Source organism: Amblyomma americanum, unplaced genomic scaffold (assembly GCF_052857255.1).
Source record: "Amblyomma americanum isolate KBUSLIRL-KWMA unplaced genomic scaffold, ASM5285725v1 scaffold_60, whole genome shotgun sequence".
NCBI classification, from domain to species: Eukaryota; Metazoa; Arthropoda; class Arachnida; order Ixodida; family Ixodidae; genus Amblyomma; species Amblyomma americanum.
The window spans coordinates 345,677-417,765 of record NW_027526532.1 but is presented as its reverse complement, the minus strand read 5'-3'; the positions used below and the strand labels follow the sequence as shown (position 1 = coordinate 417,765).

Below are 72,089 nucleotides of genomic sequence, written 5' to 3'. Positions count from 1 at the left end.
AATGTTCTGGACACTTCTATCTCCGTTACAAGGTGACAAACAAAACTATGTGCAAGGCTATTGTTTGAAAATGCTGCAAAGAACAGTTATGACGTTACATGTAATTATCGAGAAATAAAATATTAAATTGATCAGTGTGTTCTTTTCTGCAGAGTACACGAATTTTGAATATTATCTCATCAGGCACGGAATTTTTGTCTTGATGCCTGGGACCATATTGATCACTTTCAATGTGACTTCTCAGTTTTCTACTTTACATCAAGAAATAGATGCTCAATATAAGTAGTCTTTTCCCGTCAAAGTTCAATGTTTATTGCTATATATCGCAGAATTCATTGAGAGCATTAAGGGGGAAGCGGGGGTTGACCAGTTGCATGCTTAATGATGACGGCCAGGCGGTCAACCTTCAGACCTATAATGAGCCTTGGAGCCCGACACCCGGAGATTCCTGGCGCCATACAGTCTGTTCAAGCGTGTCCGGAGCCCCACAAGGGGAAGATGTCGCTGGAGATAGCGGCCTTCCGAGAACGAGGAGTGCACTGTCCCAGCGTGGTTGCAAATGCCCAAAAAAGAGTATTTTTCTTTCTTACCATGCCTATAGTTCAAATGAAGTCACCCATGGCTCTTTTATGCGTTTGAATAACAAATTATTGATCGTGTAGCCGCCATCTTTGTATGCAAGCTTCCTGCAGGCATCAGTACTTGGCTTGCGACTGGTACATTGCTGATTCGCGACACTGCTCGTTAATGGTTTAGGGTGTGTCACTACGAAGGAGCTGAAATGCATTCTGCTGTTATGAATAAACTGTTCACTTTAGCTTTCTTTTTACGTCTAGTAATCATTTTGTACTAAACACTTACAAGGCACAGCATAACTATAAAAAATGCCAGTCATTGTACCAATCATGTAGTCGCCGTTGAAATATTCGTCCCCTGAGTTTTCACAGCAAACTGCCTATTGGCGCGTGGCCTTGCCTACACCATGTGCACAAGATTAGGATGTAATCAGCGACGGAGAAGATAAGGGCAGTGTCTGAATCCTTAGTCAAATGCAATGCGACGAGTTGAGGCGGCACGGCTGCCTTTGCCAACAATGCTAGCATGGAACATTTCTCCTAAAGGAAGACGGTAAAGGCAGCGGTGTGATAGCCTCTATGCAGAAGTCAGCGATATTATGAAGAATGTGTTTATTTGTTTATTCTGTAGCTAAGAAGATGACAAAGACAAAGCAGATGACTCGTGACAACGAAGAAGATGGTCCTGCGCGTCAGCCGTATTGCTGTCGTCACGAGTGTCTGTGCTCGACCTGGTCGCTCTCGGACTGTTCTCGCCTCTGCTCCCGTCCACCCAGCTCTTTTCAATAAACCCCCGCCTTACATTTGGTGGAAGTGCTGGGTAACAGCCCTGGAATTGCGCAACCGTACTCTCCCGCCACCTGCGATACCTAACGATGTTCAACATCAAGCCGTGCAAGTGGGCCCAGCTGTTACCTGCGCCAGCTCCCTTCGCCAACGGGACCCGGCCATCTTCAGTGGGGCCGATGAGCAGGATGTCGAAGATTGGCTCACGTCTTACGAGAGGGTGAGCCTTTACAACGGATCGGATGATGTGACACAACTAAATAACGTAATTTTTTTATCTCATGGGTGTGGCTAACCTGTGATATCGGAATCACGCGGTGGGCATCCGAACTTTGTCTGCTTGCAAGACAACCTTCTCCGAAGTGTTTGGTCGTCCTGCTCTCCGGAAACTCCGCGCCGAACAACACTTGCGCGAATTGTCTGAGCAGGTCGGCGAAAGCTTTAGCAGTTACATAGATGTCATTGACCTATGCAAGCGTATCAACCTCAACATGTCAGAAGCTGACAAGATTAAGCACATTTTAAGGGTGTTGACGACGACGCCTTTCAGATGCTGGTAGCGCGCGACTTGCGCACCGTTGCTGAAGTAGTCACCCTCTGCCAAAGCTTCGAAGAGCTGCGGAAGCAGAGGCTCCTGACGCTACAGCACCCCCGACAGGTTCAGTCGCTTGCTGGACTGACGCCAGCACCTGACACCTCATCGCTGCTGCAATAAATCAGACTTGGCTCGGGAGGAAGTGTCGCGTCAGCTTTCTCTTCTGCCGAGCCCTACGGAGCGAGCTCCATATTTGGCTCCGGCTTTTCAACACGCCATTCAAGAGCAGGTTGCCGAGGCTCTACCACCCGCTCATCCGCCACCACCTGTCGCCGCTCCACTGACATACGCTGACGTCGTCGCCCAGACGCCGCCCCCTATGGCCGCTCCGCTGACATACGCGGACGTCGTCGCCAGACATCGACCGCCTATCAATTCTTTGCCTCCCATACCTGCGCGAGCGGTGGCTCCTTTTCTTCGACCGGCTCCGCGAGTCAGCAATCCCTGGCTCACCATCGAGAACCGGCCCATCTGGTGCAATTGCGGCTTGCCTGGTCATGTGGTCCGGCTTTGCCGTTGTCGTCTCCCAGTAATGCGACACCTCCTCCAGCTCCCGCGTACTGGCCTTCCACGAGTCAGTACTCCGGACCTGCTGAGCGGCCGTCTAGTCGTCTTTCTTCTCCGGACCTTTCGGCCCTTTCTAGACGCCGTTCACCGACGCGCTGCTCCGTTTCTCCTATGCGACGTCGCCCCAATGCCCCTCAGGAGGAAAACTAGGCGCCGTAGTTCCTGAGGCGAGAACCGCGTCCCCGTCGAACTTCCCAAGACCTCGCATATCCCCTGGTAATCTGATCGATATTTTTGTCGACGGCATTTCTGTATTGCCCTTGTGGACACCGGTGCTGCGATTTCTGTTATGGACTAAATGTTTTTCGTCCGTGGATGAAGGTAAAGACGCCGATTGCTGGACTGTCACTGCGTACAGCCAGCGCTGAACACATCAAGCCGTCCGCAGCGTGTACTGCTCGAGTTGTGATTCAAGACTCCCTCTATACGATAGAATTCGTCGTGCTGCCTTCCTGCTGCTATCCTGTTATTCTGGGCTGGGATTTCCTTTCCGGCCAGGAAGCTATGATCGACTGTGCTCGAGCGGAAGTCGGGATCTCTTCTCTGCCCAATCCTTTGCTGGACGCTACTACTTCTGTTGCCTGTGTTAAAGCCCTCGCCGCCGAAGACATCGAAATTCCCCCGTGCTCTTCCGTTCTTGTACACCTGTCTTGCGACTCTATCGGTGACGACACTGTCCTCTTTACGGCAGGCCTTACTTTTCTGCACCGCAAGTGTCTCCCTTGGCCATACGCCGTACTGACTGTGTCCGCTGGCCTCTCGATACTTTTGGTCTCTAACCCGTTTCCTTGCCCCACCACTCTGCGCCTTAGTGAATGCCTCGGCAGTGTGCAGTCTATCGCATCTCTGCTCATGCGCAAGGAGACCGACGATACACTGCTCCTCGCCATGAACGCGCTCAGCCCTCCTGCCTCTACGACAGATGCCTCTTCTACCGAATTGTTCTTGCGCTCCATCGACACTGATTTTTCCCCGCTGCAAAGAACACAGCTTCTCATCCTCCTTAATCAACTTCGCTCTTCCTTCGACGCTCACCAAACTTCATTGGGCCAAACTTCCAAAGTCACCCATCGCATCGACACTGGTGCGCACGTGCCGCTGCGGCAGCGCCCCTATCGTGTGTCTCCAACCGAGCGCCAGGCTATTATAGAGCAAATCGACCATATCCTTCAAAACTTCGTCATTCAGCCCTCAAGTAGTCTTTGGGCATCGCCTGTTGTCCTTGTGAAAAAGAAAGATCTCCATACGCTTCTGTGTCGAATGCCGCCGTCTTAATAAGATAACGCGCAAGGATGTCTATCCGCTCTCACGCATAGATGACGCTCTGGACTGTTTGCAAAAGGCGGAGCTCATTACATCCCTCGATTTACGTTCTGGGTACTGGCAGCTCCCCAAGAAAGCGGCCGATCGTCTCCCGCGTGCGAAGTTGCGTATAACACCTTGCGCCACCTCCTCACAGCGCCGGTCACACTGCGCCATTTCGAGTCGACCGCTCCTACCGATGTCCGCACGGACGCCAATGGTGTTGGCCTCGGCGCCGCAGTCGCCCAGCGCATCTGTGGTTTCGATGAATACGTTGTTGCCTACGCAAGCCACACACTTACGTAGAAAAACTAAATACTCCGTCAGTGAAAAAGAGTGTTTGGCTATCGCATAGGCCCTTCTTAAATTCCGCCCGTACCTCTATGGGTGCTTTCTTTGCCGTTGTGACGGACCATCATACACTTTGTTGGCTTTCCTCCTTGAAAGACCCATCCGGCCGCCTTGCCAGATAGGCTCTTCGTCGGCAAGAATATGACATCCGCATGGTCTATCGCTCCGGCCGGAAGCATCAAGACGCTGATGCCCTGTCCCGCTGCCCATTTCCAGCCGAGATCTCCACCTTTTCCACCTCTGACGTCTCCCCGTTGTCGCTTCACGTAAGCGACATGCCCTCAGCGCAACGTAGGGACCCCTGTATCGCTTTTCTTCTCGACTTTCTCTCCAACCCCACGGCTGCTTCTCCATCCGGTGCTCTCCGCCGCCATGCTTCCCACTTTGTGATTCGCGATAACCTCGTCTATCGCCGGAACTACAGCACCGACGGCCGCAAGTGGTTACTTGTTTTTCCTCGCCACCTGCGCACGCACATATGCGCCTATTTCTACGCTGACCCACAATGCGGTCACGCGGCAGTTTTCAAGGCATACATCCGCATCCGGCTGCGCTATTACTGGCGCAGCATGAACACCTTCGAACTTAAATACGTACGCTCCTGTCTCGCCTGTGAACGTCGCAAGGCATCTCCTCATCGTTCTGCTGGCGAGTTGCAGCCGCTCCCTTGCCCACCACGCCCTTTCGACCCTATCGGCATTGATTTTTACGGCCCGGTTCCGTACACTGCGGCCGGCAACCGTTTGGGCTATCGTTGGGGTTGATCATCTGAAGCGGTATGCCGAAACCGCCGTCCTTCCGTCTGCCATAGCTACAGACGTTGCCTCCTTCCTTTTCCAACGTTTGTCCTTCGTCACGGTGCACTTCGCGAACTGCTAAGCGATCGCGGACGTGTCCTTTTTTTCCAATGTTGTCACAGCCCCGCTCCACCAGTGCAACATAATACATCGAACCACCTCCGCCTATCATCTGCAGACCAACGGCCTCACCGAGCTATTTAACCGCACCTTCGAGGACATGCTCTCTATGTATGTCGCATCGAACTACTCGAATTGGGATCTCATTCTTCCTTATGTGACTTTTGCCTACAACACCTCCTAGTAGTTCACTACTGGCATCTCTCCGTTCTTTCTTCTTTACAGCCGTCATCCATCTGCTACAATAGACACCATTCCGCCTTACCAACTTCACGCCTCCAAATATACCCCTGTTTCCGAAGCCGCGCAACACGCAGAAGATTGTCGCCAAATCACTCGGTCACTCACGACTGACACCCAGTATCGCCAGAAATTCCGCCACGACAACGCTCACACCACATCGCACTTCTCTCCTAGTACGCTTGAGTGGTTCTGGATACTGTCAAGTACTCCTGAACTCCTCGAAACTTCTTGCCAAGAATCACGGCCCCTACCGCGTCCTGGAGCGCACATCTCATGTTAATTACGTCGTCGAACGCCGTCTCCCGATCTCCGCCGGCGCGGCCGCGAGACAGTTCACATCCAGCGTCTCAAGCCTTACTACAACCCCTCCATCTTACAGTCGCCGTAAGTCGCCAGGATGGCTCCTCTTCTCCCCGGGGGTGATTCCAAAGAAGAAGATGACAAAGACAAAGCAGATGACTCGGGATAACGAACAAGATAGTCCTGCGCGTCAGCCGTATTGCTGTCGCCACGAGTGTCTGTGCTCGAACTGGTCGCTCTTGGACTGTTCTCGCTGCTGCTCCCGTCCCGCCAGCACCTTTCAACAAACTCCCGCCTTGCAATTTATTTATTTATTTATTTATTTACCCTATACGCCCTCCGGTGAGGGCATTACATAGGGGGAGACACGAAGCACTTTGATAAGACTTTGCTCGAAAAGGTGCAGAAAAGAGAGAAACAAGAAAATACAGATGCCATTTTTGAAGCACTGTAAAAAGAAAAACATCAACGACAACACTAGAGCGCAAATAGAAAAGGGTAAAAATTTAAACAGCTGAGATTAAGAATAAGAAACAACGCAGAAAAAAATTAAAGAGAACCTGAAAGGCTGGTAGTGGTATTCGAGGAAACACAAAAGAAGGATTATTAACTCTATAAAAGTACAATGGCGGACAGGACGTCAAATTGTGAAGTGAGTATGCAACACTTTGTGAAATTTGTCTGGTTGAACCTCGGTAGAAAAATTTTATGGTAGGTTATTCCAGTCAGTTATGGGTCTAGGTATGAATTATTGTGCGTAAATAGATGAGTGGCACGCTTAGCGATTGACTTTATAAGGATTATCACGGCGAGGGAATATGAGGCAAGGTGGGTGAATAAGTCGTCATAAAGCTTGTGAAACAGAGATATGCGACCGTGTTTTCGTCGTATTGATAGGGGATCTGATTCTGCACGATTTTTAAAGATATAACACTGGTGTACGGGAAACAGTCCGAAAAAACGAAGCGAACAGCAGGGGTTTGCAGGGATTCAATGTTACGTATGATGTAATCCTATGATAAGTATGATAACAATCTTCAGAAAGAAGCGCTTGCAATGGGGAACTAGAGCAGTACAATAAAAAGTTGCCGCCACTGTCTAGAAGACGTTGAAGTAACGAGCGTTAGTGGTTTGGTTTACTGGAACTGATATGAATGAGATTAAAGTGATGTACAACAATGAAAAGACGAATTTGTACGTCACCAATCAATCACCATTTGGATATATCAGTGACGTCACTAACCAATAACCAGTTCTATATACTAATGATGTCACCAATAAATCACCAATTGGGTTCCTATATCAATATACTGTAGGGGCCACCATCTTGAATTGCTCGGACTTAGAAAATTTCACGCCCAAGGGAGGTGGTAGCAGACCTGAAGAAATCCAGAAACGTGATGAGTAAGAGCTAACGCTTTTAAAACTAGATTTTCAGCCAATATTCATATAAGAAAAATGTAAGCTCTGACAGAATAAGAATAGATGGCGCGCCTCTGGGTGATAGATTCAACCTTGCTTTCATACTTGTGCTGTCTTGTTGCATTTTATGAAAAGCCCTTCTTGTGCACACTGCTTCAAGTGTATGGGCGTGTGGCTTTCAGGGAGGCCAAGGCGCGTGCTCATTAGCTCGCCGCTGACTGCAGTAAAGCTTGTGTCCAGAAGACATAGGAAAATTCTGTGGCAAATAAAACAATGTTTTTTGCTTAGAATACCAGGCTTCCGCACAAAACGCTGCAGTAGAGAACTAATAGCGTAGACTGTTTTGAGCATCGAAAACAAAAGCTCAAGCTCACTGTCTCCCTTTGCGTTTATATACGTTTTATGCGACAGCATTGAAAGCCCCTTGGACTACTTTATGTTGACGCTGTGATGTTGCACCGGACTTAACCAACTTCTTGGGGCGTTCTCGGATATGGGGATAATACGGTACAGTGTGTGGTACCTCTGCATGTATGTCTTAGGACGACCCAATACTCATGTCCGAACATAAACCGGAAGTGATGTCCCCAGGCCGGAAATGACACATGCTATCTGCGGCAGCCTGTTTGTATGAATCGAATGACGAGTCATTACTCATCGACAGATCGACTTTACCAACTTCTTGGGGCGTTCTCGGATATAGGGATAGTACGGTACAGGTACAGTGTGTGGTAACTCTGCATGTATGTCTTATGGCGACCCAATAATCATGTCCTAATCTAAAACGGAAGTGATGTCCCCAGGCCGTAAGTGACGCATGCTATCTGCGGCAGCCTGTTTGAGTCGAATGAGGAGTCATTACTCATCGGCAGATCGAGTGATCTCAAATTGAACAGAAGTGGCATCACCGAACCGGACGCTCGTTCCGCTCAGGCGCCAAATGGCACTATGCCACCGCATCCGAAACAAGATGAAATGAATTCCTCAAAATTTTTTTCTCCTTTATTTTCTTTTTTCGATGCCTTTTGCTTTTAGTGTAGAAAGGGAATTGTTTCAAATCTTACCAAATTGTTCGGAAAGCTACAACTGTCACTTTTTCTGCAGCTTAAGTTTATATATTGGTCAGACTGTTTATCATTCATTTGTGCTTTTTAAGGACAAGAATTAGGAACGAGGTAACAACATACCTAATTTATAAGCTGTATATCCCTTAAGAGATCTACTGCTGAGCGAGCTATAGGCCTGCATTGCAAACAATTAGGGTTTCACGCTTCAGAGCTGTACACTGCAGGCTGCTGTAGGCTTAACCGCCGGACACATCACCCGACTCGCGGTAATAAAGCGCTGTTTAAAACTCATTAACATGATGGCAAGAAATGGGTATCAATTAAACAATTCCGCTTGTATCACCTGTCCTTTGTCCTTAGATTCACAAATTGGGCTACATCGAAAAAGTAATTCGCCAACCCGCCGCGGTGGCTCAGTGTAACGTTAGGGCGCTCGACTACTGATCCGGAGCTCCCGGGTTCGAACCCGACCGCGGCGGCTGCGTTTTTATGGAGGAAAAACGCTAAAGCGCCCGTGTGCTGTGCGATGTCAGTGCACGTTAAAGATCCCCAGGTGGTCGAAATTATTCCGGAGCCCTCCACTACGGCACCTCTTCTTCCTTTCTTCTTTCACTCCCTCCTTTATCCCTTCCCCTACGGCGCGGTTCAGGTGTCCAACGATATATGAGACAAATACTACGCCATTTCCTTTCCCCAAAAACCAGTTATTATTATTATTAACCAGTTAGCGCTCAGTAATAGCCTTAGCGGAAATGTAAAGGACACTAATCATTTTACAGGATTATACATTGCAACACTGGATAACTTGTTTTCATGCGTTCATGACAAAACGATAATAAATGAAATTGCAAAAAATTTAGAGAGACGCGAAGCACAAATAAATGGCGGTGGTTTAGCTCTGGTTATACCTGGAGTGACGTGATAGCTACAGCTGGCCGAGTGGAGCTCGTTCAGTCGAATTGCAAAGTCAGACTTTCGCCGCTGCGCTTCGCTGGGCGTTCCTTCTTGATCTTCGTCCCCGGACGTGGATTCACTTTCTCTCCTCTCCGCTCCTCCCCCACTCGGTTTCGCCAGCGCCGCGGCGCCGGCAGCTGCCACGGTGGCCACGGCGCGCCACGCTGAAGGCTCGAAATGCTAGCGTAATGTAGGCGCGCGGCGCGCACACTAGCTGCGTGTTCTGACGTCACTCCGCGAATGCGCACAGCTGGCGGAGCGGTGGTGCCACGGTTCAGCGCGCAGCCACGCTGACCTCGCGAGGTGGCTTGCGTAGTGTAGCTATCGCTACAAAACAGCAGTGATAGTCTACCTAAAGCCGGCGCTAAGTTTTCACATGCGCTAAGCTTCGGAATAGGCCGCTCTTTCAGCTAACGTTCATAATGTATCAAAAAGCGTGTTCTCAGTGGCGGCGAGGCTTCCATAACGTGCGGCCACGACAGGAGGCACGAACACGAGATTGGATGTGCACCCGCTTCGTGCTTCGCGGCATACGACGGTTCGCGCGAACAGGAAATTCCTGTTGGCTGGTTTGCCGACCGTATTCTTAGCGTTCCTGCTCCCCCATTTCGGAAAGCTGGCCGTAACCTACCGCATTCATTCACCAGCGGCATTACGTGGTCGAGGCCGGGAAAAAGCTTCAAGGTTTTATGAAGACCCCGAACTTCGTGCAGGACGGTAACAGATCAACTGGCATTATATTGAACTGAAGAAGGATCGACATCTGAGCTAGTAGGTACTGCTTCACTGTATAGTCAATCAATCAATCAATCAATCAATCAATCAATCAATCAATACTTTATTCAACATCATCAGGATGTTGGGTGCGCCGGCAAAAAGCCAGTGATGAGGCTTGACGAGGCCGACGCACCCTACAGAGGCAGTTTGGTAGTGACACACATAAACAACAAACGAAAGAAAGAAACCAAGTTGATACAGAGAAGATCATGGATTAACATTCGAACATTTAGGGCATGAGGTAGTACAGTTATCAATCAGTTGTTCGTCAACTCTGATTCATCATTTAATAAATGTGGGAGAGTGAAGCGCAACATTTGACAGCCATAATTTGTGCGCGTCCTAGGTAACAACCATTTCAAACTTGTTCTAGTTGAATACATAGAATGTTTACACTGTAATCTTGACAGCTGTAACATAAAACAGTTGTTTTTAATGACGCTTGCCCTGTATCGTTTGCGAAGTAATGTTTTGTATAACTGAGGAAGTGGGATGACGCCTAGTTCTTCACAAATTGGTGCAGAATGTTCGAGTCGAGGAGCGTTCACAATATTTCTAACAGCTTTCTTTTGTAAACGATGCAAGCGGTTGATGTTAGTGAAAGATGTGGTACCCCAGACCAGTAAACAGTAATCAACAACAGAAGAAAAAAGTGCGTTATACAGCATTTGCTTTATATGCTTTGGCATAAAATATCGCAGTCGACATAAAATGCCAACGGCCTTAGACAGTTTGTTAGCCACAAGGTCAACGTGATCGTTCCAAGTCAAATTTTCATTAAAAAGAACACCAAGACTTTTGACAGTTGGAACTAACTGAATGGATGATGATCCCATCCTAAGAAAAAGTGGTGGCAATAAAGTCAGTTTATTGCGAGGTCTAAAAAGCACTGCTTTTGTTTTTTCAGTGTTTATGTTTAAGGAGTTAATTTTGGACCATTCATGTAGAGAGTGTAAGCAATCTGCTGCTTGTTGCTCAAGATCTACCAAGTTTGCGGCTCTGAAAAATAAGGAAGTGTCGTCTGCGTAAATGACATAACTTGAATGATTGCTTATGCAGACGATGTCATTGATGTAAAGGAGGAAAAGCAGGGGCCCCAGTATACTACCTTGTGGAACGCCTGAAAAGATATGCAAGGCGTCTGATAAACAGTTGTTTATTATCACCTGTTGCACACGAAAGCCTAGATAAGATTGAATTATTTGAAGAAACTTGCCGCGGAAACCATAGTGCTCGAGCTTAGCTAACATTATTTTATGATTGATGCGATCGAAAGCTTTAGAAAAATCGACGAAAATTCCTAGCGTAAGTAGTTTCAGCTCAAATGATTCTAAAATAAGTTCTTTTTGGGTTAAGAGCGCGGTTTCAGTAGAAAAATGTTTTCGAAAGCCATGCTGGCTGGGATTAATAATGTTATGTTTGCTGCAAAAACCGTTTATTCGTTTAAACAGTATCTTTTCTAAACACTTTGAGAAAACAGGTAGAATAGAAATAGGTCGATAGTTTGACAGATGATGTTTGTCTCCACTTTTATGAATAACCGCAACTTTCGCAATCTGCATTCTTTTGGGGAACACTGCTTGCTCTATGCAGCAGTTAAAAATATATTCCAGGACTGGACTAACGATATCGGCTACATGTTTGACTGGCAACATTTTCAGGCCGTCAATATCCTGTGCCTTACTGTTGGGCAAGGCCAGGAGATCATTTCTGATTTCATTCGCGTCAGTAGGTGACAGGAATGCACTAGAAACAACCCTATCGTCCAGGCATTGCACACTCATTAAATTCCCATTTTGAGCTGCTTGAGACACAAAGTAATTGTTGAAAGTGTCTGCTAACTCCTTTCCGTTCACAGGTTTGTTGTCGACCAAAATTTCGGACACGCCAGTAGGAGTTGTACCTCGATTTAAAATTTGATTAATGTTGCGCCACACAAGATCAGCCTTTTTAAGCAAGTCACCGTTGAACAGTTTTTCGATGTACTCTTTTTTCGCACGACGAAGGAAGGACGTAACTTGGTTCCGATATGTTTTAAATTGTTGAAGGTCATCCAGTGACCTAGTTTGGACAAAGCGGTTGTACATGTCTGTTTTCCTTTTTATCATCTTTAGGCATTCTGTGGTTATCCACGGTTTTCGTGCTTTCCGGGGTTTTTGGAAGGTTTCGTAAGGAAAGTTTTCTTCATATTTAGACTTAAATATTGTAATGAACACGTTATAGGCATAATTAGGATCGGTTTCATTGACAACGACACTCCAGTCAATATTCCTTAGTGCAACACGAAAGTGATTTAATGTGGTAGGATTTATGCGCCGGTATTTTATTACAGTTGAACTACATTGTTTTTTAGACGTTAAAGAATCGACTATCAGGTATATGGGCAGGTGGTCGCTGATATGAGCAGTAATAACCCCTGATTTCAGACAATCAGCTGGAAGATTGGTGAAAAAGACGTCGATTGCCGTCGCTGCCTGCAACCGAGTGGGCTCTTTTATAACAGAAATAAAACTATTGCACTGCAATATGGACTCAATTTCTAGTTTGTTGGTAGAATATGAGAGCAAATCTACATTGATATCCCCGCCTAGAACAAGATTAAGATTATTTTCTGTTACCCATTCGAGGAATTCGTCAAGAAAGCTGCTAAAATTGCAGAAGTTGCCTTTAGGCGGCCGGTAGATAACTGTGAAGATATTTCTGCCGTTGCGCACGGAGAGGATTTCATAGTCATCATGAACGTAAGTAAAGTCGGTGACAAGGCTGTAGCTCAGATCCTTTTCTATCGCTATCATAACACCGCCGCCGCGCTTGTCAGAGCGATTCACTACGTACGTGTTGTAGTTTGGCAAGTCCAGTGCTTCACATGTGTTTTGATACCAAGTTTCAGTGATCTTTAGTATATTGGAACGAAAGTTAAGTGTGGAAAGAAACGCTTCAAACTCATCAGTTTTGTTGAGCAACGATTGAGCGTTGATGTGAATGAACGACATTTTCTTGCTCACAGTAGGCGCTATGGATGTGCTAGATGGTCGTAAGGACGGATACGTTGTCTGGCCCGAGAGAGAACAAAGTGGCTCCATTGTGGGTGCGGAAAAGCAGTATGCCTAAGTAGGTAATGCATCACGATAGGTGCATTGAGATATAAAAAATCTCGCTCATAAGCGAAAGTTTTTATATCTTGATGCAACTGCTTGATTACCTTCTATGCGCCTGCGTGAATGCCTGTTTTGTTATTGGTGTTTTGTATTGTTCTCTTTATATTCGGCGTTTTTGTAATAAACGCACAGTTGGGAGTAAGCGCCTGTGTTGTCTGTCTACCTTGTCGTTCATCGTGAGTGCACTAAACTTTTTCTTGTGGCATTATATTAATGCGTTAAAGTACGTACCCCCAAAGCCGCCGCAAAGACAACGCGCCGTTAACACCATTGTTGTTGTCTCGTGGAAACAGCGGCAACGCAGATAAAGCGTGATACCGGTGGTGCGTGCGCAGCCGGCCGAAGCATGCATGCGTTGGAGGGAAGCGAACGCCGAACGAACTACGTGGCGGTTCAGTAAAATTTATTTTACACCAATCTTCTTTATTTTTGATCTGTGTAATCTGCGTACGCTCTTTTTATCTTCATAACGACTTCACAGTTTTATCATCAGTTGCCACTATACGCTACACGATGCGTAACTAACTACAAACACCGTCGATAGAGGGGGCAGGCAGAATGGAATGTTTTGACAAAAAAAAAACTAAGCTTCTCCGGGATAAATCCTACTGCATGCGCAACATATACATGAAATGCTCAGAAAATATAAAAATGCTTATATCTGGCCGTGCTGCATGAAGGGTTTTTCTTGGCCATAAGTTCGCCATGTCCAGAAATATCCACAATTTTACTGCACATCTCTCTCATATATTGACATGGATTTCTTGCAATGTATATAACACACGCTGAATATTTGAACAGCAAAATATTATCTTATAATTTCTGGATTGAAAAATGTCAGGTTTAAGTGCGCACGGCGAACTCATTTTTTACATCTTTTGCTGCTAAACGCAAGACCTGCTTTGTGGTATTTCATGACAAACATGTTTACCAATCAGTACCTTTCAATGGCATTTCTGTGTGCATTTCAGTGCGCACTAATGTGTGCACTTGATGTACATCAGTAGTCAAAAGTGCTTCGGTGGTGGGATTTTTTAAAAGAATTCACCCCTGTGAACGTGGCAAAGTGCTGGAAAGAACAGAATCCGCATGCAGGCTCCTTTTTTATGCTTCTGAAAGAACGCACTTACTTATTTCTAGACTTCGAGGTGCTTCATAAAGTGCGCGGCTAATTACCAATTTCTACTTTTCAGGAATGGTGCAGAAGTAATGTTAAAAGGGTACGTATATTAGAGTACACTCACACCATATTTTTAACGCTTTTAGGAAAGAACCTCTATTCGGCAGTAAACTGATTAAGACATTATATCCAGCGTTTCCGACTTATGTAGGAATTGTTGCTTAGAACATCGAGCAGCGCCCGTGGGACGCACTATGTATGAAAAAAAAACGGCTTCGTGTATAGAAGCGATCTCGAGGATTGTTTCCAATTCGCTCTATTTTTCCTCATGTTAGGGCTCATCTAAGTGAAAAAGAAGCTAACACAATTTGGTTCTAAATAACCAAAGGTGTACAATTGCTAATTTGTTATGAGCTGCAGGCCACACAATTTTCTGGTGGTTCGTGACAAGGCCCTTGTGAAAAGCGCACGCATATTTAGGCTATTTTCATTTTATTAGAAATCGTCTTGATATCCTCAGCCTCCGCGGCGACAGAAGAATGCCAGTGTCGGCGGACATCAGAAAACAAGTTAATAAAGTTGTTTAATTAGTGGTGTAAAAAATTTCCTACAATTAACCTTTTAACTATTACAGTTATAGACCTGGTTGCAATCGGAGATTTGTAGCTGGTCATTAATAATAGCCATATCAGTTTTTGGAATTTCGAAAACGCGATTACCCTCGACGCGTATGGCTCGACAAAACTTCGCTATTTAGGCTAGTTACGTCCGTGGACGGGTTGCTTTGCCAGCATGCTTGTCGAAACCCCGTTTATTTTGGGACGACGTCAGGAAAATCTGTTGGACTGCAGCGCAGAGCGTAATCACGTTTTCGAGATTTTAAAAACTAATATGGCTGTTGTTACCGCCGGGCTACAAATTTCTAATCGCAAGCAACTATGGTAGTCCAAAGTTGATTATCTGAAATTTGTTAACGGGCTAACTAGCTAAATTTATTCACCTTTTTTAGGACGTTCGCCGGAACTGGTACTAATCTGCCGCTGAAGCCGTCTTCATGACTCTAAAAGCATTTTATCAAAAATTAATGGCCAGCATCCGTGAATCACCTGGTAGTGTGAAAGGCTGTTGAGAGCATTAGCAGAATGCACCCCGGAAACTAATGCTTGCTTGGAGTGAAATTGTTCAATGTCTCGCCAATGTAACTTAGTGCGCTATAGTTTGCAGGGCCGGAGCATATGGACCACGATTCCAATAAGAATGTCACACGCGATCGTTTCTATTAGGAAAATTAACGAATGGCAGCTGCGATCACTGCACCCGCATGCATACAGAAGCAGGCTTTCTTAATAAAAGTGATATCACTGTCAGCTGGCTCAGTAACTTGTCTCGAGATGTTTAAGATTTACGCTTCATGAAAGCATCACACTCATGTTCATCACGAGGTCCGTACTTCTGGCAACTTTTCTGAACGCTGATTACTAATCGCATAATAAAAAGCAAAGCGCTTTTCGTGAAAATGCTCGATTATGATTTATTTTCAATACTACGCTGCCCTACAGTATCAACCAGATTGAAAATTAGTATTTGAGCAGTAAGCCTTAAGGAGCAAGTAAAAATGTTCAGTCAGCATTTATTAATGATAGAGTCTACTTGACAGTTGTTCGTCCTTAATGTCGAGAGCAGTGAATAGACGCCCACAAATAGCCAGGAAACCTACATCGGTAAATGTGTTCTGGACGAAAATGAATTAGGCTTCAAGCGATGCTGCTCTCTTTTTGCTCAAAACACTGTTGGTGTTTTCTGCTCCAGAAATAGGAAGAGCTGATCGCAACGCAATAAAATATTTTGATCAAATGGCGCTTACCTGTAGCTGATTGTTGCTGTTACAGATCCCATATACGTCGAAATCTACCAATCTTATTGATGTCATGCACGCCAGCATGCAACAAAGGGGTTATGTTCCGAATGGGTCAATCGGTTTTTCTCGGCTTCAAAAAAAATTGCCAAATTTATTGATTTTTTTACTCTGATAAGATTGAAAAACGAACTATATGTAGCGTCCTAAATGTGATAGTGAACTGAGGACAACAAATCAATAGTAGAAAAAAAATTGGCGGTGGTTTAGTTGTGGTTAAACCTGGAATGACGCGATAGCTACAGCTGGCAGAGTCTAACTTGCTCAGTTGAATTGCAATCTTTCGCCGCTCAATTTCGCTGGACGTTCCTTCTTCATTTTCGTCACACTTGACACAGAGATTGCGCGCAGCTGTGGCAGCTCGGTTTCGCCGGCGCGCCGCGCCGCCGGCAGCAGCAGCTGCTCCGCACCACATGGCTGGTCACGTGACCAACCACATGACGAACCACGTGATTAGCCACAGTGCCACGCCGCCGGCAGCTTCTCCGCACCACGTGACAGCGTGGCGGCGCAGGCACAGAGTGGCGGCGCCGCCACGCTGAAGGCTCGAAATGCTACCGTAATGTAGCTATCGCAAGAAAAGATGTGAAGGCACTGGGTGAAATATAGAAGAGCGCTGCTACATAGATAAAAGTTGGATTCAATGTTGATGGAACTGGTCCATGTCTTGTGGGGTCAGAAGGTACAGCCTGCACTCGCTACATGAAGTTTGAACTTCTCGTGTGCCGGCGAGATTATGTGAAGGGAATATGCATTATGCGCTGAAGCGGACGTGCTGGGGTTTCTTCACTGCCCTATCGAGATCTGAGATGCACACGAATGATGTGTGCAAGTCAGCAGGTTTAGCACCTACGATCACTAAGATGCAGAGGCGTACTTGGCGCTGCTTCACTCTGCTTGGAGAAACGCGTAAACTAGCGTTTCCTAGACTTAAAGAGGAGCAGCAACTTGAGAAAAAAGCTCCGCCTGAATTAGAATGTTTCCGACGGAGGCTTCGCAGATCAATTAAAGCGATTGTGAGCACGATTTGAACCAGAACGCCAATGACAGTCGGCATAAGAGTTGCAAAATAAAATGATGCAGAAAGGGCCTAAAAAGCAGCTTCAACTTCACGCGCCACAGGCTCGTTGTTCTCATTTTAAGGAAGAAAAATTGATATAAGATAAAGAGCATGTTGAAAATAGTATGTTTCAAAGAATATACGAAGAATCATAATTGTGTAATGGTACACAATAAGAATAATCACGCCGTTTGGCCATGTAAGGTTATATTTGTTAAAAATTGTACTGCAATGCAGCAACAACTTTACAGGAGGTTGATTTTACATTTTTAAAATTCAATAGACAGCCTGAAATTCTTTGACATGTTAGCCTTTGACATAGTTGGTTGTTTCCTGTGTGCTTCTTATAGGAAGCGGGCACTCAGCAGAAGTTTTGCCCACAACGCGACTTAACATAGAACAAATAAAAATAGCACAGATTCAAAGAAAAAATGGCACAAAATATATAAATTGTCCACCCTTCAACGTAGCCAATCTGTTCGAAACAAAATAACCTAAGGAATTCCTTAAAACTTTTGTTGATATAGAGTAGGTGGTTTTACACTGACAGTGTTTGCGGGCAGTGATTCTGGGAGGTCCGCGTCATGTCAACCGTAGCATTACGCTGGCGGCTTGGGAGCTCCTTGGTGATCGATGCACGGGAATCGTCGACGCGGAGCCCTCGTCGTGTTCTCGTAGGTGTGCCGTGAGCAACGGTGCTAAAGCGGTAGCCTATGCTGTCGACGCCCAGTTGGTTGACCTCGGGAAGCAGACGATGAAACACGTTTCCTGCTTTTCACATCAATGAATGGAAATTTCTCTTTCTCCCACGTCTGATCTTTACTTAAAAAAGCCATATATTGTTTCACCCGCCATATATCCTGACCTCAATATTTTGTCTCACTTAACTTTTTTCCGCTCCTTTCAACTTTTTCTTGCTGTTACTTTTAACAAATCTCTGCTCTTGTTCATCGTATTGTGTAAGTATAATTTCTCTTCCTCGGCTAAATCTTTCTTTACTATGTTCCTACTCCAGCCACCTCCACCCTCTAAATCATGGCACACACCAGTTATAATGATCAAATTGTCATATTGATTGTGCTTCTTTTGTGCTTATGATAATTCTGAATTTTTGTTCTAGCTACGAACAACTAGACTTTGATGTAGAGAGTAAAGGCGACAAGGTTTTTCTCACGGTGGAGCACCCCATGGAAAGTACGCATTTTTTCTGCCATTGATTTCGTACACAAGGCACGCCCTCTAAAGCGCTCTAATTTTCATTAAAATTTTTCTCTGAAAATGTTCAAATCCAATCATTATATATATATATTATTTCATCCAACGAAAATGCTATAGGCCTAACCATTTCTCGTAGCAGTAAATGTGCAATCCACGCCTCATTGTTTTAGTTGCACAAAACTTAGCTTTGCAAAGAAAGAGTAGAACAAACTATTTTGATCTGTAATATGAAAGTAATTACTCATTACATTCAACCAAGCGCCGCCATAAGGCTACAAAACAATGCTATAAAGCTTCCACGGACACTTTGTTATTGAAGAAAAAGTCTTCCCGGTCCAGGATTGAAACCTGCTACCAGCGCCTCACGGGGGCAGTCCCTATGTCAAGTGAGCGAACGAGGACGGTAAAAATATGGCACAGCGAGCGCGAATTGATCAACAAATCGAAGTTGGAGCGAAGTTCGTTCAATGTTAAGGAGTATGGCTCAAGGTATAGTAGATCTCAAATAAAGGAATGCGTGTTGTTAATACGGGGCTGCAGGGCAGTGTAACCATAGAGCTGATATTATTTACATTGGCACGAACAGCTTCAAAAAATCGCCATAATGAAAAGCAGCCTATGGTGTGCCCGGTGGTGTAGACTTTGCTAGCGTATCATATAAAATGCCGTCAATAAAATTAGGAGCATACCTAAGCTTTACCCTAAGGGTAGACGCGATTGCGCTTACTCCCTCATTTTAATCATTTTCATCACACATTTTTTTTTCATTTTTTCACACATTTATTCATTTCGTTCACAATATCAGAGAACTGCAATAGCCTCTATAATGAATTAGCAGAGGTACGAGTTAGTGTTTGCGGCAAACCTCAGATGTAGTAGAGCGTCCTCGTACCATTTATGGAAAGGAAACCGTGGAATATCAAATCGTGCTAATCTGTAATGCTCACCCTAAATTGATTGATGTTGCAAAGAAATGTAAAACGGCTCGCAAATTTAAGTGTGAAAACTGGAATTTCATTTCATTACCTGCATGATCTTGTAATGCGCGGCCTTACGAGCTTCTTTCTTTTTTTCTTTTTACTTACTCCAACCTTGAGCAGAGCATTCTATTCACTGCTTGCCTTTAAATTTATTGACCAACTTTTCTTTTTACTTTCCTTAGCTCTGTCCACAACACTGTTACATTATGTTATGTACATTTAGTTACAGTACAATATTCTGGATAATGTTGCTTGTTCTTGTGCAACAGTTATTGCGGAGAGCGACTGCTGACGCGCCTCTGTTGCTGCTCCGCCGGTGCCCTCTGAGACCAAGGCCCGAACAGGAGGATATGTTCCCTCCCCTTGCCCTGCCTCAAAGGCATTACCTCAGTAAAACAACAAAAACAATTTATCACTGATTACTAATGCACAATCATATCTCCCATTACGGTCATCAATTACAATCATAATTGCTGCTTTATTTCGGATTGCCAATCACCAAACGCAATTATCGATTACCAATCACCAGTCACAGTCTAGGTTGAACTGCCTGACATACTACGCCATTACATAATCATTATCGTCATCATCCACCGAAGCAGCAGGAGCAGCAGCCCGACTACGACCACTGCAGTGCAAAGGTCTCTTCCATGTCTCTCCAATCAACCCGGTCCTTTGGAAGCTGTGGCAACCACCGTATCCCCTCAAACTTCTTAATCTACTCCGCCCACCAATCTTTATACCGCCCTCTGCTACGCTTGCCTTCTCTTGGAATCAACTTCGCTACCCTGACGGACCAGCGGTTACGTTGCCTTAGCATTATATGCCCTGCAAAACCCATTTCATCCTCTTGAATTCGACTTCGATGTCATTAACCCGCGTTAGTTCCCTCATCCACTCTGGGCGCTTTCGGTCTCTTAACGTTGCACCTATCTTTTTTTTTATTCATAGCTCGCTGCGTAGTACTTAAGCTGACTGCTTTTCGTTAGCCTCCACGTTTCTGCCCCATAGCTAAGTACCAGCAGGATACAGGTGTTGCATACTTTCCTCTTTAGGAATATTGGTATACTGATATAATGTTCTCAGAAAACCTGCCATAGGAGTACCATCCCATTCTTAATATTCAAGTCACTTCCCTCTCATAACCCCAATAAGCGGCCACTACCTTCCCTAAGTGACATATTCCCTTACCGCTTCCAGCACCTCGCTACCGATTGTGACCTACATACTCATGCACATATACACCTTTGACTTCCCCACAGTGAGGCACAATAACACGGCCCTTACATTACGCACACTTTCTGACGACCAATTAGCATACTGTTATCTTTTTTATATCTTAATCACTATACGGTCAGTACACACCACTAACACATGTCACTAAGTCATGCGCACCACAACGGGTTCTCTAGGTGCCCCTCTGACACTCTTAAACCAACGACCTTTCTTGGTCTGTGAGATGCGCATGTTACGCCGCAGTGCTGAGCCCCTTCGTCCACCCGGAAGCCATTTTGCGGTTGGTTTGGTTGGGTTTATGGGGTTTAACGTCCCAAAGCGACTCAGGCTATGAGGGACGCCGTAGTGGAGGGGACCAAGAGGGCTCCGGAAATTTCGACTGCCTAGGGTTCTTTAACGTGCTCTGACATCACACAGAACATGGGCCTCTAGAATTTCGCCTCCATCGAAATTCGGCCGCCGTGGTCGGGATCGAACCCACGTCTTTCGGGCCAGCTGTCGAGCGCCATAAGCACTCAGCCACCGCGGTTGCCTATTTTAAGGAGAATGACGCTCCAGCTCAAAGACATTTATGATGAATGAGACTTTCTACAGGACTGCGTTCCCCTGTTGATACGGCGTCTATCGTTGCCGCCCTTTTAATCGTGTTATCTTCTGTCTAGTTGGTGGAGTACAGCCAGTAGCTTAGGTATTTGTAAAATATCTTTATATGACACCTTCCGTGCATACATAACCATATATAGTTGTACCATGTGGGAGAAGAAAACCCTTCCTGGAGTGTCCGCCGAGCACCTACCTGGTAGGCAGGGGACCTGAGTTCGAATCCCAATGACGGCTGTTTTCTTTTTATATTCTGATTGCTGCGATGCTGGAAGTACTTCCTTCTAACACCGGAGAACAGCGACGCCGGGTTTTCAAGAGAACGCGATGGTTACGCTGAAGCGCTAAACCAGAATGAGAATATTTTACTGCATCAGCAACCAGGACACATTAAATACTTACACTAAGGCCTTCTTCATTAGATTACCTGTTAATCTAAGTAACAAGAAAATTCAATGATAGGTGGACTTTTTTTCTCAGAGTAACAAATTTTAGTGGCTCAAATGTTGGTGATGCTTCGCTGGTCACTTGGTTGGAAGTTACCAAACAACGCATATCTCTAGGACCAGCATAGAGCAGTCGACACATAATCACTGCCGGTGTCCTCACTCTGCGTTCATTCCACTCAATTTTGCGTATTTCGCAATCATGAGCTTCCAGGGTACACGCAATTCTACCTTTGTGGACTTGGGTTTTACGCGACCACAAAAGGACAAGGTAAACGCAGATGAAGACGCGCTATAGGAAATTCTTGCGCCCTCTATGATCTCCTACATTCAGCTGCTTTACTTTCTGCGCAGGAATTCAATTGCTAGACTAGCAATCGTTAGAATGTTAGGAGCCGCTCAGCAAGGGAACTTGAAACTTCGCCGCAAGATTCGTTCAAGGACACAAGCTTGTGCTCGCTGCGCCACCAATCCTCTGGGGGCACTGCAACGGCGCAGGCTCTTGTGCTCTATGGCACATGCGCACGGCAGCTATTCCTGTTAATTACGCTTCTGTACAGAGATTGGATGCAAGCCATTTATAGAATATAGATATTTCATGGAACCATGCGACTGAACCATAGCTTAAATATATACTGGGGTAAAACAGGCATGCTCTATTTCCGCAGATTCTATTTCCGCCTGCTCCTTACCACGTGACTAACCACGCACCACGTGGCCAACCACGTGCCCACGTGGCGGCACCGCCACGCTGAAGGCTCGAAAAGCTAGCGTAATGTAGCTATTACTACAAAAAATACTTTTATACGGATAGAGCAGCGGATTGCTCGCAAAGTAATCCAGAAATTTTAGGCAGAGATGCCACTTATATTGCCTAGGCTGTGGCCACAATATAGGCTACGAATGGGAGAGGTGAGGGATTTTAGCTGCCACCTGCATTCGCCTGCAGCGACTTCCTACGCGTGCCCAGGAACTGATCATCCCTCAAAAGCCCGCCTCAGCTGCCTTTGGCATCTGAAATGCAGGTAAGCCGGATCGCTCAGTAGATAACGTCACTGTATTTCATGCTGATGACGGCCCCCTTTTGCTACTCAGTACTAAGAAACTGCAGATCTTAAGGGATACTTCCCGCTCAGGTGCCGATGAATCATGGCACATGGTGACCATAGTTATGGTGCACAGATTTCTTAAAACTATGCTCAGAGAGGTACGTTAAAGACATCTATGCACTTACTTCAGGAGGCCAATGAGACACAAAGGGAGATGATAATGTTCACCGTCGGCTTCTCATTGATCATCATCATGATCGTCATCAGCCTGACAACACCCACTCTAGGGCAAAAACCTCTCGCACATCTCTCCAATTAGCCCTGTCCTTTGCCAGCTGGGCCCACCCTATGCCTGCAAACTTCCTAATCTCATCTGCACACCTAACCTTCTGCCGCCCCCTGCTGCGCTCCCCTTCTCTTGGATTGCACTCTGTTAACCTTAAGACCAGCGGTTATCTTGCCTTCGCATTACATGCCCTGCCCAAGCCAATTTCTTCCACTTAATTTCCACTAGGATGTAATTAACCTGCGTTTCTTCCCTCACCCAATCTGCCCGCTTCCGGACTCTTAACGTTACTCCTATCATTTTTCTTTCCCTCGCTCGCTGCGTTGTCCTTAAATTAAGCTGAACCTTTTTCGCTAGCCTCCACGTTTGTGCCCCGAAAGTGAGTACCGGTAAGGTACAGCTGTTGTACAATTTTCTTTTGCGGGATATTGGTAAACTGTAATTCATTATCTGAGAGAACCTGCCATATGCACTCCACCCAATTCTTATCCTTCTAGTTATTTCCATCTCTTGATCCGAATAAGCTGTTACTACCTGCCCTAAGTAGACGTATTCCTTTACCACATCCAGCACCTCGTTCCCAATTGTGAACTGCTGTTCCCTTGCTCGACTGTTGAACATTGCTTTGGTTTTCTGCATTTTAATATTTAGACCCAACGTTCTGCTCTGCCTGTCTAAATCATCGATCATGATTTGCAGTTTATCTCCCGAGTGAGTCAGTAAGGTAATTTCATCAGCGAATAGCAGATTATTCAGGTATTCTCCATTAACTCTTATGCCCAACTGTTCCCAATGCAGGCCCCAGAATAACTCCTGTTAACAGGAGGTGAATAGCATTGGGAAGATCGCGTCTCCTCGCCTGAAGCCCTTTTTTATTGGAATTTTATTGCTGACTTTAAGGAGGATTATGGTAGCTGTGCAGTCGCTTTATATATATATATATATATATATATATATATATATATATATATATATATATATATATATATATATATAGTATATATATATAAACTGTAGTGTGGTAATCTTCATCGATATAACCACTGACATGCGTCGCGTGCTGCCGCTCTCAAGGACGAAGAAGTTGTTCGCTGCCTTGCTCTTTCGCCACGCCTGACGCTTCGCTGCGAGTCTCCCCTGAGCGGCTGGAATCATCTGGGTTCACCGAATAAACACACCCCTACAATATATATACATAGTATTTTGACATACGGCTCTTCAACACCCTGATTCCGCAAAGCTTTTATGACTGCTGAGGTTTCCACTCAGTCGAAGGCTGTCTCGTAATCAATTAAGGCTATATATATAGGGGTTGGTTATATTCTGCGCATTTCTGTATCACCTGATTGATAGTGTGGATATGATCTATTGTGGAATATTATTTACGAAAGCCTGCCTGATCATTTGGCTAATTAATGTCAAAGGTTGCCCTGGCTCTATTAGCGATTCGCTTAGTAAATACCTTGTAGGCAATGGACAGTATGCAGATCGGCCTGTAATTTTTCAAGTCCGTGGTGTATTCTTCGTTATGAATTAAGATAATGTTTGTGTTTTCGCAAGCTTCTGGTACGGTCCAGGTCATGTCATTGCGTATACAGGGTGGCTAGTTTTTCGAGCACAATTTCCCCTCCGTTCTTCAATAGATCTGCTGTTACCTGATCCTAAGGAGCCGCTTTTCCTCTTTGCATTGCTCCTAAGGTTTTCTTTATTTCCTCTTTAGTTACTGGCGGGATGACGCATTGCTGTGCTCTACTGTCTCTACCGTTAACGTTCTTATTACATGGGCTACTGTATAGATTTGTGTAGAACTCTTCGGCTATTCTAACTATCCTATCCATATTGCTAATGACATTGCCCTGATTGTCTCTTAACGCATACAACTGGTTTTTACCTATGCCTAGTTTCCTCTTCACCGCTTTCAGGCTACCTCTGTTCCTTAGAGCATGCTCGATTCTCTCCATAGTGAACTTCTCTATGTCGGCTACCCTGCGCAGATTTATTAACTTCGATAGCTCCGCTAGTTCTATCCTGTCTGTATGATTAGATACCTTCATGATTTGGCGTTTGTTAATCAGCTCTTTCGTCTCCTGAGATAGCTTGCCGGTATCCCGTTGAACCGTAATATCGCCTACTTGTACTGCGCACTCCGTAACGATAGTTGTCGGATTATCGTTCATGGTGTGAACATTAAGGTCGTCTTCCTCAGTTAAGGCTGAATATCTGTTTTGCAGCGATATCCTGAATTCCTCTATGTTCCCACTTACCGCTAACTTGTTAATGAACTTCCCCTTCACTAGCTTCTTCCATTCCCTCTTCAAGTCTAGGCTAATTCGAGACCTTACCATTCCGTGGTAGCTACAGCGCACCTTTCCGAGGACGGCCACATCCTGAACGATGCCAGGTTGAGCGCATAGCATGAAGTCTATTTCATTTTTAGTCTCACCATTAGGGCTCTTACAGGTTCACTTCCTGTTCTCTCGTTTGCAGAAGAAGGTATTCATGATGCGTAAATTATTTCTATCCGCGATGTCTACTAATAACTCTCCCCTGCTACTCCTGTAACCTATGCCATAGTCCCCTTCCGCATGGTCGCCAGCCTGCTTCTTGCCCACCTTCGCATTGAAGTCGCCCATCAGTACAGTGTACTGTGTTTTTTACATTATTCATTGCCGATTCTACGTCCTCATAGAAAGTTTCAACGGTCTGGTCATCATGGTTGGATGTAGGCGCTTAGGCCTGCAACACCTCAAGCTTATACCTCCTATTGAGTCTAATTACGATAGCTGCTATCCTCTCGCTAATACTATATGACTCCTCTATGTTTATGGGGCAGACTTGCGCCCAAAAAGAACTGAATCACTCGGCACCGCTATAGCAACATGCGCGGACTACGGTCGTAGGGTAGAATGCCTGTCACTCTCGGCCGCGTTCAATTTCAAGCTCGCAAAGAAACTTTAGGTAATGGGCCAAAAGCAATTACAACAAGCTAGAAAAATGTGTAAGCAGCTGCGCGCGGCGGTGATCAATCGATAGAACTACGGTCGCATCTCGCTTCGCAAACAAAACGATAACTCCGCGTGCCAGTGGCTTCCAGCGAGATCGAACAAATTGTACAAAGATTGACATCATTGCTCCCCTCTCAAAGAAGCAACGGCTCCATGCTTTGCATCAAAAATAAAAGATCGCCGAAATAAACATTGATAATTAAAACAAAAGCATCAGTTTTTGTCCGTAATAGGACTTCAGGGGCACAATATGCGCAGTTTCTGGTCGTAAAACTTCATTAGGGACGACTTCTTTGTCAAGTTCTCCAATTTGACGAAGAATCTACGGGCCAAGAAGCTGCGGGAAAGCTTTTCGCTGAGACCAGGGCGGGGAATTGGCGTCCACACTTAAATACGATCACCGGGCTTACATTCCTTGTATCGTAGGCGTAGATTGTAGTTTCAGGCGTCGGTGCGCTGTTGGTCATTGATCCCCAGCCGGGCAAGTCGTCAGGCATTTACAGCCCGCTGAAGGTAGCCGGCGACGCCGATGTTGGCTTCATGGTTACGTTCGGGAGCATGACACCGAGCGCAGTGTTTGCCTCCCTGCAATGAACGAGCCTAAACGGTGTCATCTGGGTGGTCTCCTGTACAGCGGTGCTTTACACACAGAGGACGTAAGGGAGGATGGCATCCCACGTCTTCTGTTCGCACAGATATATGACGAGCATGCAAGCGCTAGTTTTGCTTAGACAATACGTAAGTCCGTTGGTATGCGGATTGTATGCTGTAGTTCGCTTGTGTGGCTGCAGTTTAAAATAGCTTGGGTAAGCGCGCCCGTAAATGCTGTTCCCCTATCCATGATGGCCACGTCTGAGGGACCGTGCAGCAAAAGGATCTGCTGGAAGAAAATACGGCGACTTTTACTGCAGATTCACTAGGCAGGGATTTTTCTTCCGCACAGCGGGGCAACTAGCCTGTCGCCTCGATGATCTATTTGTTGCCCGATGTTGACATTGGGAAGGGGTAGACGAGATCCATTCCAATTTGTGGAAAGGGCTTCCTCGGTGGTGGCATGGGCTTCAACAGTCCGGCTGGCTTGATCAGTGGCGTCTTTCGGCATTGACATCGACGGCATGTTTTGACGTACTGTGCGACCATCGACAGGCAGTCATGGCCAGTAGTATTTATTTTGATAATGTGTAGGATGCGGGTGAGCCTAATATGACTACCTGTTAGTTCATCTTGCGAAGCATGCAAAATTTCTTCTCGTAAACTGTTACAAATGACGAGGAGGTACGCAATCTTTGTGGAGGTGAAGTTCTTCCTCACGAGGACGCCATTTTGCTGGCAGAAAATGGACAAACCACGCTTGAACGATGCTGGGGGTGAAGAACCGCCTTCCAGATAATGGGTGAAACGCTGTACGTTGGGGTCCGTACGTTGGTGTTGCGCGAAGTTGACGGTGCTTATCGGTCCAGAAATTATGCCCTCATCATCCTCTTCCCGCGGCTTGTCAAAAGAGGCACGAGATTGGCAATCGAAATCGCTCTTCATGCGTCTGGATTTATAGACGACGTCGAGCTCCTGAAGGCGCACACTTCTTCGAGGGAGGCGGCAGGAAGGGTCCTTCAAACTGGCAAAGCCAGCACAGTGCGTGGCGAGCACTCACCACCTAGAATGGACGTCCGTTCAGGTAGGGGCCGAATTTCGACGTAGCCCAGATGATGGCAAGCCGCTCCTTCTCGGTTGTCGAATAGTTATGCACGGCTTCCGAAAGGGACCATCTATCGTACGCGATTACTTACTCCCCTCCGTCACTTTTCTGAATGTAGACTGCGGCAGTGCCCAAGTTGCTTCCATCACTGTGAATTCCAGTCTCGGCGTTTTCATCTAATTGCACAAGGACCAGGCGGTACTGTAAACGACGCTGCAGTTCATTGAAGGCTTCTGTTTGCGGCTCTTCCCACTTAAATGGCACGACTTGTCTGTTTGGTCAGAGAATCGGCGATGCACTAAACACTCTTGACAAATCGTGGGTAATATCCGCACTGACCACGGGATCTGGGTACAGCATTTTTTCGGCTAACGGCGGAAACTGTTCAATAGCAGCTGTTTTCTAGGGGTCGGGGCGTACTGCCGCCTTGCTTATGATGTAGCCTAGAAGCAGCTGCTCGTCATAAGCGAAGTGACACATCTCGCGGCGTGTGTGTGCGTGTGTGCGCGCGCGTGTGCAAGACATGATGAATGAGCAAGGCATGCGTTTCATGTGCCATGTCGTCTCACGAGATGAGTGGCCACCCAATGTGTCCGTAGTATCCTATCTCCCAGGTCACTACAAGCAATTCAACCGCCAGACGACCTCTCTACTTTTCCTTTCATTAAATTGCTTTCCCTCTCTCTCTGCTTTCGGGGTTAGCCCGGACGATTTGACTACCTCCAACACTGTCCGAAGTCTCTTTAGGCGGTCATCAAAAGTTTACGAGAAGATCACGACGTCATCTAAGTATACGGGATAAATTTACGACTGAAAGCCCGCCAAATACCAGTTTTATTAAACGCTGGAACATTGATGGAGCAGAACAAAGTCCAAATGGCTTTACCTTGAACTCGTAGAGCCCGACGGGCGTGGTAAAGGCGGTATTCTCATGAATCCTTTCATAGACGTCTACTTGCCATTAGCCGATAAGTCCATGAAAAAGAAATATTTGGCGTCGCAGAGGCGGTCTAGGGTATCGTTGGGCGCGGGGTAGCGGATAGACATCTTTTTTCTTTACGTCGTTCAGTCGGCGGAAGTCGACACAGAACCGGAAATTACAGTCCTTCTTTACGAGGATGATTGGAGCTGCCAGGGTTTCTTCGGAGGCTGAATGACGTCGTCGCGAAGTATTTCTTCCACTTGGTCCTGAATGGTTTGCCTTTCTCGCGGCGACACAAGCTAGAGGCTTTGGCGGAGATGTCGGGCGCCCTGGTCGGTTACAATGCGATGTTGGGCAATCCGCGTTTGGCAGAACTTCGGCGACGACGAGAAGCACTCGCTGCAGCTTCGAAACAGACTGTCGATCTGGTCTCGTTCCTTCCGGGTTAAGGCTGGGTTTATGTAGAAGACGGATTTGGGAACTTTCTTAGGCGAATCTTCTAGTTCGTCTAAACAAGCAATCGTCGTGCCTCTGTTCAGGTGTTGATATTCTTCGCTTACGTTTTTCTCCAGCACTTCCATTCTGGAAACAGCCGATGCGTCTTGCGATGCCACGTCCTCGATCTAGGGACAACTTAATGCTCCCGTCGATGATTGCTTCGATGTTCTTGGCTTCCGTGCAAACTACGGTCCCGATTACACTTGAGCGGTGCGGGATGCTCACTTCTTCATCAAGGGCACTAAGTTCAGCGTGATGCTACAGGGTTGTCATCGAAGGGTTAGCTTCGTCTGTCGAAAGCGTGATCAGCATGGATCGCAGGTAAATGATCGCCGGATGCCGAGTACTGAAATCCATGCCCAAGACAACGTGGCGGGAACATTGGTGAAGCACAATGACAATTACAGGATAGGTATGTCCACTGATGGTAACACGCGCAATGCATCGCCGATATGAAGCAATAAGAAGCCCTCATGCGGTGCTGATTTTTTGGGCCGCCCCAAGCGGGGATAACGTTCCCCAGATGTGCGAAGAATGTTCTATTTATCACCGAATAATCGGCTCCAGTGTCGAAAACAGCGGTAAGTTTCCGGCCATCATTAGCCCCTTCCAAGCCAGATGTCCTGGCTCCTTCGTTGCAAGTCGTCCTCGGCGTGGGTAATGGCTTCGTCGGGCAAGTGAATCGTGGGTGGTCGTGTCGTCGCGGCTTTTCTGGGTGGCCTGCTCACTCTGAAGTCCGCGCTCGTCGCATTCGAACTCATATTTGTGTGCGGCATCGACGTAGTGAGTGCGGCGTCGTCATGCGGCGTGGTCGCTGGAGGATAATCATGGTTTCGCTAGTGAGCAACCTCACCTCCCATCGTGTCTTTTTTTAGTTTCCTCTGCGGGGCTGGCGGAGCTTCCGCGAATAGTAACTGCGTAGATGTGGTCCGGTGACGGGAAACGCGGTGCGGATGCTAATAGGGAACAGGACGGACGGTTCGATTACATCTATTCCTCTCGGCGCACGTACTGGTCGATCTCCCGTCGCCGTTGGCCGGGTGGGATTGTGGGGCATCAATTCATAAGCTATGGAGGCCCATTTTTCTGGAGGGGGGGAGGGAATACGACTTCGTGGCCTTCCCATGCCCCCCCCCCCCCCCCGCCCACCTCGCCACTGGATACGGGCCGGTATAGTTTCGGCTGCTAGGCTTTCTTCCGGTACAACGCCAGCGGTGGGCATGGTTTCGCCGGGGCCCATTATCTGGGGATGCAAAACCCCTAGGGAGTGGCAGCGACTCCCAAGCGACTGTGAGGGCCAGTTGCGCTCGTGTGGTTCGATGCCTGAACGCAGGCAGGCCTGGAGACACACCATGCTGTACCCACGAAATCCGGCGCGGAAGGCATGTCAATAGATCAAAAGTTTTCAAATGCATGCTACTCGCCTCCGCACGCGAGGGCGTGCGCGTCTGGCGACAGACGAGCCGGTTTCTGGCTACGGAGAGGCCAGGTCCGGCGGGGTTTTACAGCAGCCTGGCTCCTCGGAAGCTATGATACGGGGAAGCGGGCTCGCGGCTGACCGCGGGGCTGTTAAGTCCATTGCTGGACGCCGAGGTAGGAGGCCGTAGTACGACCAATGCAAAAACCGTCGATGTTGTGAGTACCGGCGTAGTAGGCCCGGCTCATCTCACCCTAAACCACGTTCTTGGTTTGTGGCCCGGTCAGTCTAGCCTTAAACACTCCCTCCTCAGCAGGTGTGGAGCAAACTAGGGGAGAAAAAAATTGGCATTGGATTTGCTCGGCTATGGCAGGATATACGTAGCGAGAGGTGCGTTTCCCTGGCTGAGCTTGTTGTGGTCACTGTATGTTTAGCAATGAGAGACGTTGGGTATACACATATTTTATTCATTTTGCTTGACAGAGACGAATACTGCCCGATGATCTGTGAAGCAGCATGCAGCAGTCTCAATTTTGTCGATACAGTATTTCGATTTGGTAGAGCCTTTTTAGTATACAAGCTCTATAGCAGTTCCCCATTCTGTAGTCTGGACGTGAGGGTCCGAAGCTAAATTAAAGTCCAACTTTTCTTTCATACACTGTCTTAGAGAGTCCTGTTTCCCGTTGAAATCACCCAAAGTCACACACAACTGTGAAACCGTGCCGTAAGCTGGTATACACGTGGCAACCACCTCAATCGTCTGCTTGACAGATGTTCCCGGTGCCACGTAGACTCCTTGGATGATAATGTCACGTTCCAGAAGTCGACCACGGCAGGCTTCACCATTATTCATCGCGATCGAAGGGAGATGTTTGACATCGGTGATACCTTGTTTCACACATACACAGACTCCACTGTTCTTATTTGGTTCAAGCCAACTGCCAGGCGACAACCTCAAGATCGGTGGAGTTCATCTTCTCTTGTCCGTACCGCCGTTTAGAATCGGCTGGACTCTCCTCTGCATACATGTCAAACGTTGCGATACAGACGCCCACAGTACATCTCCGCCTTTTATACGCAATCCTGCGCATGCGACGTGGTGTTCGGGTGATGGAGCGGCATGCAGCGAGGCGGCGACGAAGAACGCGGCGCAGCTGTGGGGTCTCTCTGGTTATCATGGTATCGGCGCATGCGCGCAACTGCTCTTGCGCGTGACGTCACACTCGGCTTTGACGGCGGAGTGGGCGCGCGGCCGCGGCGACAGCGAAGCACACGCCGCACTTTGCTCCTCTTTGGTTGCCATGGTAACGGCGATTGCGCACAATTTGCCTCTCCCGTGTACCACGAAATTCTCGACTGGTAGCCCAGTGTAGTTCTCGCTACAATAAGCGGTCGGTCGGTCGGTCGGTCGGTCGGTCGGTCGGTCGGTCGGTCGGTCGGTCGGTCGGTCGGTCGGTCGGTCGGTCGGTCGGCTGGAAGCACAGGGGGGTCCCCCCGGAGATGTTAGGTCATGGCGCCGAAGGCTGGAGAGCTGAAAGGCTGATGACCTAAAGCTTTATTGGCTGGATCACAACACTCATGCTTCCGGTGTCTGAAAAACCACGAAAAGCACTCGACGGCAAGCAGCTGGCAGGTCTGAAAAAAGACCTGAAAGTCGTGGAGGGGCCCGAAGTTGCTGATTCCGGGTTAGGTTTTCCTGTTTCCGGTGGTGAAGCCCGTTGCATTTGGGGTGGTCGGGCGTCCAGTGAGCGGGGCCGCACCATTGGGCACTCTTGACGCCCTCCCTGTCCTGGCCAGGCAGGCCAGTAATGGAGTCGATATATATGAAGGATGAGAGCAAAAAACACGCTTTCCCCATTCCCATCCCATTTCCCATAACCCATTTCACCAATCCTCTCCGCTACGTCCCAGGGAGATCAGGGGAGTCTCCCCGGGCCCGCTCCCCCGGCTTTGGGTCGCTATGTAGCTTATTACCCCCCGCACCCTCTTTTTTTTCATTTTCCCCACCTACGGGTGGCAAAATTATACCGTTGGCTTCGGGCCTCTTCATTTATTTTCAGATTGGATTAAGCGTGTTGTACGTTAGTGGTGCAGGAAGGGGCTTATTGTGTTTCATTCTTTTTAGGTTGCCCCAACCTAACGAATGTTAGCAGCACTAAAAAGACTTTCTGACGGGCTAGTTGGTACATATTCATTTCTGGAGGCTGTGCGCAAAAAAAGACGTTCACAGGAAAAAGGAGAGAACAGGAAAGAAGCGCAAATTTCTACTTTCAAAGTTGAAATTTGCGCTTCTTTCCTGTTGTCTCCTTTTTCCTGTGAACGTCTTTTTTAGCGCACAGCCTCCAGAAATGAAAAGCACTAAAAAATGCCACAAACATTCCCCACCAACCATAAGCTATCACAAGCCATCACTGGACACGGACGATTTCCGCTATGCTTCCAGGGATTCAACATCAAGGCAGAGTAATTGTAAATGTGGTTCTGAAGGGCAAGACTTCAATCATTACCTGCAGAATTGTGTCTTAAAGAAACATGAATGAAAAATGCTGACAGGAAACCTTGGAAAAACATATAAAACATACAACCAGATATAGTAGAAGATTAAAAGCTAGCTAAAATATTACAAGACATGGTGGAAACTATAATGTAGAAAACAAACGACTACACCAGCATGCCTGCGTTGCCCCCCGAAGTCACTCCTGTGGCCGCAAAACAAGGGGCTAGCATGCTTCCACGGGGGAAACGCAGCATAACAGAATCATTCAACACAGGACAATCGGTACCTGTGGACTAAGACGCACAAACGACGATTTGGACAACTGAAGTGGAAAAACAATGAGGAAGAAACCAGAAAAACAAAACTTTATTGAACCCCCACGTAGTGAAGAGCCTAACTTTGCTCTCTTTCGTGGTTTCCTGAACCTTTACCCGCTTTCGTCTTTTACAAACTTTTTATTTTCTTGGCATTATGCCTCTTTATTTTATTATTAATTATATTTTCTTTATCACCCGCGATATATTAGTGGTGCTGGTGAGGTCTTGTTCTATCCGCCGCGACCTATGTTGAGTGAGTAGGGGCAGTGCCGAAGAATGTGGCCGGGTTTCTTTCAATAGAAGGAGACCAGGCAGCACTGATCAGGGGTTCTCCAGAGGTCTGTTTTCTTTGCTGAGCTTGACACATAGGTGAGAGGGCGGCCGATTAGGATCTTTGAGGCAGTGCATAAGGCTCCTGGAGCAGTGCGGCAGGACGCCTTTGGTTGCACACCAAGGCGGTGTAACTCATTTCCAAGGATTGTGTGGCCGTCGAAGTCGCGGTGCCATGTGCCTACTGAACTTCTCGTACCAGATCCATGAGGGTTGCGGCTTACTGCTGCGGGGAAGATGGAAGCAGTCGTCGTAGTTGCGGAAGATTTTGCGGTTAACTTCGCGTAAGTTGTCGCTGGTGGTGGTTGGCAATCCTGTCGGGACGAAATGCATAGACTTGAACCAGTCTGTTGTAGAGCTGAGTCCAGACGTCGAGGGTCTTCTCGATGGCGCCGGCTTCCTGCATGAATTCCTCGACGATTTTTGGCGGCTGGCTGTCGAGGCCGCCAAAGAATACTTCCTTGAAGCCACACATTAAAGCTGAACTATCTCTTTCTCCGTATGTCGGGGTCGGCGTGATGAAATAGGCGCTTCATTTTTTCGATGTAACCGAGGAAGGTATCGTTTGGCAGCTGTGTCCCCGACTCGAGGAGTCGTTCGGCTCTTTCTTTCCTCATGACATTGGTGAATACCTTCAATAGTTCCTTCATGAATAGCCTCCATGTCGCCAGGGAAGACGCTTGGTTTTCATACGACGTATGTGCTGAGCCTTCTAAAGCGATGAAAAGACGCCTCACTTCCGTATGGTCATCCCAGCCATCCTTCACGAATATCGCCCGGTGCACCGTTGTACATGGACGGCAGTCGAGTCTAGTGCAAAACGGATACTGGTGTCGCCGCCATGGATAACGGGGGCGCTGAGGAGCCCTTGTTGACTCGCGTGCGGTCCGGCAGTAGTCCGTTTTGTAGTGAATGCCTTTGGATACGATGGCTGCTTCGCAGTTCGTCTTTGGTCGGCATGGTTTCTGAGGCTTTGCCGTGATCTGCTTCTCCGAGACGGCTCTTGAGGTGTGAGGGCGACAAGGACAACTATTATTGCATCCACCGAATGTCACGCTGTGGTGACGGCACTTCGAAAGGATTCTAAAGGAAACTGTTTATTGGGCAGAGCTGTGCCCACAACGAACTGAATAACTCAGTGGCAGCGTAGCAACAAGCTCGCTTGGAAGTTATATTCCTGCACCATTCTATTTGGCAGAATTATCCTAGCGTGCGTGTGTTTCAAGATATTTTTTTTTCAACTTTTCAGCTCGGTCAGCATAACAGCACATGCATTGCATTGAAGACAGGCGTGGAACTCCTCCCGTCGTAGCTGGGTACTTTGTCTGCAAACGGAGCAGAGCGACCAGTGAAGCACTTATGTTCCTTACAGGCGCATAAAGGTCACTTTTTCATAGCGCTTTTTCCACCGCGGAGGGGTACTGATTGTAGCTGCCGCAACCTGCTCTATTCATTGACTTTAAGTGAATTCTTTGCTTCTTCTGGACTCTTCTTGACAGAGAAATAGTTTTCAAGGTCCCCGCTAGCAAGCGTCTACTTGCTTCTTCCTACAGCTTCAACAATTTCTGAAATACCGGAAGAGAAGTCCTCCATTCAGATGAATGCAGACGTGCAAACAACAGCAAGGAGACAACCACAAGCGCACTTATGTTACTGAAAGCTATCATCAAGATAAGTTGAACGTCGCCGAAACAAATATAAATTTCATCCTTGGGCGACTAGTTTTAAATTAAGCTGGAATCAGCAGAGCTTATTTTATTCTCTGAGGAAAAGTAGCAGCCCCCGCCGAACAGACCGCTTTAATCAGTGGCTCTGTTGACCAGTATTGAGGACATTTCTTCTATTTCCCAAACAAACCAGCAATACAACGTGCATTTTAATTGCCATTGTTTTAATTATGGCTATAACAAACAAGCTGTACAGACAACCATCTTGTTATTTCTAAGGCTACTCTGCGTATTCTTCGCATTGGCTGCCGATTAAAACGTGTCTGTCATTTGAGAACAGCCCGGCGTAAGTCGCTGAGAGGCTCTAGCTTGTTTCTATTCAAGACCAGCTGGTGGGTTCAACATCGACATCAGCAAACAAAGAAGTGTAGAAACGCAGGATTACGGTTATTTATGGACACGGTTTGAGCCGGCAATATTATTTCAGACATCTTGATTAAGCCTTATTTTGTAGTCGCCGCCTCATTTTTGGCATTTGAAAATTCTAATCAAATTTCTTCTTCACCGAATAAGAGAAGACGCCGGTATTATATAATTTCGAATTTTTAATCAACGTTGAACGCTACGGAGTGACAGAGAGGCTATAAGGCCATAACAGACACCGCAGTGGATGGCCCGGGATTCATTTAAACGAAGTGGGGTTCTTTTAACCTGCACTGGCATCGCACAGAATGGTAGCTTTTTTTGTTTCGCATCCATCACAATTCGGTCGGCTCTGTGCAGATTGATTCATTGGCTTTGGGATCAACACGTAAATGGAAGAAGGTATGATTAGAGCCTTAGATATTAGGGAAGCATGCGCCAGTTGCCTAATAGAGCATGTTTTCAAAATTTACAGCGTAAATACTTATTGTCTCTCTCTTTTGTACTATTGTGTATTATTCCTACATTTTTATTTTTTCTCATGCTGTATAACATAACAGCAGCTCACTTTTTGTTTCTTTGTAATAGAGGAGCTTCCCACGGGTCTTCAAGATACTTATGAAGTGCTAGGTGCTTCGCCCACTTGCTTCGTTTTGAAAAATGGGGAGCACGAAAGCGGTAAGTTTATTTCCTTTGACTCAGTGTGCAGCATTTGATATGAATCAAGCAAGCGGAAGGGCTGGCTTCCAGAAAGAATTTTGAAGAATAAGCTTTATTCACTCCTTAAGCAAGGTGTTTTACAAGTTTGCAACCTAGCTCAAATATATATATGGCTTGGAAAGGTTGCGAGACAGCATTTATTCAGATGAAATGTCACAGTAATGACGGCTTCCTGTAACTCAGAGAACAGCAGCCACTTTTAAAAGATGCTTGAACACATTAGGAGGGACAGAACATCAGTAGTAGACCTTCACTGGAGAAGTTAAGGAAGAGTGCCCAACGATAATCAGATGAAAGGCGACTAAGTCCTTTTATTGTCGTTCTTTTTAATCTGCGCACGAAAAAGGCATTCACAATGGTCTGCAGGGAGGAACCAGACTAATGAAGGGACAGGGAAACTTTAGTAACCTTTTATATGCGGATACTTATAGAAATTCAATAGCAGCCCAAGCTGCACTAGTTGAATGCAGAGCAATAAATCAACATGAATGACCAGGGGTGCTCGACCAATGGAGGCCGTACTCAGCGATGTGTCAGCTTGAGCGGGCGCCGGCCACGTATGTTCTTTCAGTGTCGACTACATTCTAGGGAGGCGTCGCAGACGAAGTGGCGTGACGTAGGGGCCCCTTCAGTTCCCAACCGGGCTGAAAGTACAGGTATACAAAAATTCTCCAAGCGTTACCTTTCAACTCCAACTTAAATACACATATGAACACGTAGGAATATCTTCTAACTATAGACTGATGCTTTCTTGAAGGAAACTGCAGGCAAATTAAATTCTGCTTAATACAATTTCGCAGCGATTTCCTCGACAGGCGAGTGCACGGGGGTCTCTCCACTGAACGTGAAACTGTTATTACGTTAAAATGGCGCCGTCAGGGAGGAATCGTCACTTTTATTTTCGCTACTGGTAGCACGTTATTGGCCAAACAGTTGTGTGTTTTGTAAAGATCTAAAGGAATGAATGAGAGAGCAGGTATAAACTCCAGCATATTCTGTCCAAACATCCGGCAGGAGCGCAGAGTGCTGGACGGTGTACATAAGCTTTGAGAACATACAGACAGTATGACGTCGGCGATGAAGACGCTTGAACAGCCGGTGACAAAAAAACAGCAATTTATTGCGTTCAGGTGTTCACGGAAGTAATCGCAAACTAATATGTTGTTTCCGCGATAAACTTATATAATTTGGTAGGCCTGCTCCCACTCTGTGAAATGAGACTGAGCGAAAGCGAAGAAGGAGTTTTTATATCGCAACATATGAAAGTGAAGAATTTGAGAGGACATAGGACATACATGTATGTACAGGTAAAGAGCATTCTTGTAAGTTTCTCGCCCACACTTTTCCTTTGACTAGCACTCATCACCACTCCTCTTTCCCAGCCGTGCGCCGCCCCCGCTAGTGAGCCACTCTTTAAGTGGGCGGATGAGATCAACATGTTTGCGGGGATAAGTGGAACGCGGCAAGCACAAGATGGGGCTAATTAGTGAAATATAGAAGAGGCGTTCGTCCTGCAGTTAGGGTAATGATTCTGATGATGATGATGATATTCTGCACCATGAATCGAATGTATCGCGTGATAATTTGTTTCTGAAGGCGTCATCTGGATGCAAGGAGCGCATCGTGGCGACATATTACCGAACCCGATACGCCGAAGCACAAGCCTAAACGACGAAAGGTTGCGCCGCACCGCTGAAGTAAAAAACAGACACGCAGAATAAAAGCCCCCCCCCCCCCCCCCCCCCCTCTACGTATTCACGAACCAGAAAAAAGCGCACAAGGCCACGTTGAACCGAAACAATCTCTAATACGGTACAGAATCCATCGGAAGGCAAGCGCATGCTATCCTCATGCGAGCAGCCTTAAGTAGCGACTCGAAAAGACCTTTACAGCTATGTTAGACATTTCCAGTTTTTTTTTAAATTACGGCACCGATGGCACTCATGAAATCGGCCAGGGCGGGGAACACGGTACGCTGCTATCTCGGGCGTGTGCTCGCTGTGAGACGCCAGACTTCTTCGGTCTTCTGTGCGGGTGCGGAGCAAACAAATAAAGAAGCCGATTTGTTTTTTAACACTGACATACCTCTATTAAAAAAGTACAAGAAATACGTAGGTGGGTTTGCTGAGACCCACTACGGCGGACATTGTGTACCTGATATATATTATAATTAAAATATTAAGTGAAAAATAAAAACTAATAAACTGATGAACCAAATTTTCCTCAAAGCATGCACCTGCAGTAAATTGTATACAGTGTTTTGTAGACAACTTTTTGCTCTGGTAAGACCGTGATTTCGCCCCGGCGCACAATCTCTTTGAAGAGGGCGTTTTTCTAACCAGCAGTTTACGCCAGGGAAAAAGAGAAGCATCGAAAGCTGGCGCATCACCTACACGCGCTCCTTATCAAACACTGATCGCAATGCTTCGAATGCAGCGCTACCTTATCAAAACAAGCCCGACATGCTTCCTCCGCACCAGCGCAAAGCTTTACAAACGCCACACCACTGATACCAGAAGCGCTTTGGGGCTAGTATCACCATCGGCACCCATGTTTGTTAGCGACGAAACCGTGCAAAGAACGCACGGCGACCGAGGTGCCTCACTGGTTATGCATGTCAAATTGCTTGTACATTTGCGCATGAAAGTGAAGAACATATTTTTGCCTAATTCATGCCCCTTGCCTTTGGTGTGTTCAAAAGAGGCTGATTTTTCAAAGTACGGTACAACGTAGTGCAATGTGAGCATGTGGCTGGTTCCAGTACGTGCAGAAAGCCAAACAAGCGGTGGTCGCTGTGAGGAAAAGCTGCAAACAAAACTTAATATGTCAGCAGGGCCTCGCACGGCAAGAAACCGAGAACAGCCAGCACGTCTAAGTTTAACAGGAAAATGAACAGCATCCGGAAGTTTAGTCATTCCTCCTTCATACGGGACCTAAAATGCGTTGAAAAAGCTACACTTACGTGACCACAGCAACAGCTTGAAGCGAGAGCTCTTCCTCTTGCGGTAAACACAGGCCTTCCACGTGTATTAATATTCAGAGTAGGCCACACGCCGCTCTTATGACGTCTCACAGTTGAGCTCCTGCAGAAAACAAATAGCAAAAGCGAAGCCATTACAAGAAAGAAAGTACGGATTAAATAAGAGGCAAACAGAAGATACGAATAGAGAAAGCAGAGAGAAAACCAGAAAGAAAAAAGAAAAAAACAAACGAAGAAAAAAGCCTCCCCCATTTTTTCTCCCTCAATTTCATTGTTACTTTCTCTCAAAATATTACTCCTAACTTGGCACAGTTTCGGAGAATAGTATAGCAAATTATGAGTCCAGTGCCAACTCGTGCAACAGAATGGTGCACCTGAGTACGACGTTGCTCCTCGCGCATCGATGCCATCAGAGCAGCGATACGCACTGCTGGATATAGTTCTTAATTACATTGCCTGAAACAAAATTTTGTGCTGTAAAGAAGATCATTTCTTTTACTTATTTTTTGCATGAGTTTATTTCTGCTTTTTGCTTTTTCAGCATCAGGCACGTGCCTGTCAGTAATTGCGCACTCCAGTCTCCGACTCTGAGCACCGCTCTGAATCCCTATAAAAGGAAAAAATTCATGGCCGCGCTGATAATTTAAATAGACTATTAGAACAAATGAAGCTCTCTTGACACCCTGGTGTGGAAAGCGGTGATCCGTAGCGGATCGAGTTGCTTCAGATCTGCTAGTAGAACGCACGACCTCTAAGCATGTCCCCCTTTATACAGGAGTTTCTCTCCCCACAGAAAGAAAACTTCCTCCGGATCGCCAAAGAAACACGTCATTGCCATGTGTAACCCAGCAGATTATTCTTATATTACCTTTTATTCCTGGAAAGCGTTTCAACTGAGCCCTATCAGGCTCTCACACACAAGCATACGAGCAATAAAACTAACTCGTGGAGCAAGGAAACAGAGACAAAATAACGAACGGGTGAGCGCAGGCACAAGCAATCCAAGCCAGAAACTTGTTTGAACGCTTTAAAAAACAATAAAAAAATATTGGAAGTAATCAAGCAAGATGAATGGCCACTTACAGTAGGAGTTTGAAGAAATACAATGAACATTTGTGGTTAAATTGCCTCATGTGTGCGAATAAAAACCTCAGAGGACAGTTACGGGTGTGTAAGGCAAATGGTTGAAAGTTGAAGCATTATTGTGCTATGAAAGCGCAATAGTTTTCTCCTGGTCGAAACTCTTTCGTGACACTCTCTTGAATTCACATATGAGAAGCGTGGTACACGATGTGTACGAGGAAAAGAAGCGGCATCCTGTGCATGCCCCGGTTTTTTAGCGTCCTCTGTGGGCAACTCTACTAGTTAGCCCTGGCGCTATATGCCGCGGTACTTTTCGCTGGACTACGTGGGACGAATTGTGGTGCCCTTTTAGCGCAGCGGAACTAGCTGCCCATGAGGACGCCGAAGAAGCCCACGACGACATCTAAGAGCAAAGAATAGCTAACGGTATAAAACTAAATGTCAACTAACTAACAACATTCGTTTCGTGTGGTGAGCTGGCGCAGCCGTCCATCAGAGCATTGCGCTCGCCGGAAGGGGCAGTGAATATCCAGGCTGATCCCGACTCAACACTCTGTGTTCCTTCAGCGATGCTTAAGGCGCTACTCGAGAAGCCAGCTTCAACTTCTTATTCCGCGTGCCTCAGCAATTGTCTCTTTGCATCTTCAGCGCACATTTTCTGCAGCGACAGCTGTTAAATGCCTGTTCCCTGGGTTTAACGTCGTAGTACTACCAGTAGTAGTAGTATTCTGTGTAACCTGACTTTGGCATTAACGAGGAAGGAGGAGGGTTACCGTAGCCCATGTAGTGTATATTTCCAGCTGAGGAATATGCACCCCATGCTTCTCACGGGAATCACCAGGAGGGTGCTTACGGTAGATGAGAAAGAGGACTAAGGTGGAGCGTAGAGAGCGTAGGAATGCGCCGCCAGGAAGCAGTTGCCTTAGCAAGAAACCGGGGGCCCGTTACCTAGATATAGGCGGGTGTAGAGAGTTGGGAGATATGCGTAACTAGAAGGCGGTCACCGTCGAAGAAGGAAGGTGTAGCAGAAGCGAGTGAGGGCGAAAACGGAGGGTATTAAGCAGCGCGGTTACAGTGCAAGAATACGGTGAACGGTTTATGATTGTTTAACGTCCCAAAGCGACTCAGGCTGTGAGGGAGGGCTCCAGAAATTTCGACCACCTGGTGTCCTTGAACGTGCACCGACATCGAACAGTACACGGGCCTCTAGAATTTCGCGTCCATCGAAATTCGTCCGCCGCGGCCGGTATGAAACCCGCGTCTTTCGAGTCAGCAGCCGAGCGTCATGGCGACTGAGCCACCACGGCGGCGAAAACGGTGAACTGTTACTGTGCTACGAGGAAAGTGTGGCATTCAAGGGTGGGGGAACTCTCACCCGGAAGGTATTTATTTGCCATGGGAACCACCTGAAGAGTGGCAAACGTCGAAGAAAGAGGAGGTGGTTAGCCGTTGAAGGAGAGTAGCAAGAGCGGTGGAATTGGCGATTGGAGGTTGGCTTGCACGGGAACAACCTGGAGGGTGGTTATGTGAAAAGAGGAGGGAGACTGCGGAGAGATCAAAGGAATTTACACGGCATCTGAGCGACGGCTGCTTAGAAACATGCCACCGGAGGAGAAACACAGGTGTTGCGGCCTCGCTATCAAAAGCAGGGAACTGGAGCCGAAGGAGGAGTATGTCCAGAAAACTAAAAATAATGCTCTATAAATGCACATATATTGATGTCGCTCGTCAGACGTAGCTGCATCTTGCGTGACATAGAACGCATTACTCGCGGAACGGTTACAATCGCGTGTTGAGTTTTTAAAGCGGAAGCTTTACTGGCCACGACCTTGTGATTCCGCCGTGGCGGTGCTCCGAGGAGGCACATGGCGTCACAACACTCGCCGCGCCACGGAGCCGAACCGGTCAGGCCGGGCCGGCGGCTGCTGGCGCACTCGGCGCAAAATAGAGACGTACTCCATGTCTCCGCCAGTGCGGTCAGAGTGCGCCGAAACCGCCGAACTCGTCGGCGTGAAGCGCAGTTGGAGTATAGAGGGTCTCGCTTTGGCTGACGTGACGTCGCAGTGCAGTGCGCGCGCGCGCGTTGCGTTGGGGTATAAACGCGCCTTAACAGAGCCTGCGCTTAACCGTTAACCAACGTATTCGGTGGCGCCATCTATGGGAGCCACTGACACCTCCTCCCACACTCAATGAATAAAAAATAAACGGAGACGGTACCACTCCACCACGCGGCTCAACCTTTCGCCATGAATAACGGCGCATATAGTGAATGTACATTTTTGATGCAGAAGTGTCCGCATTTTCGCTACGTATATCCTGGCCTAATAGGGCTAGGCCATCAGAAATTTTTTATAACTTGTACTACGCCTTCTTCTAACGAGAAATTAAATTTCTTTCACTAATTCGCTTTCAAACTTCTCTGTTTTTCTTCTTTTTCTGCAATCAAGGCAGTGCTATAGTTTAACAACCACTTAGACGCCACCTTGTTACTTCGCCAAGTGAGGCGCCTCTGATTGATTTAAAATCACTCTTACTCTGTGAATCAGCTTTCACGACATTCTAGGTAGCCTATATTTCACATTTTTCTCACAATTTCGCTCCCAGCTTCTTATCGTCGGGAGAACAGCGGTTCGGAACCTTTAACCTTACCGCCATCAAGTCATCGCGAAGATTTTGCTCTCAGAAGATTGCGAGAAAATTCTAGCCTGATACATTCCGTTTTTTATAATTGAGACTACCCTCAACAGTCGTAAAAAATACAGTCTTTTGTGTAGTGCATTTTTCTGAATTCAGTTCCGAAGGTCTGAAAATTTGTTTTACCTATATGCCTGCAGTGTGCTCCTTAAGTAACCTCGTTCATAATAGCACAAATGTTCTGCGTAATCAGCTAGTTCCGGAAATCATTCTCATCATTCAAAGCAAGACAAATGCCCACTTGTACACTTTTAAAGATTTCGAGGGCACGGTGCATTGTTGTGTTTGGGTGGTCATGGCGCTGCTCTCTTGCACGGCGTGTTCGAGCTGTGCTGAATTCATAATTTGCTCATTTCATTTGCAGGAAAGCTGCTCTGCTCGCTTTGGGGATTAGATAGTGAAGAAGATAAAGACGAAGAGGTATGCTTTAACACCCTGAAAACGATGTGTGTTCCTGACACCTTCCACGTTTGGGAACATAATCACCAATGTTTGAAACACGATGAGTTGGTTGACCAAGCATGGTCACGGCTGGCACAGAATTGAATAAAGACTTATATGGACTGCTCTTATGTTTCGTGACCGGGACCTGTCTAGGAAAAATTTTGAATTGATAGACTGTCTTGACCTGACTCGTTACACTGCATATTATTGAGAACAAGCTGTACAGCCATGGGCAGCAAAATCGGCAAACTATGCCAACATATTTACGAATGAATTTATCGGGTTTTGTCTCATACCCAACGAAACCTTCTTTTTAAAAATGCTTCATGTATGATATGTTCATCCTTCGGACAAAAGCCGAGGCCCAACCCAAATCTTTTATCACTTGCATGAAAAGCATACATCGATGACATCTTCTTCACATTACATCAACCAACAAACTAACCACGTGCATGTTTCGGTATGAGCTGAAGAAATTACATTAATCGCAAGCGCTTAAAAAACCCACAGAAATGCAGCAGTATCTTCATTTCAATAGTTGCTGCGCATGCCACTGCAAACATTTCATTTCCATACTTGAAGCAACAGCGTTCAAAAGGATTTGCTCACGATCAGAAGATTCCGAAGAAAATTCTGACCACATTCCGGACATTCCATAGAAACAACACTACCCTACACCTGTACTACTCTATAACCAATGATGCCATTAAAAGGGAGGAAGTAACAATCCATTATCACGTCGTTGAAAAGCCCCAGCCAACATCCTTAACTGCGCATCGCTGTAATCTCGTTCTAAACTTCACAAACAACCCTCCCGAACATTACAAAAAGTCTAAAAAAATAATACTTCTTAGGACAATGTGACCGGCTTTTCAAAATTTTCTTGTGAGGTGACACGCAGAATGCCAAAATTTACAGAACGATATTGTACATACAACAGTCAATAAGTCGAAGCCTGGGGGTTTCACATCATGGAAAAAACCGATGTCCAGTTTGCGAACACCAGCTAACCGCAGAATTTGCTCAATGGACGCGTTAAAATTTCAATAATATTTTCCAGGAAGAATTATGTCATTCAAACAAACTTGTTTAGATACTTGAGTGCGGCGAGTGGCAAATGTAGTACATAGGCCAAACAGATAGTTAATTCCAACTGTAATATATTAACCATCGCTCACGTGACTAATCTCTCCTTAGCTCTCTCTAGAAACATCTTCATGAGAAATGTCATTCTTTTGATAAACTTAAACTAAAAATATTAAAAAGCTGCTTCAAAAACAATCTTTGAATGCCAGCAGCGAGAGTCATGTTATATTCTTAATTTTATACTGTGCAAGCCGGCATAAGTTAAAGCTAAGGCACCATCTAGAGAATTAAAAGGTAGGAAACTTACGAAAATTCAAGCTTTAATATATAAAGCACTCCTTACAGCGCCTTCTGAGGTCGTGCCCTTTTTGCATGCCACATTCTGCATGCCACGATCTTTCTGTATTTGAAAAGGATAACATCTTTATATTAGTATGTAGTTGAAAATGAGAAGCTTGCTTTGTGCAATGGGCAGGTGAAAGTGCCGTAACATTGGCTCGAAAGGTTACAGTCATGAAAACGGTCTAAACTTCTGAAAGGCAAAACAAGGAAAAACAGCAGATTTGGTTCATAGCATCAGAAATATTTGGCTGCATACTCCAAAGAAGTTGTTCCATTTATACTACAACGAAACATTATAATCAGTCTGAAATTTACACGGCTGCCAGTGGAAGTTTTTGAAATGTCAGGCTGTTTCGTCTGTTTCGTACACAATTCAAACAGTGGCAAGCAGCATACTCTTCAAAGCACGAAACAGAATACCAAGTGGTGCTGAGCCGCTCCTGTGCGAAGCTACAGCCACAGCCTTAATGTCAACAATGTTTTAGTGCGTTAGCATTGGCACGCTGATAATCGCAAAAACTGTCCGGCATTAACGTTTGAGACCTCGGTTGACGAAAGGCGATTGAAGGGAGCGAAATACTATCTTCGCTTTAGGTGGAGAGAGAACTGACAGACTGAAAGGCAGAGAGAGAAAGAAGCATTATACCTTCAATGAAATTCGAAGGAGTTTCGACTAAAATACTGGCCACATAGCGTTCTGTCATGGAACCCATTTTCGGCGAGCAAAACCCATCTTGAGTTTGATAGAGCATGCGACCAGATCCCAGGTGTCCGGAGACGGGGTCGTCGTGCATGGCACGCAATATAGAGGAGCACACAGCCGTCGGAACAACGAGCAGGCATTGGGGCCCATACTGAAGTAGTTCTTTTTCCATAGCAGACTGCCGCGAATACAAGAATGGCCTGTCAATTCCTGATCCCGCACGGCGGCAAAGAGGGATTGTAGAGCCGGATCTTCACGCTGCTCAGTTTTAAACACGTGACACAAAGCGAGTTTTATGGCGCTCGGCAAAACGACACGTTCACATGATTAATTAATTGTCCACAACCACACGCTGCCGTTAACAACAGATACCAGAAGGCGCTGCCCTATAACATGGTGCTTTAGGCACGTCGAATGTACGGGTGCCACTAGAGCTTCAACCATATCACGGTGGGCAGGTACAGCGAACACTGGGGCGCACACTACTGTTCGCTATGGCACGACAGTATCTTGGGATACACAAAACACCGTAGCTGCATCACATGAAATTTAATGAGGCTGAGCACAATAATATTGCCACAGTACCAATCCATCCAGTGGCGCCATACCGCGGCCGAACTGTTTTAGCTGGGACTTGCCGTGCCTTGAGCTTTATAGGGGCTAGAGAATTGACATCTTCGCTCAAGCGCCCTGCTGTCTTTCTCGCCTAGCAAGTCTAGTTAAACCTGGTCTGTGCTTCGACCGTTTATCGGTGACAATATGCTGAAATAAGCATCGCCACTTCCACAGTCGACTGTTGCTCCACACAGCTTCAGAAAGTCCGTTCTGAAAATGACGTCATGAGTAAAGCTTGGAAAAACGAAGAATTCCGCTTAAAAAAACGGCTGCGCTCAATTCAGCTTCCACGTCAGAACTCCCAGTGGAACCAACAGCTCGTCACTCACGCCGCAATAAGTCAAGGTTTCATCACATTTAAACATAACTTTGTTTCCCAGCAAGCACCTAATTCCTGTACTGTTCAAAGAAAGAATTGCACTTCATCAACGCGACCCAATGCAGACAGGCCAATACTAAAATGGGAACGGCACTGAGGAGGAGCGCGCAGGTAGTTCGCAGGAAACGCCCTCTCCTGCATTTTTCCGGTAGGCGCCAGGGATTATGGCAGGAATGCCACCTTATCTATTTCATGCATTGCTTGACGACGAAGCACGCAAGGCTGCCGCGCAGGTGACGCATGAGGAGGCCCCTATCACGAGCACCAACGAGTCCCAAAGCACGCAAGGCGCATAGACCCACCCGGTACAACTTGTGAATGCCGATAGCAGCCAAGAAAGCGGAGGGCTAAATCGGACTAATCGAATCTACCAAGTGGAGTTGGAAAGTGATTAGCTCTGTTATACGAGACAACTAATAGTAACAGCGTTCATGCCCATCGGCTAAGCCAATGGAGCTGCCAACTATGTCTTTATTTTCACCTACACAAGAGAGCATGCACTGTTCTCTAACAAGCTTGGCTTCCTTTTGCTATGCTGCCTGTTTAGTTTTTGTTGTTGTTGTTGTTGCTATGCCGTTATCGCACTGAAAGTTGGAGCTCCTTTGCAAGGGTAGTAATGTTAATGCCATCCAGTTCGGACTAAGGAGAGGGGCTTCGGTGGTGGGCTTCATGCGTTTATCTGTGGAAGTTGTTTAGCGCTGCTCTGTGACACACCCAGTGGTGGCTGCCATTGCGTCGTGTGGGAAAATGCTAGGTCGAGTGGAAGTGTTCTTTTAGTTGTCATTGTATGCGGCGTCGGCGTGTGGGGGAGGGGGGGGGGGGCGTCTTCATGCGGCATGGGCGTTGGACGATCTTTGGAGTTTATTTGCTCGCGAGAAACCTCACCGTCAGAGGTTGCTGTCTTTAGCTTCCCCTACGAGGACCAGGAGACCTTCCTCGTACCGCGGCTACGTAGCTGCGGCGTGCCGATGTAAAGCACGAGGCTGACGGCGATGGTGAGCGCGAAAGGCGATTCGGGACGGAAGGATGTTTACTCTTAACAAGTGCTTCGTGGCTTGTTTCAAGGGATCTGTTCACCTAATAAGTTTTACATGATGTTCGCCTCGTGGCGTGAAGTTCGCAAGATCTCAATAAATTTTTATCACTGCCGCCTTATGAAAGGTTCGTCGCAAATAGCTCTACTCGAAGCTCTACTCGAAGTCAAGGGGAAGCTGTTTTCGGATGTGCCGGGCTAAACGGAGGTCATATGTTGCAAATTGGACCTCTATACAAATAGAGACAACTGAACGGCTCTAGCTATCTATTGAATGTATCTTTTTTCTGTTGTTGTTGCTGTTGTTGTTGCTGTTATGTGATCATACAACGGAGTGTGTTGTGGGCATTATCATGTTTATAAAGAACAACGTATGAAAACGGCAGTGCTGTTTTAATGTACCCTAATGCAGTTTGGTGTGCTGTGTTAGTGGTGTGCTTTTGGTGTGTGCTTGACATCTGCGCTGTGCTGTGTGCTGGGTCCAGAATCGCCACAGAAGGTAGTCGGTTGGCTGGATGGCTTGAAGATGAGGATAACGTGAGCAGTCTTGAATGGAAAAACTCTTGGGAGAAGAAGCCACTGTCACATATAATAGGCAGTCTGAAATAAAAGTATGAAGGAAAGAGGTTTCAAGAAGACGAAGAGGATGGCGATAAGGATGACGTGGATTAACTGAAGACTAAAGAAGATGAACAACGTGTTCATTGAGGTGGGAAGAGATGAATGGTGGAGAAGAGAAGAAGGAGATGACGACGACAAGGATTACGTGGACTGACGCCAAGGCTGTAAAAGGGCGAAGGAGAGCGAGGCACGGTGTGGAAAAGCAGAGTAGCGGAGGCTCCGGCGGGTCAGGGACGCTTCGGCTGGAAGATGGCGACGCCGGCTACTGCTCCTGTGAGCTCGTGTTCTACGGCTTCGCATCGTGGACTTCCTGCCGTTCCTGAGAAAGTTCCAGGGCGTCAACGGAGGAAGCTACCACCTGCTACGGCCTGGGTTGTGCCCAGTTCTGTTGCCAACAATCCGGGGGGTGCCCCTAACGCCAACAACACAGGCATCACCTCCACGGGCGCTTGGACCGAGAGCTTGTACGACGCGCCAACGACGCCGCCAGCGACGCCAGCCTGAGCTCGTAGAACGCCATCACGACTCCGGCTACTAGACCCATGCAACATCGCATCCGCACAGAACCAATCGTTAGCACGAACGCCGACAGCTAAATGTACAACGCTAGTAGTAGACGCTAGTAGCAGTGTTCCCGGGTCGTGTGTATTGATAGTTTTTGTGTTTTGTGTTAGTTTTGTGTGCTAGCGTTTGTGTGACGTAGGAAGTATTAAATGTGCATCTGTGTGGACATACCTGTCGCCTAGTCGATTCTTTCGGTCCGAGTGTTCTCCGGAAAGATCTGTGACACCTTACTTGGATCATCGACGCAAGCCTCCTACGTCCCTTACACGTTTGGAGGTGGAAGCTGATAGATTGAGGGCCCGTGCTGCCGAGCGGCTCCCTTGGATAGCCTACATTAAGCCCCCGGCGTTTCGGGACGCAGTCGACGGGACCTGGTTACGCTTTTCCTGTTTCTTCCAAGTTCCTGGGGCTGCTGACGGTATCCACCGGCGTCTTCTTGTGTTCCTCTCCTCTCCTACTAGCACCTAGCTCCCTTCCGCCGCTTCCTTTGATGCAACGCCAGCTGCACTACATCCACCCGCTCCCGCCCTTTCTGCAAGGCATTGCAGGTTCACCTGGGATGCTCAGTACCTGGTGATCTCTTTCCTTCATTCTGTAGTATTGTACGCGTGTTGAGTGTGTGTTTTTGTTGTTTTCGTTTCCGTTTCTTATTCACCTTTTTCCTTTAAATTATAAATACGGCTTTGTTTTGTTTTGTTTGATCTCTTTGCTGTTTCGTTCGAACCTACAAGCGATAGCGTTGCCTTTCGGCAGTTGGGGACACGTTACCAATTCGCGATATCTGCCCGAAATAGCAGTGACCACACACGTCAAAAGCACGTTGTACACGACCCAAACCTTACAATGTGTATAGACCGTCCTGTATCGAAAGCACACCCGATGGGTGGTGCACGATAGGATGTTTCCAACCGCCATTTCAAGGTGGGGCAGATTCTTCCAAACTTGCTTGGTGCCGAGAAGACAACATGCACACTGTACCTTGCGCTCACATTCTTCGGACCATGTGACAGCTTATGTAGGTACGGGATAACGACTGGCTTCTGCCTTGCCAACCTTTTCTCACCCGGTGCCCTTGCACTTCTCTTGACGCTCTTTAGCAAACATTCACACTCAGAAGCAACAAGCCCGTGTGGATAGGTGGCTGATGCTGGTAGCCTATTACACTGAAGAACAAAGGCCGGACCCATCTTATGATGGAAAGACCTTGTGAGCGCCATCTATAGGCACCAGACCACGATCCCCCTCTTCACCGCCACAGAATGCCACGAAGCGAAGCTCAGGACGGGCGTTGCAGTCCTCGGTTGGTACCCCAGCAAACAACCTGTGGCCTAATCTTGATGCGCAGGTCGGGAAACGGCATAGACCCTTCATGCGGCACTTCAACAGTGAACTCTAAATGCCTTGCTCTTTGAACACCTGCAATGTATCACACATTGCCCCCGACTGTTCTACAGATCTTACAAATAACAGATAGTGGTCTGCGTATACCTGATCACCCGCAGGACCATGCTGTTCAGGTTGCGCTCACTGTTTCTGTCCACGCACGCTAATTAAAATATTACTCGGGATATGGGGGACCCCCGAGCATACGCAGACTCCTCTCTTCTGTACGAAAATTTTCTTCTGTACCTTCACAAACCTTGACCCAATATATGAATCTAGAACCCGAAAATATGTCTCAATAGCTGCTTTTATGGTTTAAGGGGGTTTAATGTCCCAAATAAACTGAGGCTACGAGGGACGCCGTAGTGAATGGCTCAGGAAATTTTGACCACCTGCTGTTCTTTCACGTACAATGACAACGCAGAGTACCCGGGCTTCTAGAATTCAGAGACACTTCACTTATTACGAAAGGCTACCTCATCTTTGTTTTTCACGATGCAATCCCTTGAATAGCACATTAGGGCAGAATGGGGGAGGGAATAAATTCGATCCACTGCATCAACACTGAACTTGTCAGACCTCACTGATCCATGGAGCTTTAAGAACTCAACAAGCTCGACCGAGTTCCTTGACGTATAAGGGTCTTCAATCCATAGTCCAGATAAATGCTGCTGCACTTACGTCGAAACCTTCTGCCGCGTACTCCTTTCTGACACAATCGCACGGAACTGCTTCCCTTACTTATAAGCCTTAATAGTAAAGAACGACCTTAGTTCAAGTTTCGCTTTTCCGACACTACCAGCCAACCGCTCTAGTCCGACGTCCATCAAAAACTCATTTTCCCTTTGTTTAGCCTGGGTGCTCTTTACGAAAACCGCATTAAAATCCTTGTCTACAACCGGTTCACCTTTCTGCAGAAACGACCTCCCACTTAATGTGAAAAAGCCTTCTTTAACAGACACAACCGCACGCAAGTCCTTGGTCACGAGATAATCCACCAATGTGCCGAGGAGGGCACCTCGACGTTGTCGGCACTCACCACTTTGTAAAATATCCACACGTTCCGCCGAGAACCTGAAGCGTACTTCGTCTTTCACACGCCGTGACATTGCCTTGTGGCGGGCGACCTTCTCGACCAGCTTGAGCTTGGGCTCTTCGCAGAACTTCGGCCCTAAGCGGAGAACGCGCTGGTACTTCTCTCGTATAGGCTCACCTGCGAGGTGCAGAAACATGCCTTCACCGCCAGTCGACTTCTTCCGGCTTGGGAAGAAAGGCTAGATGCTCCAGTCCGTGTTTTTTGAGCTGGTTTTTTATTTCAATAGGAGGACACAGTAATTTCTATTTTTGCGTGTGATCCTAAATATAATATCAACTTAGGTATGCTCCAAACCCTCTTCAGTGTGTGAGTTCTCAAAGCTAGCAGTTACCAAATTTCAACGGGGAATGCCAGGCTTACTTCAGCCTCGAAAAATATCTTGGCTTCGAACTCGGTTCAGGAACTTGCGATAAGAACCCGGCTGATACTCAGTACATTGAAGAGACAGGTAAATTTTAACTACACGCAGTATATCGCTGAATAATACGCATGAGAAATGTATCGTGTTGGTAATATGTTGCTTTAGGTTGCACGTAGGCTTGGGGCACTTAACTGCGTGTAAAAATTTGTTCTGCGGCTGCATAGCGGAACGACACTGTAAACGCTCTAACACCGTATGATGCGAATTATAGCTAATTGTCTTCCACATGAAGCAGTGATACAATTATTGATGACCACCAATAATACAGCGGATCGTGGCGAAAGTACGTGACAGTGTTACGTGGAGTGGCACTATAAAGGGTGGCGTCAGAGTATTGCTGGCTATGCTTTGTCATGGATGAGACAGTGCTTTAATCGTCGAGTGGTTGAGTGAGATGTCTGCCGTGCTAGAGAGCGCTGCATGCATTTGTCCTGCTTGCGCACGATCTGTTCCTTCTTTTTTGCGGCTGCGGCAGTCGTGGCACTACAGTAGCTCTGCGAGAAAGCGGAGTGCAAAATAGAGTGAGCGTGAGTAACCGGTTGCTAGCCAGCGGTTTGTAGCTCTCCGCGTGTCACTTTCTGACAAATGCCGCGAAAGGAATAGGCAAACATTTCTTGCATACAAATTGTTACTTCAGCCAGTACCCTGACGATATTGGTGGTCATAATCAGAGGCTTGAAATGTTTTGGGTTTATGGCGGTTTAACGTCTCAAAGCGACTCAGGCTATGAGAGGCGCCGTAGTGAAGGGCTCCGGAACTTTTGACCACCTAGGGTTCTTTAACGTGCTCTGACATGCTTCAACATGCTTGAAATGTGTTTCGTTGCTAAATAAATTTTCTGGCCTTTGTTTCGCAGTGAAATCGCCAGAATAACTTTTGGCGCATCTTTTCTCTATTCATGAAAATGTTTATAAATGTACTGAAATTGACTTTCTTTGGTTTATCCAAGTACAAAGTGCACCGTAACTCGTACGGGTCAAGGCGGCTAAATGACGCATATTGCCTGAGAAAACACCACAAGGACATCCGATTCCATTGTATGTTTGCATTACAATAGCATCAGCAGCTGTTTATGGCTTTACCGGAAGTGACGTCACTTTCGTTCTACTGACGTCTCTTAGCTCCATCCAATAGGCGAAGTTTATGATCAACGCCGCATTTTGACACTATGTGGCTTCTGATTCTTTCGCATTAGTATGGCGAATTGTGCTCCCCGAAGAATAAACTTGGATAAGACGGAAAATGAGCTTCTCAATATAGTCCACCAACCTGCAGCCCTCAACGCACACTGCACTCACATCGACCACTCGCCCACTACAGCCTCCCTTCCATCCACAGAAAATTTGCCTAGTAATCAGGCTTTTCTTGAAAGTACTCGCATGAACTCTTGATGTCATCAAAGCCTGCAGAGCGTGGCAGATGGGAGCCTGCCGACCGGATTATTAATGATTGGTTGAAAGGTCAAGTGACCCATCGACATTATCACAACGCGGCCACTCTGCAGGTGGCAATTTTTTAACCGCGGGGTTGGGTACATGCCCCCTGGCATATGACAACACAATTAATTCAAATAGATTCAATGGGATTACCATATGAACAGAGAGGGCCTCCGCACGAGCCTCTGCAGAGCTTTGAAGTGCAACCTGGATCTCATAAATACATCGGTGGATGTGTTTGAAGAGCCACCTGCGGGGCCATTGGCACATCTTTTAACCACATTGTGAGTTTGTTAACCTTGTCCAACATACTTGCGCAAAAATTTTGAATGTTGGAAAACTGAGATACTGCTGGGAAGATATTGAAGCTAATTGTGCATTCTTCTCATATGTAGCAAAATGCTTCTTTTAAAGTGTTTCCATCGATCGCATCGAACAGTTAAGACTGCTTAGAACACCAATAAGGTACACTTTTGATTTTTTTTATTCACATGCCCTAAAGGCTCTTCTCGGGCATTACATAAGAGGGGGGGAGGGTGTACAGTTAGAATTGAACAATACTCGACACAAAGTTGTAGAAACAACACAAATACAAAACCACAGGCAAGACCGAAAAAAATAGAGAAAATTCCAATTTTATCGTCCGTAGGAATAAAGCCTTCCTAAACGCAATTTTTTTGTAAAATCTACTTCAGTTTTGCACAAAGACATCATACTTTAAGGTGAAGACAACGTCACCTAGTAACTGGTTGCAATGATGAATGGCAAGAAACAATGGTGAATGACTAAAGAGGTGGGTACGTGCAAACATGGGTTCGGTTTTGAAAGCATGATGTAAGCGCGGAAAAATACGGTGGGCGGGTCTAATATACAACGCTAGTCCGTAAAGTTTCGAGACTGAGTTCATTAAAAAATGCGTTTAACACCTAAACCATTGTGCCGCCTCCCTTCTGAATAATCTCTCATGAAGTCTATAAACAGCTTCCAGCACTTCTTGAGGTCTTGGAAACAGTTGAAAAACGTTTCTTTTGGCAGGGCTATCAGCTTTTTTGTCATGGCGTCTTGAATGGCCTCCACACTCCCCATCGAGAAACCTTTGAGGGCTCTCTTCACATGAGGAAACTGGAAAACGTCGCATGGGGAGAGGTCAGCAGAGTATGGCGGATGGGGATGTACAGCAATGCTGTGCTTGGAGAGAAATTTTGCACGCTGACAGCAGTGTGCAGCATTGCGTTATCGTGGAGAAGGCTCCATTTTAAAGATGCCCATAAGTCCGGGCGACGGCGTCGCACTCCATGACGCGTGTCTTGGAGCATGCGGGTATAAAACTCCTGATACATTGTCTGCCCTTGCGGGCCAAACACGTGATGTATGACACCTCCGGCATCGAAAAAAACTATCAGCATCGTCTTTGTTTTGGTCTTCTGTCGCCGCACCTATCTCGATGCCGGACGGCTTGTGCACCGGAATTCGGCGCCCTGCCTCTTTGATGATCGTATTGGATACACCATGTTTCGTCTTCAGCCTTGATGCTGTCGACGAATGCAGCATCCTTGTCTGCCTAAAAGAGCAAATCAACGCTCACTGATGCCCGTGTGTCCTTCTGGTCCTGTGTGAGGTAGTGCGGCACAAGTCTAGCATTCAGCTTTCGTTTCCCAATGTTCTCACGAAAAATTTGGGGCATGTTGTCTTACTAATGTCGTGAGCCTCTGATAGCATGCGGACAGTAATGGTGCGGTCTTGCTGTACGATTTCCCTGATCCGAGCCACACTGTTTTCATGCCGTGAGGTTGAAGGGCTCCCCTGCATTGTGTCGCTTTCAGCCGGCGTCCTCCCTGAAACGAACCTCTTGTGCCACACGAAAACTCGCCCCCGCAATAATGCCTCGTTGCGGTAAGCGTCACGAAGGAGCTCATACCTCTGTGTGGCTGTCTTGTCAAGCTTCACAAAAGATTTTTATGTTTACACGCTGATCGAGGTACACGTCCATCCCTCCACATTCACTCAAAGTAGAATGCCCAGATGACTAATGACTACGTATTTTTCTACATGTAATGCCATCTAGTGGCTGAAAGAGCAATTCACATAAATAGCTCAGGTTAGCCCGAAAAAATGGCGCTACACATACGCACCAACTTTTGTTCTGGGAAATCATTGCTTGAGAAGGAAATAAATCAGTCCCGAAACATTGCGGACAAAGGTTGTAGTATGAAGCGAATGAAGAGTGACTGTGATCCAATATGTGAAACTGTGATATTAGTGCTAGTATTCGTCTCTTTTCAAGTGATGATAGCTTTAGCGACGCTTTGATTACCGTTATGATGGAGTGACGTGAATAGTCCTTAGGTAAAAATCTCGCTGATTTCTTTTGTATTGACTAATAATAAAAATTGCTTTTTGGGGAAAGGAAATGGCGCAGTATCTGTCTCATATATCGTTGGACACCTGAACCGCGCCGTAACGGAAGGAATAAAGGAGAGACTGAGAGAAGAAAGGAAGAAAGAGGTGCCGTAGTAAAGGGCTTCGGAATAATTTCGACCACCTGGGGATATTTAATGTGCACTACATCGCACAGCACAAGGGCGCCTTAGAGTTTTTCCTCCATAAAAACGCAGCCGTCTCGGTCGGGTGTGAACACGGGAAGTCCGGATCAGTAGCCGAGCTCCTAACCACTTTTGCATTGACTCCAGGTTGTGAATTAAGTACAATTGATGCGGGTTCCAAATTAAGGATGCGTATTCTATTTTTGAGCGGACGAGGGTAATGTAAGCTAAATGTTTGGTGGCAGGATCACATTGGTGCAAGTGACGACTGGTGAAACCAAGTTATATAGATCACTTCCTGACAATTGTATCGATATGGTTATTCCATGTTAGATCTGACGAAAGATGAACACCTAGGTATTTCCCTGTAGAGACATCCTCAACGCGAATACTATTCATATAATAACAGTGATTTTGAAGGTGATTATTCGTATTGAATGCTATAGTCTTTTTTTTTAGGGACATTAGTTTGCATTTGTCATTGTTCGCATCAAGTGGTGATTCTATCCTGGTCCGTCTGCAAAGAGTTGGTGCCGTCAGGGCTGCTAATCTGTCTATATATAACACAGTCATCAGCAAATAATCTAGTAGTAGAGGTAATAAATTCACTTATATCATTAAAGTAGATCAAGAATAAAATTGGTTCAAGCACATAGCCTTGCGGCATGCCAGATTTTACCACGTTTGGGGAAGAACACCCATTTACACAAGCATATTGATAACGATTGGTAGGAAAGTAATCTATGTAATAATATGCTTGCTAATGCTGAGAGATTTTAGCTTCAGTAATAAACGATAAAGAGGTACCTTATCAAATGCTTTCGCGAAATCAATAAATATAGCATCAATCCTTAATTTAGCGTGCACGGCATGATGAAGGTCGGTTATTAATTCAAACAACTGCGATGATAGCAAAATTATTAATCGAAAAAAATGCAAGCCTGCCGTAGCAGGATCTGCATATATATTGATTATTATACTGAAATCTTACATTATATTAGAAAATTAATTTCATGAAGAGTTTCCGGTGTAAAAATACTCTCGTGTAAACTTCTTGGAAATGAGAAATCCACAGGCTCTATAAATGCGATTGAGAAGGTCCTGACGTCATTGAGACCATGTGACCTCCAGTGCACCATTTATAGGAAACCGCGAAATTTGAAAATCTGAGGACCCCTAAAAATTTTGAAGTAGGCTCACCGTCGAAAAAGAGAATAATGTGGGTAAGTAGGCATTAGTAGGTAGCCTGAGTCATTCTTGGCCGTTAAACCCCAATGAACCAAACTATTAGTAGATGTATCTATGCGTCAAAGTTAAGTAACAAGACACCGTCAGCTGCGATGCAGATTGCTGACCTTGATGCCTTGTGCTTCCCTTTTGCTGCTGAGAATTCAAAGGTGCGTGACATCCTTTAGGAGCTCTAATAGCTTCTTAGAAGGCAGCAACAGGGGTGAGAGCGGATGCACACTAAGGAACAACTCATGAGGCAAAGGAGACGTTATGCCGATAATGAACTGCTGTACTTTTTTCTCTGTTTGTGCGCTTGATTGGATAATGAGTGCCTGCAAGATTTTGGTGTGCACATTACTCCTTAACAAAAGATGGGTAGTAAAAACTATGGCGTGAGGAATGAGCGTTGGGCTTTATAAAAAGCATGTATGCGATTATTGTGCACATTCAGAAGAAAATATTCTGTAGGCAATATTAAAAAGCGAGGTAAAGTTAGTTTTAAATTTAAAGAGAAGGCAATCCTCTATCTATTGATTAGAGAAGACGATTAGTCATGTTTTTTGTATTAAAACCGAAATAATACGAGTTTCATTTTCCACTTATTTTCCTTTCTATAATAGAACTAATGAGGGATGCCACAATGGTGCAGAAAACAAAAGCTCGCAGGGCGGTTATGAGTACAAAAGCCAAGTTTAGAGCATTAGCTGCAGTCGGAGGGAAATGAAGTTTAGATTATTCTCGACAAAAATACACGGATCTTCCAAAGCATCAGCGCCCGTACAGCAACACCCATCGCCTTGTGCAGCATGCCACTTAAGCATAGTCTCGCCGCTTTTCTTCTCATATATATATATATATATATATATATATATATATATTGTAACGGAAAACAGGGAGACAGGTCGCTAACCAGCAGAATACAGCAAGCAGCCAGCCAGCCAGCGCGAGACACTTCAACGTCTTCGAAGACACTTCAGCGCCACCTGAGAACACCAGGTGGCATTACTCCCCCTCCAAAAAAAAAAGAAAAACAAAAGCGGGGTTGCAGTATGGGCAGTGGAAAGAGAAAAAAAAACAGCACAAGCACACAAAAATGTACAAGGGAGGTGGGCGAAGGTGTCCCACGCGAAAACTAGCAGAACACTGAGCGTACTATTCATTACCGCGTGAAGTAGGGTTTCATGCGGACAATGTGCACAACCTCAGAGCGGGGTGGACGACGCTGAGGCTGCACAGTCCCGTCAGGAAGAACTTCGTAGGTCACTTCGGTGACGCGGCGCAAAACTCGGTACGGTCCAAAGTAACGGCACATCAGTTTTTCAGACAAGCCTGGGCGGCGTACCGGGGTCCACACCCAAACTTGGTCTCCCGGATGGTATTCGACGTGCCGATGACGGAGGTTGTAGCGGCGTGCATCCGTGCCCTGCTGCCGCTGAATGTGAAGACGGGCAAGTTGACGTGCTTCCTCGGCGCGCTGAGCGAACTGCTCGGCGTCTGGCGTGAGTGGGTGGTCATCAGTGCTGCATGGAAGCATTGCATCCAGCATCGTCTGAACGTCACGTCCGTAGACCAGACGAAATGGTGTAAATCGGGTCGTCTCCTGGGTGGCCGTGTTGTAAGCGTATGTGACGTACGGGAGAATCTCGTCCCAGGTTTTGTGCTGCGAGTCTATGTACATTGCGATCATGTCGGCGATCGTTCTGTTGAGTCTCTCTGTGAGCCCGTTCGTCTGTGGGTGATAGGCAGTAGTTTTGCGATGGTTCGTGTGACTGAGCTCGAACACGTCGCGCATGAGCTGTGCCGTAAACGCCGTACCTCGATCAGTGATTACGTGGGACGGTGCGCCATGACGCAGCACGATTTGTTGCATAAAAAACTGGGCGATCTCAGATGACGTACCGCGCTGCACCGCTTTAGTTTCCGCATACCTTGTTAAATAGTCGGTCGCGACTATGATCCATTTATGACCGGCCGATGACACAGGGAATGGGCCCAGAAGATCGATGCCGACTTGATCAAAAGGCGTCCGAGGGGGTTCAATAGGTTGGAGCAAGCCCGCTGGCTTGAGAGGAGGCGCCTTACGACGTTGGCAAGCGCGGCAGCCTCTGACGTAACGCTGGACGGCGTGAGAAAGTTTGGGCCAATAATACACCTGGCGCACGCGTGCAAGTGTGCGGGCAAAGCCCAAGTGGCCGGAGGTCGGCTCATCGTGACAAGCAAGAAGGATATCGGCGCGGAGATCTGCCGGAACGACGAGGAGGTGCGCTCGGTCAACAGTGCTGGAGTTTTTCTTAAACAAAATGCCGTTCCGGAGACAGAAGGCCGGCAGGTTTCTAGAAAATTGTCGGGGTACGACAGAAGCTCGGCCCTCCAGATAATCAATGATAGGTCGCAGGTCTGGGTCAGCTCGCTGGCGGGTCATTAGGTCTAAGGCGCTGACAACTCCAATAAAACCACTCTCGTCCTCTATGCTATTATCCGCTAACCCGACGGGCGCGCGAGAGAGTGCGTCAGCGTCTTCGTGCGTCTGGCCAGATTTGTGCACAATGGTGTAATCGAATTCTTGGAGGCGGAGGCTCCATCGGGCTAGGCGCCCCGATGGGTCGCGAAGATTTGCAAGCCAGCACAACGAATGGTGGTCGGTAACTACTTTGAACGGGCGGCCGTAGAGGTACGGACGAAATTTCATGGTTGCCCACATAACCGCAAGGCATTCTTTTTCTGTGGTCGAATAGTTTGTTTCAGCGCGAGAAAGCGTGCGGCTTGCATACGCGATGACCCTTTCCACGCCACCTTGGTGTTGGACGAGTACGGCGCCGAGGCCGACGTTGCTCGCGTCGGTGTGGACTTCGGTTTCAGCCTCTTCATCAAAGTGCGCAAGAACAGGGGATGTTAGCAGTCGTCTGCGCAGCTCGGCAAAAGCCTCCTGCTGCTCGGCAGCCCACACGAACTGTGTATCATTGCGCGTGAGGTGGTACAGGGGTGCGGCAATCTTTGAAAAGTCGGCGATGAAGCGGCGGTAATATGCGCACAGACCCAAAAAACGTTGCACACTTTTCTTTGTTGCAGGAACAGGAAAGTTGGCGACGGCAGCAGTTTTCTCGGGGTCGGGCTTAACGCCATCGGCACTCACGAGGTGACCGAGAAACTTCAACTCTTTGTACCCAAAGTGGCACTTCTCGGGCTTTAGCGTTAAGTCGGCCGATCGGAGGGCATCTAATACTGTCCTCAGGCGTTCAAGGTGTTCGGCAAAGGTTTCGGAAAATACGACGACATCATCGAGATAAACCAAACAAGTTTGCCATTTTAGTCCAGCGAGAACGGTACCCATCATCCGCTGGAAAGTTGCCGGCGCTGAAAATAGCCCAAAAGGTAGCACTTTAAATTCGTACAGTCCGTCGGGTGTCACGAACGCCGTTTTTTCGCGGTCCCGCTCGTCGACCTCTATCTGCCAGTACCCACTCTTTAAATCAATGGAGGAGAAGTACTGGGCGCGACGAAGTCTGTCGAGCGAGTCGTCGATACGAGGCAGCGGGTAGACGTCTTTTTTGGTGATGTTGTTCAGTTTCCGATAATCCACGCAGAAGCGGAGTGTCCCATCCTTTTTCTTCACCAGCACGACAGGTGAAGACCAGGGGCTGCTGGAAGGTTGAATGATTCCATCTGAAAGCATCTCCTTCACCTGCGTTTGGATCGCCTCACGCTCCTTCGGTGAGATACGGTACGGCTGCTGATGGATGGGGCGGGCATCGTCGGGCGTAATGATGCGGTGCTTGAGAAGAGCCGTTTGCCGGACTTTCGACGAAGAAGCGAAACAGGAGGAGTATTCAAGTAGGAGGGCACGTAGTTCTCGCTGTTGAGTCACCGAAAGGTCCGGGCTGATGTCAAGGGATGGGCGCACAGGTCTAACAGCTTCGAACGCGAAACATTCAGAAACCTCCGCTAAGGGGTCGGCGAATGCGATGGCAGTAGCACGAAAAAGGTGCCGGGGCTCGTTAGAGAAGTTAGTCACCAGGAGCTCAGAGCAGCCGTCGCGGAGATGGATGAGACCTCGCGCTGAGCAGATGCCGTGGGTGAGCAAAAGGGACAGGTTGCCCTCTGCGACCGCTGTCCCTTCACGTAGTCCGTCGCAGTGAACACTCACAAAAACGCTGGCGCGTGGCGGAATCCAAACGCTCTCGGCGGATATTCTAAGGGCGGCGCGGCGTGGACAGTCCTCGGAGTAAACATCAGCTTTCTCGGTAGAAAATGTGACAGTGCGCTTTCGGAGGTCAATAATAGCTCCTTACTCTCGGAGAAAATCAACGCCAAGGATACAGTCACGGGAGCAGTTCGGTAGAACTAGGCAGCTGACAACAAATGTGGAGCTGCGAATTTGGACTCTTGCTGTGCATAGGCCAAGCGGAGTTACGACATGTCCGCCAGCCGTGCGAATCTGCGTGCCGGACCATGGTGTCATTACTTTTTTAAGAAGCGCCGCTAGCTTTCCGCTTAAAATCGAGAAATCAGCGCCAGTGTCCACCAAAGCACTAACCTTATAGCCATCGAGAAGCACGGGTATATCCAACGAGAATCGATCTCCGAGTTCAGGTACTGCAGTCGTTGCCTTTAAATCGCGGTCGGTCGCTGTTCGCGTTGTCGGGGGGTCTTGTTCGTATCGATTGCCAGCGGCCTCGCCCCCTGAGGTCGCTCTCTTTAGTTTTCCCGGCGGGGACTTGGCGACCGTCTCTGCGCCATCCAGGAGGAGCTTTGGGGCTGTGGCGAAGGTCGGCGTGGTGATGGAGACCGAGACTGCCGCTGGGGAATTGTCGCCATGCGCTGCTGGGCTACGTAGTCCTCGATCTCCCGGGGTCGTTGACCTCTTGGTGGACGGGGCATGTCGATAGGGAACCCCTGCAGCCCAAGCTGTCGATACGGGCACTGGCGATACAGATGACCGGGTTCCCCGCAGTGAAAGCAGAGACGCCGCCGATCCGGAGCACGCCACAGGTCCGTCTTCCGCTGGGGTGATCGTCGATTGTCGATGTAGTACGTGTCGGGGTGTGCGGAAAACAGCGAGCCTTGATTGGACGGAGGAAACTGCGCCGAAGAGGGCGCAGGACGTTGCAAGGCTTCAGCGTACGTTGGACGACGGCACTTCGTTGGTAAAGGCGGCGGGTCAACGGACGGGAACGAAGGTCTCAAGGCTTGAACCTCTTCGCGGACCAGGCTAGCGAGAGAGCCGGCCGTCGGCAGGGGAGCACCGAAAAGCGCCTGGAGCTCTTCGCGCACAACGGAGCGGATCAGGTCGCGGAGAAGACCAGGGTTAGCCCCGAAGGCAGGAAGCGGCTCTGTAAGTGAAGCGGCGAGTACCGGCCGGTCGTAGGTGGTAGACCGCCGCAAGAGCATCTTCTCCATCGTGACCGCCTCCGAGAGAAACTCAGCAACAGTCCCAAGTGGACTGCGCACGAGGCCAGCGAAAAGTTGCTCTTTAACGCCGCGCATGAGATGGCGCACCTTTTTATCTTCGGGCATGGCCGGGTCAGCTCGCCGGAAGAGCCGAGTCATATCCTCCACGTACATGCTTACAGTCTCATTCGGCATCTGAATGCGAGACTGCAAAGCCCGTTCAGCCCGTTCTCGACGATCCGTGCTGGTGTAGGTCTCCAGCAGGCGTCGGCGGAACTCGTGCCATGATGTTAGGGCGTCTTCTCGGTTTTCATACCAGGTACGTGCACCATCCTCGAGACTAAAGAAGACGTTTCGAAGTTTAGCGGCGTCGTCCCACTGGTTGAATGAGGCCACGCGTTCAAACTCGAGAAGCCAGTCCTCTACGTCTTCGAGCTGACTGCCGTGGAATGGTTTGGGCAGTCGCGGATTCTGCAAGGTGTAGTAGGCAGCAGCTGGCATGACAGGTCGATGGGTGGGTGCTCTGGCAGACTCCAAAAGCCCGTGTTCGGGAGGTAGGCCTTGATTTCTCCGGCTAGCACGGTGCACGGGGGTGTCCACTAGCGAAGGACTGGAGTCCAGGGTATCCGGAGGAGTATGAGACATATACAGGGATCTTTACCCAGCACCTCCACCAAAATATGTAACGGAAAACAGGGAGACAGGTCGCTAACCAGCAGAATACAGCAAGCAGCCAGCCAGCCAGCGCGAGACACTTCAACGTCTTCGAAGACACTTCAGCGCCACCTGAGAACACCAGGTGGCAATATATATATATATATATATATATATATATATATATATATATATATATATATATATATATATATATATATATATATATATATATATATATATATATATATATATATATATATATATATATATATATATATATATATATATATATATATATGCAAAGTTGTGAAACGCTCCAGTTAGCCATACATTTATTTTGAGTCGACGTTTGGGACAGAGCCTGTCCTTTCTCAAGACTGCAGTTACAGCGATCTTCTTCCCCTTCTTAAGGAGTTGGCATTGGCACCGTTAAACCACAATGGTATGCCAATTGGTGTGTGAATGCAAACTCCTTAAGAGGAGAGGAAGAAGATCGCTGTAACTGCAGTATTGAGAAAGGACACGATATGTTCCAAACGTCGACTGAAAATAAATCTGTGGCTAAATGAAGCGTTACTCAACTTTGCATTTAGACTCTGGCAACCAAATACGTTTATCTTTGTATACTTTCTCTCTCTCTCTCTCTCTCTATATACATATATATATATATATATATATATATATATATATATATATATATATATATATATATATATATATATATATATATATATATATATGAGAGAGAGATGCCAACGAACATAGGCGGCAGGCATTATTTATTACTATTATTTGTACTGTTGATTGATGACGATTATTGTAAAACAATTTTTTATTGATTTGAACATAATTAGGAAAGCAACAGAAAACAACCACATGCCGCTGGTGGAAACCGAACCAACGACCTCCGAATTACGCATCCGGTGCTCTACCAAGTGAGCTACGCCGACGGCTGTCAAATCTGCTGCTTTCGGGGGCATTTAAGTTTACGACTGACCTAAACTTGAGAGCGTTCGCTAGCGCCACCCTCGTCGATAAGCGGCGGACATAGTACGTCCTTATATACCGCTGGTGACGTGGATCGCCATCGAACGGCAAAGGCGGAAGCTGTATGAGAACCCTCTTATGCTCCCTCGATAAGCAATTCAGCAGACAAGGGAAGGAAAATGAGGGGTTCGTTTCACATATGAGTGAAGCCAGCAGCGACAGAAACAAAGAAACATAGTTGGGCGGGCATTATTACTATTATTTGTGGTGTTGATTGATGAAGATTATTGTTCAATAGTTTTTTTATTCCTTTTAAGGTAATTGATTAGAAAACTAGCAGAAAAAACAACCACATGCCGCCGGGGGGAACCAAACCCGTGGAGGTCGTCAGAAAACCATGCACCATTTATTCCCGTTTGCACCTGTGCCCATTCCAAAGTTGCGTACATGTCGAAATAAAGGGGACAGTTTTCGACGGTCGAGAATATATCAAAGAGTTCGCCTCAGGACGCAGAAACTTCACTATGCTTTGATAGGACGAATAAAAGTTTGTGATCACCGTTGGCTGGGGAAAAAGTGAAATAGCTGCTTACGGAAAGCACACCTGCAGTAATGTGCAAGGAATGTTTGGCCTTCTGCGGTGCCAAAAAACACATTCATAGCACTAAAGAGATTGTGGTCGATATGTATTAAAATTTTGATTTCAGCAGCAATACATTCCTTAGAACAGCCATACCTCGAAGAATGTCGAAAGGTATCAGTGCTGTCATGCACAGAAGAAAATTCGTACTGACCCAACAGGTAGCGAGCTAAAGATTTTATTGCACTTCAAAACTGATAACTAATTAAGTACATTAAATTGTTGACATAAGACAGAAAGTTTTAGTGACAACTGCCGCTCTATACAGCTACAATCGTTCCGTGCATCGGCACTCTTGGCACTGACTGGGGAGCAAAACATTACATGATGGAATAAGGTAAACGTGTTAGCCTTGGGAATTTGGTGTCCTTTCTTCAGTAATTAATATGATTTCAGCGCTATAAGGTTAAGCAGTTCGTGTCGAAGTATATCCGACGTCGTCGGCATCTTTGACTGTCAGCTGAAATTCACGAGAAATCCACAGAGAAGCCACCAAAAAGGTGGATGGGCCACCAGAGGTCACGTTACCTTATTGAGTTATCACAACCTGCCCAAAGCATTCTGAGCAAGCTGCGCGCTACGGAAGGTAGAAGAAAATGAATGATTGATCGCGAGAGGTTGCTCAGGGAGAGTAACCTGGGTCGCCCAAGCCCCACTGCTGGCTACATCTGCCATCAGAGGGCAGAGGTTGTCAGAAGTAGTCAGAAGTGCCTCATAAGGTCCTATAAACAGTTATGCACTCCTGGGATAACTCCGTGTCACAGAAAGTTTATTTCTTGTTCAGCTCCTCTCTTCGCCCCCGTTCAACGCCTCCTCGCTTTGAAAGCGGTCTTATAGAAGGGGAAAACATACCTAAGCATTCAGCAACACGTACAGGAAAAAAAATGTTTTGTAGCGATAGTTTCATTAATTACGGTAGCATTTGAAGCCTTCAGTGTGGCTGCACCTCCGTCCTGTGGCTGCGCCGCCACCCCGTCACGTAGTTGGTCACGTGGTGCGGAGCAGCTGCCGGCGGCGCAGCGCCATGTCTGATCCCGTGGTTCGACACGTGGTTGGTCATGTGACCAGCGACGTGGTGCGGAGCAGGTGCTGCTGCTGGCGGCACGGCGCGCCGGCGAAACCGAGCTGCCACAGCTGTGCGCATGCGCCGTGTCAAGCGGGACGACGATGAATATTGAACACCCAGCGAAACGGAGCGGCGAAAGACTGCAATTCAACTGAGCAAGTTCCATCCGGCCAGCTCTAGCTGTCGCGTCACTCTAGGTTTAACCAGAGCTAGAACATCGGCAATTTTTTCTCTACAAAATTCAATTGGATGATATTGTTAACTCTTAATTGTTAAACAGAGATCACCAATTTGCACAAAATTCGATTTGCCAAAGACGCCAGTTATACAACGCCCATCTATTAGCTTCAACGCTAGATATCGTAACGTTACTGTATTGTTAAAAAGCGAAACTATGGAAACACCACTGAAGTGGCTTCAATGGAAAAGATTTCTTAATTGTAGCGTTAGACGATCCGCCGTGGTGGCTCAGTGGTTAGGGCGCTCGACTACTGATCCGGAGTTCCCGGGTTCGAACCCGACCGCGGCGGCTGCGTTTTTATGGAGGAAAAACGCTAAGGCGCCCGTGTGCTGTGCGATGTCAGTGCACGTTAAAGATCCCCAGGTGGTCTAAATTATTCCGGAGCCCTCCACTACGGCACCTTTCTCTCTTCTTTCACTCACTCCTTTATCCCTTCCCTTACGGCGCCGTTCAGGTGTCCAACGATATATGAGACAGATACTGCGCCATTTCCTTTCCCCAAAAACCAATTATATATAGCGGTAGACGATGCGCTAGAATGCTACGGAAATACACATAAAGCAGTTTGGCAGAATGCTCGGCGAGCAACATAAACAAACAATAGGAAAAACTACGAGTTTATTTACATTTTAAATGATGATGATTACCGATTTTTATGGCGCAAGGATATTTATAACCAGAGAGCGCCACGGCAAAATATATTTTCGACTGCTCAAAGTGTGGTAAACGACCTATTTCCCAAGTATTTAAGCGTAAAAAAGCTGAGCACAAGCCCAGTGGAAACCTTGTACCCATTGCATCACTAGTGGGAACCCGGCAGTCCTGGGTATCGAACCGCGCGCGCCTCTCGCATGCAAGGCGGATACTCAACCACACTGCCACCGCTGCGGCGCCAGATCGGTATTTACATTTTACAGTAGACAAGTTCCGCACATGAAAGCACGTGTGAAAGCGGTAAGCACTGAGTAGTTTACGACTAGGCTACTGCAGTCCGGCTGCTTAGATACGGCCCGAGATCTATAACCAGGGAACCGCTACATTTGATCAACGTCCAATCAAAGGGTCGCTGCAGAAGACTTGACGCCCATCGCAGGAGGAGCACAGTTGCGCCCTAGCAGCTGTTTTGGGGGTGGAGGCGCGCAACTCCGATGGCGATGTTGATTATTCCACCGTAGCTCAGCACTTATTGCAGCGACACTGATTATCTACCAGCTTGAATACTCTGCAGAAGCTGGGTTTGACCACGGTTAACTTTGAAGAACCATTTCCTGAAAAGTCATCCTCTTCTTCCCGCAAGTATCCGTGCGAAAAGACGACGTGCTTCGGCTACCGTCGCCGTTCCGCGTCGAAGGACGACGGGGAGTTTGCCTTCCATGGCACCGTGCGGCTGGCACAGGCGCGAGCCATTATGGGCGTGCCGTCGAAATTGTCCTCTCGGCAATGTGGGGCTCGCTCCATTGCCGCAGCAAGGACAAATAGTCCTTTTCGCTGTCGCCACTGCCGCCATGGCTACGCCGGGAGTCGACCCCGCGGAGAGGCAGTGTTGGAAAAGAATGGACAGGACTGAAGCAGACAACATCACATTTAGTGGATTCCTGCCATGTAAATATAATTGCTGGTATTATCAAAGATCGTGCCAAAATGAAAAATTTGCAGCTTTTCCCCGTAATTTTAAAAATTATATAAGTGGTGAGCTCTAAAACTGGACCTAGCTTGTACTTTAATAGATCCCAGTCATAGAGGCATACCTTTTTTTAGATGCGCTGCTTGCAGCGCATGTCTGAAAAAGAGAAACAAGCCATTTAAAAGTAGCATTAAATTTTCGGCGTGACACTTTCAACGAGTGAGAGTTCTGACTCTACTATAATGAAATATGGCTAAGAGCTATGCTCAGTAAATATCAAAAGTAGGGAACGCGCTACAAGAACTATCATGGAAATTTTGGCTTCTGTATTTTTAATGAACAGGTGTGAAAGTTTTTGAACTTGTTCTACAGCCATAAGTTGTTTGAGCAAAAGTGGATTACGATTTTTGTTATCGCTGGTTTCGATGCACGTTATGTGTGTAGTGCTGATGTCTCGAAAGCCCCCGAACAACTTTTATTTTCATGCTATAATGTTCTAAAGACCAGTTATTGAAGTGTGGTTTCACCGGTAGAGGCAGCGGTTTCCAGCTGTAGGATATTTTTAGTCTTTCACACTGACACTATCACTGCTGTAGATATTAGGCGCTGAATTATATGAATGCCCATTTTTTAGCCCTACAAAAGCTATTGTTGAGAAAAACACCACCGGTATGCTCTTTCACGTCGCTCTGCACAAGAACATATCTCCGTGACCATTTCGTAACCACTCTCTATTCTCGAAACACGTACCCGCCTTGATTATTGTTTACTATATGCATTGGGCTTCAAACCCGTCTTGTGAAAATGCAGCTGCATTAGGTACACTGTTTAGAATAAACGCCAGCAGCGTCGTTCTGGTCATATGTCGGCATGCAAAATTTCCAACCATTCCAGAGAAGCAGCGCTGCTCATCTCGGTCTAGCCTGTAGGCACATGTGTCATGCTTACTGTTGATTAACTCCCTCTCGTGGCCACGTGGCGAAGTGCCTTTGCTGGTGGGTGTGCTCAAAGAGGTGGGTGTAACGCATAGCAAATTTATCGCCCGCACTTTAACCGGAAGAAGGCGTAAATGTATACCATCTTACTTTGGTAAATTTTGAGGCACTTCACATGCCACGGCCCGTCAAGCGTAGCCGTTGAAATTGTGGGGCCTGGTACTATGCGCATGCATTGCCGCTCAAATCTCGGTTCTCGCTGCTCTTTCTTCCCCCATTCCCATTTTATTCACCACGTTGGCAGCTCTCAGTTTTCGTAGCGGTGCTACGAAGAGACCGCAATCGCATGGCAGCCTGAATTAGCTTGCTCGCTGTCAACTTATAGCGGTAGAAATAAAGACCATTCAATTAGCAAAGGCTGCCGCAAGCTCACGACTGGTGCTTATATTTCATCGGAAAGAGGACAAGGATAACCATTGTTACAGTTATATTCATTTAGAAAGGTTGGTACGCGTCAATGGCACACTACTCAGCCTTCATGGACAAAAAATCCGCTACATAGTATTTAAAAAAAATTTGACGTTAAGCTTTGCGAAAAATTTTCAGAAGGAAACAAACTAAATTTGTGGACAATTTTACCTATCTAGGCTCTATCTTGTCTGTACCATGCCATTTCAATGCCAATTGCTGGGAAATTTCTTTCATTGCCGATAAGCAACAGCATTACTTATACCGTGGTCCTTCTGTGTTTATATTTTCATGGAACTTCTCCGTAACGCTATGGGAGAGCTTCATATGTTGGCCACGCATTCCTCGAGGTGGCGATAACAGTCTTGGAGGGGGCGTGGGGGTAACGATGCTGCAAGCGAGCGTCTGTATGGCCGCGAGACTACAGGCGGAATGGTACGCCGGTGCTGTGGCATCAGCTGTTTTGTCCTCTCATTTTGCCTTCGTTCACAAACAAGTGGAGTGCACTTGACGCGCAAGCCAGCGATTCTGATACTTGCTGCGTGACGGGTTGCTGCTCCGGCTAGTGAGGTACGCAGGAAAAGGCCTCGCTGTTCTGTCTGCCAAGCTACGCCGAGAACCCCAGATATGGAAGCGGCCGATACTCCGACAGGAAAACGGTAGACTTAGCTTCGATTCAACCATGTCCGTGTCTGCCAAAGGCGTTTGGAAAATTGAAAAATTGAAAATTGGTTTTTGTGAAAAGGAAATGGCGCAGTATCTGTCTCACATCTCGGCGGACACCTGAACCGCGCCGTAAGGGAAGGAATAAAGGGGGGACTGAGAGGAGAAAGAGGTGCCGTAGTGGAGGGTCTCGGAATAATTTCGACCACCTGGGGATCTTTAACGTGCACTGACATCGCACAGCACATGGGCGCCTTTTGGGTTTCGCCTCCATTGAAACGCGGCCGCCGCGGTCGGGTTCGAACCCGGGTACTGCTGATCAGTAGCCGAGCGCCCTAACCACGGAGCCACCACGTCGTGTAGACGTTTTGCACCTGAAATTCCGCCTGACAAGTTTTTGATCAACGGAGAAGCAGTATTGCTGCAGAGCGAGATGCTGAAACTCAGACCCGGTGCCGTGCCACGGGTATTCGAAGGCCTACCGGCGTACTTCAGCAAGAATCTGGGGCGCTGTTGCACTTTAAACAGCTGCACTCTTCAGTGCGCTTATGGCCTTTATTGCAAGAGCACAACTTCACGGGGTCAAATCCAACCAAAAATCTTGTGGTGTCCCTGACTTCAAGGGCGTAGAAATAAATTAAGCATCGCCACGACTGGGTTTCAAGCCCACGCCGGTGCGAACAGATCAGCTTCGCTGGCCACTGCACGGGAGCACAATGCTATCGCCGCAGGTGGCAACGCTTCGTGTTAAACTGCAACACACTCTCGCGCTGTGCACTGGACATCGTCGTACTCATCAACCTCCACCGGCGGAACGAACAGATCACATCAGCTTAAGCTCGATCAGAGCTTAACCTGAGCGTACTATCGCCGCCCGACGTGCCGATTACCCAACAAAGCGAAACCATGATCCAACAAGGCTAAACACATAAGTTCGCACATCTACACGGTTTAGCTACGTTAAACCCCTACCGAACTTTATTTTCTGCATGTTGCTTTGTACTTTCTATCATTGCTAATTTTGGTTTATTCCGTGGCCCCTCACAGCTTGTCTCTTATTTTGGTAGAGCGTATATAGACAGCACATAAGCACTGAAGAAAAAGTATGTAATTCTCCTTGCACTTGTCAGTGCCTTCATCTTCAGAGCGGGATAAAGTGCATATCGAAAGCTTATGTAGCAAGAGCCTTTCGCAGCTGGCTTTGCCACCTCCGTAGGGCAATGGGTCTTTGACCCGGCCTTGGTTACAAGTAAAATAGCTTGTTCCATGGCGCGCTTTGGTCGCAAAGGCCCTTGTGCCATAAACATAAATCATCATCCCTTTCGAAAGTGTCGAAACCAAAAAACACATTCAAGACAGCAGCATCAAATTACCGGTCTTTACGTCACGCGATCTCTCCGGCAGCTCTCACTGCGGTTCTTAAAATGACGTCACAACGTGTTGTTGTCAGCATCAGAGAGATTGCAGTTTTTTTTACAAGGGAAGCGCTAGCCATAAGAAGACTTATGCAGTTCGTTGAAAGTATGCTCTCGGCCGAGACAGCCGCGACCCAGACACATATATTATAATATGTCACCCACCGCTACGCTAAACCTTCCAGAGTAACATTGCAGGCAAGTTGCAAAGAAAATGAATGCCCAGGCTAGAACCATCTACAAAAATACCTGTTTTATGGAACGCAACGAGAGAAAGTAACCGCGTTAGTGGCTTTTCAGAAAACAGCCGCTAGCGGGGTTATAGCGGCCGCCGTCGATCGCACAGAATTTTTAGTGTCTTGATGTTGCAGCCAAGCATTCAGGTGATAACCAGTAAAGAGCTGCAGTGTCCATGCTAAGGCCCATTACCAATCCTCATAAAGAACAAATACGAAGCGAATCTCAGTCCGTTAGCCGGAAAACAGCCGCTGCGGAGATTGTTCGCACAGCCATTCGTGCCCTCTCTCCGACAGCTGCGTCGCTAGCGGCGCGCGCTGTCTCTATATGAAACTAAGGCCTGAGTTTTGTGACCAGAAAAGCTTTGAAGGACTATGCTTTAACGAAATATCGTAAATGTCCCGTCATTTTCATCGTGCATGCCAAAGCAATTCGAAAAAAAAATAAACTTCAGCTCTCCACTTTTTAAATCTTGAAATCATAACTCTTCGTACATTTCTCTTTGCCTCGAATTTTCTTCCGGTGCGAAGTAAACGTACTCGCAAGATATCGATCCTAATTAGGAGGAATCACTTCTGTTGAATTTAATTTGTTTCTATGAGGCATTTACCCCTTTATTATCAACTGTACAAAAGCGATTGAGTAGCATAATATCGGGCTGCGTATTTGAGCAAAAACTTTCCTGCTAATATAGCCTGA

At 47.0% G+C, this 72,089-nt stretch overlaps 1 long non-coding RNA gene across 1 annotated transcript; it reads left to right on the top strand.

Moving 5' to 3' along the window:
- Nucleotides 1-14,174: 14,174 nt before the first annotated feature.
- On the top strand, nucleotides 14,175-39,987 carry LOC144112332 (uncharacterized). The gene is made up of 4 exons (XR_013310216.1): nucleotides 14,175-14,234; nucleotides 18,230-18,303; nucleotides 36,285-36,374; nucleotides 39,938-39,987. It is a non-coding gene; the product is annotated as an uncharacterized LOC144112332 (long non-coding RNA).
- Nucleotides 39,988-72,089: the final 32,102 nt, after the last annotated feature.